At 39.3% G+C, this 71354-nt stretch overlaps 2 protein-coding genes across 5 annotated transcripts; one reads left to right on the top strand and one right to left on the bottom strand.

The window, feature by feature from the left end:
- The first annotated feature begins 22539 nt into the window (after nt 1-22539).
- kcng2 (potassium voltage-gated channel, subfamily G, member 2) lies at nt 22540-37355 on the top strand. The gene is made up of 2 exons (XM_041053119.1): nt 22540-23328; nt 36528-37355. The coding sequence occupies exons 1-2, from the start codon at nt 22540-22542 to the stop codon at nt 37353-37355; spliced, it is 1617 nt and encodes a 538-aa protein (XP_040909053.1).
- A 3229-nt stretch (nt 37356-40584) lies between these two features.
- LOC121191746 (solute carrier family 66 member 2) lies at nt 40585-65185 on the bottom strand. Of its 4 annotated transcripts, none has more exons than XM_041053121.1 (6): nt 65109-65185; nt 64393-64669; nt 63738-63871; nt 61785-61835; nt 54410-54626; nt 40585-44087 (listed from the first exon to the last, which is right to left on the bottom strand). In XM_041053121.1, exons 2-6 carry the CDS (start codon nt 64593-64595, stop codon nt 43877-43879), a joined length of 816 nt encoding a protein of 271 aa, XP_040909055.1. In that variant the 5' UTR covers nt 64596-64669; nt 65109-65185; the 3' UTR covers nt 40585-43876. The 4 variants fall into 4 exon arrangements, with proteins under 4 accessions (XP_040909055.1, XP_040909057.1, XP_040909054.1 ...); XM_041053123.1 differs by having other exon boundaries at nt 40585-41641; nt 43955-44087; nt 64393-65170; XM_041053120.1 differs by having other exon boundaries at nt 64393-65170.
- Nucleotides 65186-71354: the final 6169 nt, after the last annotated feature.

Raw genomic sequence — 71354 nt, 5'->3', positions numbered from 1 at the left:
TATATGATACGTACGGGCTCACAGGGCTATACTATGACGTTTTTTATGACATTTTGAGACCAAAAAAAATGTTGACTTTTTTTGCCCGAAAAAAACGCCATACTATACTATGACGTTTTTTATGACTTTTTGAGGTCAAAAAAATTGTTGACTTTTTTTGCCCGAAAAAAACGCCATACTATACTATGACGTTTTTTATGACTTTTTGAGGCCGAAAAAAAATTTGACTTTTTTTGCCCGAAAAAAACGCCATACTATACTATGACGTTTTTTATGACTTTTTGAGGTCGAAAAAAATTTGACTTTTTTTGCCCGAAAAAAACGCCATACTATACTATGACGTTTTTTATGACTTTTTGAGGTCATTCTAAAGTATGACTTTTTTACCCGAAAAAAACGCCATACTATACTATGACGTTTTTTATGACTTTTTGAGGCCATTCTAAAGTATGACTTTTTTTGCCCGAAAAAAACGCCATACTATACTATGACGTTTTTTATGACTTTTTGAGGTCAAAAAAAATGTTTACTTTTTTTGCCCGAAAAAAACGCCATACTATACTATGACGTTTTTTATGACTTTTTGAGGTCAAAAAAAATGTTTACTTTTTTTGCCCGAAAAAAACGCCATACTATACTATGACGTTTTTTATGACTTTTTGAGGTCAAAAAAAATGTTGACTTTTTTTGCCCGAAAAAAACGCCATACTATACTATGACGTTTTTTATGACTTTTTGAGGCCAAAAAAAATGTTGACTTTTTTTGCCCGAAAAAAACGCCATACTATACTATGATGTTTTTTATGACTTTTTGAGGCCATTCTAAAGTATGACTTTTTTTGCCCGAAAAAAACGCCATACTATACTATGACGTTTTTTATGACTTTTTGAGGCCAAAAAAAATGTTGACTTTTTTTGCCCGACAAAAACGCCATACTATACTATGACGTTTTTTATGACATTTTGAGGCCAAAAAAAATGTTGACTTTTTTGGCCCGACAAAAATGCCATACTATACTATGACGTTTTTTATGACATTTTGAGACCAAAAAAAATGTTGACTTTTTTTGCCCGAAAAAAACGCCATACTATACTATGATGTTTTTTATGACTTTTTGAGGCCATTCTAAAGTATGACTTTTTTACCCTAAAAAAACGCCATACTATACTATGACGTTTTTTATGACTTTTTGAGGCCAAAAAAAATGTTGACTTTTTCTAGCCGATTTTGATGCCATACTATACTATGACGTTTTTTATGACATTTTGAGACCAAAAAAAATGTTGACTTTTTTGGCCCGAAAAAAACGCCATACTATACTATGACGTTTTTTATGACTTTTTGAGGCCATTCTAAAGTATGACTTTTTTTGCCCGAAAAAAACGCCATACTATACTATGATGTTTTTTATGACTTTTTGAGGCCAAAAAAAATGTTGACTTTTTTTGCCCGAAAAAAAACGCCATACTATACTATGACGTTTTTTATGACATTTTGAGGCCAAAAAAAATGTTGACTTTTTTGGCCCGAAAAAAACGCCATACTATACTATGACGTTTTTTATGACTTTTTGAGGCCATTCTAAAGTATGACTTTTTTTGCCCGAAAAAAACGCCATACTATACTATGACGTTTTTTATGACTTTTTGAGGTCAAAAAAAATGTTGACTTTTTTTGCCCGAAAAAAACGCCATACTATACTATGACGTTTTTTATGACTTTTTGAGGTCAAAAAAAATGTTGACTTTTTTTGTCCGAAAAAAACGCCATACTATACTATGACGTTTTTTATGACTTTTTGAGGCCAAAAAAAATGTTGACTTTTTTTGCCCGAAAAAAACGCCATACTATACTATGACGTTTTTTATGACTTTTTGAGGCCAAAAAAAATGTTGACTTTTTTTGCCCGAAAAAAACGCCATACTATACTATGACGTTTTTTATGACTTTTTGAGGCCATTCTAAAGTATGACTTTTTTTGCCCGAAAAAAACGCCATACTATACTATGACGTTTTTTATGACTTTTTGAGGTAAAAAAAAATGTTGACTTTTTTTGCCCGAAAAAAATGCCATACTATACTATGACGTTTTTTATGACTTTTTGAGGCCAAAAAAAATGTTGACTTTTTTTGCCTGAAAAAAACGCCATACTATACTATGACGTTTTTTATGACTTTTTGAGGTCATTCTAAAGTATGACTTTTTTTGCCCGAAAAAAACGCCATACTATACTATGACGTTTTTTATGACTTTTTGAGGCCAAAAAAAATGTTGACTTTTTTTGCCCGAAAAAAACGCCATACTATACTATGACGTTTTTTATGACTTTTTGAGGCCAAAAAAAATGTTGACTTTTTTTGCCCGAAAAAAACGCCATACTATACTATGACGTTTTTTGACATTTTGAGGCCAAAAAAAATGTAGACTTTTTTGGCCCGAAAAAAACGCCATACTATACTATGACGTTTTTTATGACTTTTTGAGGCCATTCTAAAGTATGACTTTTTTTGCCCGAAAAAAACGCCATACTATACTATGACGTTTTTTATGACTTTTTGAGGTCAAAAAAAATTTTGACTTTTTTTGCCCGAAAAAAACGCCATACTATACTATGACGTTTTTTATGACTTTTTGAGGCCATTCTAAAGTATGACTTTTTTACCCGAAAAAAACGCCATACTATACTATGACGTTTTTTATGACTTTTTGAGGCCATTCTAAAGTATGACTTTTTTTGCCCGAAAAAAAACGCCATACTATACTATGACGTTTTTTATGACTTTTTGAGGTCAAAAAAAATGTTGACTTTTTTTGCCCGAAAAAAACGCCATACTATACTATGAAGTTTTTTATGACTTTTTGAGGCCAAAAAAAATGTTGACTTTTTTGCCCGAAAAAAACGCCATACTATACTATGACGTTTTTTATGACTTTTTGAGGTCAAAAAAAATGTTTACTTTTTTTGCCCGAAAAAAACGCCATACTATACTATGACGTTTTTTATGACTTTTTGAGGTCAAAAAAAATGTTGACTTTTTTTGCCCGAAAAAAACGCCATACTATACTATGACGTTTTTTATGACTTTTTGAGGCCAAAAAAAATGTTGACTTTTTTTGCCCGAAAAAAACGCCATACTATACTATGACGTTTTTTATGACTTTTTGAGGCCATTCTAAAGTATGACTTTTTTTGCCCGAAAAAAAACGCCATACTATACTATGACGTTTTTTATGACTTTTTGAGGTCAAAAAAAATTTTGACTTTTTTTGCCCGAAAAAAACGCCATACTATACTATGACGTTTTTTATGACTTTTTGAGGCCATTCTAAAGTATGACTTTTTTACCCGAAAAAAACGCCATACTATACTATGACGTTTTTTATGACTTTTTGAGGCCATTCTAAAGTATGACTTTTTTTGCCCGAAAAAAAACGCCATACTATACTATGACGTTTTTTATGACTTTTTGAGGTAAAAAAAAATGTTGACTTTTTTTGCCCGAAAAAAACGCCATACTATACTATGAAGTTTTTTATGACTTTTTGAGGCCAAAAAAAATGTTGACTTTTTTTGCCCGAAAAAAACGCCATACTATACTATGACGTTTTTTATGACTTTTTGAGGTCAAAAAAAATGTTTACTTTTTTTGCCCGAAAAAAACGCCATACTATACTATGACGTTTTTTATGACTTTTTGAGGTCAAAAAAAATGTTGACTTTTTTTGCCCGAAAAAAACGCCATACTATACTATGACGTTTTTTATGACTTTTTGAGGCCAAAAAAAATGTTGACTTTTTTTGCCCGAAAAAAACGCCATACTATACTATGACGTTTTTTATGACTTTTTGAGGCCATTCTAAAGTATGACTTTTTTTGCCCGAAAAAAAACGCCATACTATACTATGACGTTTTTTATGACTTTTTGAGGTCAAAAAAAATGTTGACTTTTTTTGCCCGAAAAAAACGCCATACTATACTATGAAGTTTTTTATGACTTTTTGAGGCCAAAAAAAATGTTGACTTTTTTTGCCCGAAAAAAACGCCATACTATACTATGACGTTTTTTATGACTTTTTGAGGTCAAAAAAAATGTTTACTTTTTTTGCCCGAAAAAAACGCCATACTATACTATGACGTTTTTTATGACTTTTTGAGGTCAAAAAAAATGTTGACTTTTTTTGCCCGAAAAAAACGCCATACTATACTATGACGTTTTTTATGACTTTTTGAGGCCAAAAAAAATGTTGACTTTTTTTGCCCGAAAAAAACGCCATACTATACTATGACGTTTTTTATGACTTTTTGAGGCCAAAAAAAATGTTGACTTTTTTTGCACGAAAAAAACGCCATACTATACTATGACGTTTTTTATGACTTTTTGAGATCAAAAAAAATGTTGACTTTTTTTGCCCAAAAAAAACGCCATACTATACTATGACGTTTTTTATTACTTTTTGAGGCCATTCTAAAGTATGACTTTTTTTGCCCGAAAAAAACGCCTTACTATACTATGACGTTTTTTATGACTTTTTGAGGCCAAAAAAAATGTTGACTTTTTCTAGCCGATTTTGATGCCATACTATACTATGACGTTTTTTATGACTTTTTGAGGCCAAAAAAAATGTTGACTTTTTTTGCCTGACAAAAACGCCATTCTATACTATGACGTTTTTTATGACTTTTTGAGGCCAAAAAAAATGTTGACTTTTTCTAGCCGATTTTGATGCCATACTATACTATGACATTTTTTATGACATTTTGAGACCAAAAAAAATGTTGACTTTTTTTGCCCGAAAAAAACGCCATACTATACTATGACGTTTTTTATGACTTTTTGAGGCCAAAAAAAATGTTGACTTTTTTTGCCCGAAAAAAACGCCATACTATACTATGACGTTTTTTATGACTTTTTGAGGCCAAAAAAAATGTTGACTTTTTTTGCCCGAAAAAAACGCCATACTATACTATGACGTTTTTTATGACATTTTGAGGCCAAAAAAAAGTTGACTTTTTCTAGCCGATTTTGACGCCATACTATACTATGACGTTTTTTATGACATTTTGAGACCAAAAAAAATGTTGACTTTTTTTGCCCGAAAAAAACGCCATACTATACTATGACGTTTTTTATGACTTTTTGAGGCCATTGTAAAGTATGACTTTTTTTGCCCGAAAAAAACGCCATACTATACTATGATGTTTTTTATGACTTTTTCAGGACAAAAAAAATGTTGACTTTTTTTGCCCGAAAAAAACGCCATACTATACTATGACGTTTTTTATGACTTTTTGAGGCCAAAAAAAATGTTGACTTTTTCTAGCCGATTTTGATGCCATACTATACTATGACGTTTTTTATGACATTTTGAGACCAAAAAAAATGTTGACTTTTTTTGCCCGAAAAAAACGCCATACTATACTATGACGTTTTTTATGACTTTTTGAGGCCATTCTAAAGTATGACTTTTTTTGCCCGAAAAAAACGCCTTACTATACTATGACGTTTTTTATGACTTTTTGAGGCCAAAGAAAATGTTGATTTTTTCTAGCCGATTTTGATGCCATACTATACTATGACGTTTTTTATGACATTTTGAGACCAAAAAAAATGTTGACTTTTTTTGCCCGAAAAAAACGCCATACTATACTATGAAGTTTTTTATGACATTTTGAGGCCAAAAAAAATGTTGACTTTTTTTGCCCGAAAAAAAAAAACGCCATACTATACTATGACGTTTTTTATGACTTTTTGAGGCCAAAAAAAATGTTGACTTTTTCTAGCCGATTTTGATGCCATACTATACTATGACGTTTTTTATGACATTTTGAGACCAAAAAAAATGTTGACTTTTTTTCCCTGAAAAAAACGCCATACTATACTATGACGTTTTTTATGGCATTTTGAGGCCAAAAAAAATTTTGACTTTTTTTGCCCGAAAAAAACGCCATAGTATAGTATGACGTTTTTTATGACTCTTTGAGGTAAAAAAAAATGTTGACTTTTTTTGCCCGAAAAAAACGCCATACTATACTATGACGTTTTTTATGACTTTTTGAGGTCAAAAAAAATGTAGACTTTTTTTGCCCGAAAAAAACGCCATACTATACTATGACGTTTTTTATGACTTTTTGAGGCCAAAAAAAATGTTGACTTTTTCTAGCCGATTTTGATGCCATACTATACTATGACGTTTTTTATGACATTTTGAGACCAAAAAAAATGTTGACTTTTTTTGCCCGAAAAAAACGCCATACTATACTATGAAGTTTTTTATGACATTTTGAGGCCAAAAAAAATTTTGACTTTTTTTGCCCGAAAAAAAACGCCATACTATACTATGACGTTTTTTATGACATTTTGAGGCCAAAAAAAATGTTGACTTTTTCTAGCCGATTTTGATGCCATACTATACTATGACGTTTTTTATGACATTTTGAGACCAAAAAAAATGTTGACTTTTTTTCCCTGAAAAAAACGCCATACTATACTATGACGTTTTTTATGGCATTTTGAGGCCAAAAAAAATTTTGACTTTTTTTGCCCGAAAAAAACGCCATAGTATACTATGACGTTTTTTATGACTTTTTGAGGTCAAAAAAATTTTTGACTTTTTTGGCCCGAAAAAAACGCCATACTATACTATGACGTTTTTTATGACTTTTTGAGGCCAAAAAAAATGTTGACTTTTTCCAGCCGATTTTGATGCCATAATATACTATGACGTTTTTTATGACATTTTGAGACCAAAAAAAATGTTGACTGTTTTTGCCCGAAAAAAACGCCATACTATACTATGACGTTTTTTATGACTTTTTGAGGCCAAAAAAAAATGTTGACTTTTTTTGCCTGAAAAAAATGCCATACTATACTATGACGTTTTTTATGACTTTTTGAGGTCAAAAAAATGTTGACTTTTTTTGCCTGAAAAAAACGCCATACTATACTATGACGTTTTTTATGACTTTTTGAGGCCAAAAAAAATGTTGACTTTTTCCAGCCGATTTTGATGCCATACTATACTATGACGTTTTTTATGACATTTTGAGACCAAAAAAAATGTTGACTTTTTTTGCCCGAAAAAAACGCCATACTATACTATGACGTTTTTTATGACTTTTTGAGGTCATTCTAAAGTATGACTTTTTTTGCCCGAAAAAAAACGCCATACTATACTATGACGTTTTTTATGACTTTTTGAGGCCAAAAAAAATGTTGACTTTTTTTGCCCGAAAAAAACGCCATACTATACTGTGACGTTTTTTGACATTTTGAGGCCAAAAAAAATGTTGACTTTTTTTGCCCGAAAAAAAAAACGCCATACTATACTATGACGTTTTTTATGACATTTTGAGGCCAAAAAAAATGTTGACTTTTTCTAGCCGATTTTGATGCCATACTATACTATGACGTTTTTTATGACATTTTGAGACCAAAAAAAATGTTGACTTTTTTTCCCTGAAAAAAACGCCATACTATACTATGACGTTTTTTATGGCATTTTGAGGCCAAAAAAAATTTTGACTTTTTTTGCCCGAAAAAAACGCCATACTATACTATGACGTTTTTTATGACTTTTTGAGGTCAAAAAAAATGTAGACTTTTTTTGCCCGAAAAAAACGCCATACTATACTATGACGTTTTTTATGACTTTTTGAGGCCAAAAAAAATGTTGACTTTTTCTAGCCGATTTTGATGCCATACTATACTATGACGTTTTTTATGACATTTTGAGACCAAAAAAAATGTTGACTTTTTTTGCCCGAAAAAAACGCCATACTATACTATGAAGTTTTTTATGACATTTTGAGGCCAAAAAAAATTTTGACTTTTTTTGCCCGAAAAAAAACGCCATACTATACTATGACGTTTTTTATGACATTTTGAGGCCAAAAAAAATGTTGACTTTTTTTGCCCGAAAAAAACGCCACACTATACTATGACGTTTTTTATGACTTTTTGAGGTCAAACAAAATTTTGACTTTTTTTGGCGGATAAAAACGCCATACTATACTATGACGTTTTTTATGACATTTTGAGGTCAAACAAAATTTTGACTTTTTTTGCCCGAAAAAAATGCCATACTATACTATGATGTTTTTTATGACTTTTGAGGCCATTCTAAAGTATGACTTTTTTTGCCCGAAAAAAATGCCATACTATACTATGACGTTTTTTATGATATTTTGAGGCCAAATAAAATTTTGACTTTTTTTGCCCGAAAAAAACGCCATACTATACTATGACGTTTTTTTATGACATTTTGAGGTCAAACAAAATTTTGACTTTTTTTGCCGGAAAAAAAATGCCATACTATACTATGACGTTTTTTATGACTTTTGAGGCCATTCTAAAGTATGACTTTTTTTGGCCGATTTTGACACCTTACTATACTATGACATTTTTTATGACATTTTGAGGCCAAAAAAAAGTTTGACTTTTTTTGCCCGAAAAAAACGCCATACTATACTATGACGTTTTTTATGACATTTTGAGGTCAAAAAAAATTTTGACTTTTTTTGACGGAAAAAAACGGCATACTATACTATGACGTTTTTTTATGACTTTTTGAGGTCAAACAAAATTTTGACTTATTTTGCCCGAAAAAACGGCATACTATACTATGACGTTTTTTATGACATTTTGAGGTCAGACAAAATTTTGACTCATTTTGCCCGAAACAAACGCCATACTATACTATGACGTTTTTTATGACATTTTGAGGTCAAAAAATTTTTGACTTTTTTTGCCTGAAAAAAACGCCATACTATACTATGACGTTTTTTGTGACTTTTGAGGCCATTCTAAAGTTTGACTTTTTTTGCTCGAAAAAAACGCCATACTATACTATGACGTTTTTTATGACTTTTTGAGGTCAAACAAAATTTTGACTTATTTTGCCCGAAAAAAACGCCATACTATACTATGATGTTTTTTTATGACATTTTGAGGTTAAAAATTTTTTTGACTTTTTTTGGCCGATTTTGACGCCATACTATACTATGACGTTTTTTATGACATTTTGAGGTTATACAAAAATATGACTTTTTTTGGCCGAGTTTGACGCCTTACTATACTGTGACGTTTTTTATGACATTTTGAGGTAAAAAAAATTTTTTTGCCTTTTTTTGCCGAAAAAAACGCCATACTATACTATGACGTTTTTTTATGACATTTTGAGGTCCAAAGAAATTTTGACTTTTTTTGGCCGATTCTGACGCCTTACTATACTGTGACGTTTTTTATGACATTTTGAGGTCAAAAAAATTTTTGACTTCTATTTGGCCGAAAAAAACGCCATACTATACTATGATGTTTTTTTATGACATTTTGAGGCCCCAAAAAATTTTGAATTTTTTTTGCCGATTTTGACGCCATATTATACTATGACGTTTTTTATGACATTTTGAGGTTATACAAAAATATGACTTTTTTTGGCCGAGTTTGACGCCTTACTATACTGTGACGTTTTTTATGACATTTTGAGGTAAAAAAAATTTTTTTGCCTTTTTTTGCCGAAAAAAACGCCATACTATACTATGACGTTTTTTTATGACATTTTGAGGTCCAAAGAAATTTTGACTTTTTTTGGCCGATTCTGACGCCTTACTATACTGTGACGTTTTTTATGACATTTTGAGGTCAAAAAATTTTTTGACTTCTATTTGGCCGAAAAAAACGCCATACTATACTATGATGTTTTTTTATGACATTTTGAGGCCCCAAAAAATTTTGAATTTTTTTTGCCGATTTTGACGCCATATTATACTATGACGTTTTTTATGACATTTTGAGGTTATACAAAAATATGACTTTTTTTGGCCGAGTTTGACGCCTTACTATACTGTGACGTTTTTTATGACATTTTGAGGTAAAAAAATTTTTTTTGCCTTTTTTTGCCGAAAAAAACGCCATACTATACTATGACGTTTTTTTATGACATTTTGAGGTCCAAAGAAATTTTGACTTTTTTTGGCCGATTCTGACGCCTTACTATACTGTGACGTTTTTTATGACATTTTGAGGTCAAAAAAATTTTTGACTTCTATTTGGCCGAAAAAAACGCCATACTATACTATGATGTTTTTTTATGACATTTTGAGGCCCCAAAAAATTTTGAATTTTTTTTGCCGATTTTGACGCCATATTATACTATGACGTTTTTTATGACATTTTGAGGTTATACAAAAATATGACTTTTTTTGGCCGAGTTTGACGCCTTACTATACTGTGACGTTTTTTATGACATTTTGAGGTAAAAAAAATTTTTTTGCCTTTTTTTGCCGAAAAAAACGCCATACTATACTATGACGTTTTTTTATGACATTTTGAGGTCCAAAGAAATTTTGACTTTTTTTGGCCGATTCTGACGCCTTACTATACTGTGACGTTTTTTATGACATTTTGAGGTCAAAAAATTTTTTGACTTCTATTTGGCCGAAAAAAACGCCATACTATACTATGATGTTTTTTTATGACATTTTGAGGCCCCAAAAAATTTTGAATTTTTTTTGCCGATTTTGACGCCATATTATACTATGACGTTTTTTATGACATTTTGAGGTGAAAATTTTTTTTGACTTTTTTTGGCCGATTTTGACGATTTACTATACTATAACATTTTTTATGACATTTTGAGGTCATACAAAAATATGACTTTTTTTGGCCGATTTTGATGCATTACTATACTATGACTTTTTTTATGACATTTTGAGGTCAAAAAAAAATTTGACTTTTTTAGGCCGATTTTGATGCCTTACCATACAATGACGTTTTTTATGACATTTTGAGGTGAAAAAATTTTTTGACCTTTTTTGGCCGATTTTGAGGCCTTAGTATACTATGATATTTTGAGGTGAAAAAATTTTTTGACTTTTTTTGGCCAATTTTGACGATTAACTATACTATAATATGACGTTTTTTTATGACATTTTGAGGTCATACTAAAGTATGACTATTTTTTTTAATAGACTCTCTCCGCTCTGTGTGATGTCAACAAGCTGTGAGCTGAGCCCCAAGAGACTGATGGGTAGATACACATCAACAGCTTGTGTCATTAATATTGAAAGACCTCACTGCTGACCTTGAATCATGATGAGATCGTGCACAAGGTGAGCATCTTATTACAGCAGCAGGTCATAATCAGAAGGCAAAACCTGGTATTAGCTGATTCATAATTTACATCATGCAAGGAGGCTGAACATGTTCGCAGATGTAGAGCGACTGTATCCTTGAGAAAGAAGCTATTGTGTGGAGAAAATGGATCAATATCCTCAGCAGGACCTTTACAAGCAAAGATATAGTTAATCATTACCATGGTGAAAACATTAATATTACAAAAAAATGAAAATACTGAAAAATACTGGCTCAGAAAGGCCAGTGATTCCAGTCCAGATCTGTGGAGGAGAACTTCTGCAGTTTTCAGGGGAAAGACTGTGGAGTAGCTCAACTCAACTTTTATTTTAAAGTTTATCCACAGAGTGTCAGCTGTTGTGTGTATTAAGCTACGCTAAAGCTAAAATAAATAAACAGTTATAATTAGCTTGGCTTATCAAGAAATGGTTGAAACAGATGATGAATGAATGGTGAATAGGTTCAGTGGTTGAAATAGTTAGCTACAAGTAATAACTGAATTAGTTATGGGTAAATGGTGGAAATTAGTGGTTAAATTAATATATTACTAGTTGAAATCGTTAGTTTATTTGCACCACTACCACTTGAAGTAGCAGTAGTACAAATGGCCAAACCAACCTAAAAATAACAAGTCAGTTTTGTATTAATATCCACTCTTATGAATTAGTATACATTTCAAATGGAACATGACAGATGGTGAGTTCATCTGACAGGGCTGTCAGGGTCAGTATGAAATAGGCCATTTAAAGAATACAGCTCAACAAGCCCTCTATGGCCCTGAGATAAAAACATGGCTAATGATGCTTAAAGACCGAGGAAAGACTGTTTTTTTTGTGCACATTAGTGGAACAAGCATCATTAACCAACTGCAAACACTTCTTAGATCTGCTTTTCTCTGGAGCAAACAAGGCCTCATGTTTTCATGGCTCTTTTCATCTCGTACCTCCGGTACAGTTTCAGGCCTGCAAGGACTCGAGGCTGGAAACACGTTGCGACCATAATCGCAGGTTTAGCAGCTCGTTACTCACGGCCCAGTCACTTCATCCTCCTGCAGAGGAAGGGAGGGAGAGAGAGTGGGGAGCCGAGATGATGAAGTCAAAGTTTATTATGTACCCACATGGCTGATGCAGCATATTCGGATGGTAATTCATCAATGTCAGATGCTTGTGGAGAGTGGCTAATAGCTGTATCAGTGCAACTCATAGTTACTTATATCTCAGACTGTAAACTCATTGTGCTGGTGTTTTATTTCCGTGTTGTTTTGTCCGCCATGATTAGGTAAGCTTTTCATGTGATGGATGAAAACCCAAAATAGCTTTCCTGACTCAGAATGGTTAAATTAAATATGATTTTACACAATAACAAACTTCTGTTTTCATTTCATCAGGCGATGTGAGCTGAGAACACCTTGAGTAACAACTTCTAGCACTAGGACGGAAAAAAGTCTAGAGTCTGGCTTGTGAGAGCGAGAGATGAGTACAAGTGAAACGGGTGGCAGATTAATAATGTCTGCTGGCCAACAAAAGGGGCCCGGGAGGAACTTTTACCTTGATGTGAGGTACAATTAACTTTATAAACATGCCAAATAAAGTCAGAGACACTAACAAAGAAAGGAATGGATGTACAGAGTTCATGACTCCTAAAGGGGGAGAAATGAAGAGTTTCTTTTCTGGCTGATAGTGAGTTCCCTCACTCCATTAAAATTGCAATTAGCTTTTCCTAAAGGATAGTATCTCACAGTATCAAATCTTTATGATTTCTTTCTCTCCAAAGTAATCTCACTGGGTTTTGCAGATAGTTAAAAGATAGTTTAAAGTTGCAGGCTCACTTTAAAGGCAATCATTCTCAAGGATGATGAATGTAAACTAATGGGAAATCCATTTAGCCAATTCCCAATGACTGACCAATCTCTAGCATGCTGCAGGTGCTTTACTTGATTTTTTTTCTAATGCCTCCATGCATCATCATGTCCAGTCAGTCTTGATGGTTCAGAACCTTGATGGTTCCTGGTGGTGTGGACATGATTAGAGCAGATGTGCTCAGATGAAATATAGGCTGGGGGTGTGGCTGAGATTAAAGGAGACGTCCACCTTATTAACACTGAAATGAAGTGAGGACTCCTCACACTGTGAAAACACTTGTTTAATGTGCACTGAACTGTGTAGGAGCTTCTTCAAATCTGAGAAAACAACATATGATAATGTGATTAGAGGTTATCTCTGCTGGGTCTTGGGGACCACAACACTGAGTTTGAATGACAGGTGTGATTACTTACACTGAAGCAGTTGAGTGTTGCATGGCATTATGGGACACGTAGGTGTTTTTGGTGCTTAATCCACAACAAGGACTAAAGGTCAGGGTACCTTGGCCTCTGCTGCTTTGATTTTGACCATTTCTTTGTTAATCTGTCTCTTCTGAGTTCGCCTCCCAGTTTATGGAAGTACCATACTAAACAAGTGAATGTTAAATAAATGCATATCTCTTAATTTTAGAAAACGTATGAATTAATTCTTGCACAAAAGAAGTTCAGTCAATAAAAGTTCGATTTTCTTTCTCCTCAGGGAAAATGTTTTTCTTGCTTTTCAACAAGGAGGTCAGAGGTCAAACTGAGCCACGGAGCAGCGTCCCAGGAGCAGGCGGGTGTCCAATGTTGTGCTCAAGGACACTTCAGCATGATGAATGGGAATTTAACTCAACCTCATATGGCTTAAAGGTAGTTTCTGTAAAACAGCCACCTGTGCTTGCTCCTATTTTTAGTCTGTGAAAACTGCTGCTTTTAAAAAATCCAAAGAGAGTCATTTTTTAATGTCACCACATTTGCAGCTTTAACCCTGAGCTGTTAGCAGGCATTTAGCAAACCAGATATCCTGCAAATGGATGCTTCTACTGCCATCACCACTGTTTACTTTAACATCAATCAGGCCATGGCAATTATTTCCTCTCTGCTGTCTCTCATTTTGAATACTCTCAGCTGAGCTGACATTGTGTTGACAGACCGGGCTGAAATTACAGAGAAACTGCAGCCAGTAAGACCGGCTTTCAGCTGGTCTGCAAAGCCACACCTACTGTCTCAGATGGGTGGGTCTGACTCTGACTTTCTGTCCAGTGGGGTGGATGGGTTTGTTTCAGCCACACTGTAAATACTGTACATGTCCAAATTCATTTATTGTTTTTTTTTTTTTTTTTTTTTTTTTTTTTTGTTCTCCTTCAGTTTGGGAAGCAGTGGATCTCACCAAAATACACGCATCAAGAAATCAATTTGTGGCTGATATTTAAATATAATCATATTATATGATCATTCAACTGAGCTAAGATGAGATTTAATGATTTATATAAGCGTCAGCCACACGTAGCCAAACTGATCAACTTCAACAAGCCTGAAATATTATGAGCAGATTCTGGTGCCAAATAAAGACTGTCGAAAATGCAGCCCAACAATTACTCACGAGGCAAGAAAGATGATTAGAGTTCAAGCTGATCACATAACAGTGAGTAGAAATCCATAACAAACACTCCCCCTGACGCTGTGAAATTGTACTGAGCGCAGTCGTGGTTTCCCAGAGACACAGTTTGGCAGAGCGGAGCGCACCGCGGAGCGCGCAGCTCCGGACGCACCTGAACAGTCAAAGCTGTGCGACCAGAAGTGAGCTGGAAACAGCCTTTCACCTGCTCCGAGCCACACACACACACACACACACACACAGAGAGACAGACACACACTCCTCTGCAACATCTGCCACGTCGTCTCCGATGGAGAGAAGAAGATTCTGACGGGAGTCTTTGATGTGGAATAACATTTCTACCTCTTTGGCGTCTCCCACGGACCAAACGGTTCTTTAGGTTCTCTCCTTATATGTTGAACGTTTAAACGGCGACTTTAAGAAGCCCGGAAACTCTGTGCGGCATGTTAGCGCTGCGAATTCGGCTCCGTGATAATTGTACTACAATGTCCCAGACCATCTGCGTGGAAAACTTGAAGGCATGCTGCATGTTGAGGGGGGCGAACGCGAGAGCAAGCTGAAACAGATGGACGCAAGCCCAACGACACACTGGGTGAGTCTGGCAACTAGGATTAAAAAAAAAAAAAACATATAATAATTTCACAGGTTGTTTTTGTTTTAGTGGAGCAACAAAGAGGTCGCTTGGTATCATAAGGGAGAAAATATCAAATACTAATCAAATACTAATAATCAAATACTAAATACACAGTAGGTTCAAGACTTTCATAATAGAAGCACCATCTATTTTCTTTCTTTTTTTTCTATTTCATAAATTTGACAAACTTCTTCAATTCCTGGTTTTCCTATAGGGGGTAGTAAAAGGGCTACGGGGGCTAATGGTTCTCAATTAATGCTTTCATATTGTCCTCACTGTATTTTTTATTCATCATTATCACAGTTTTATAATGTTCCTGAAGGGACTCTGAGTGCTTCCAGAAGTGTCCTTATGGTGCTTAATGGTATCTCCTACTGTTATGTTATTGCACTACACCTATGGGGGTGTTAGAGGAGTACTATAGGCTGTTTCCTTTCATTTTTGGGATGTTTCTCTGAATAATTGCACGAGCTTCGGTCATCACCTTTCCTGTACATGCAGGCTTTTTACTCCCAACAATGCTCCACTTAAAATTTGATCAAACTGTCCATCTCCCACTCTCATTACACAAACCATACCTTTCTGGAGGGTTGTCTATGGATAATTGGATTTTTCCCATCAATATCTGAGTAAAGGAAGCTTTTAAAACAGCTATCGTGCTTTTCAGAAGCACCCCCCCCCCCCCCCCCCTTACTTACTTTCCCGTATAGATTGGCCATATAAATGTCATTGCCTCCCTGTGCTGGGATCATTAACCTGTTGATGTGTGGAGACGGATTGCTTGTGTTTCTCTTGCACTGTAAATTCACGTACCAGCGCGCACGCCGTTGGGCCCTTGAAACCACAGAGAACAAACTAATGAGAACAGATTGCGGCGAATATGGCAATCTGCTCTGAAACGCAAAGGTTTTCAACCAGGTTTGCCGTGCAGCGAAACACCACAGCGGCTCATTTCGCTCAGCAGTCCTCCTCCTCTGTAGCTTAAGGTGAGTTAATGGGAGGAAGGTGTTAGGTGGGCTGAGAACCTGCAGACTCTTGAGTCGCAGAAAACCACTGCTCTACTTCTTGTTTTTGCAAGGAGAGGAACATAATGAGAACGTAAAATAGAGAGAAGAGAGGGGCGATGTGCCACATTCTTCATGTGCTTGTAAGTAGGCGGCTGTTCGTCTCTTTCTGTATTCTGCTGTGATCTCTAAACTCCATCGCTGTCCTAATAACTGTGCTTTCACACAAACATCACATTCTCCGCATTTAAGCTCACCATCAAATAGATCCTTTCCCTTGCAGCGATTTATTCAGCCCATTATCTCCTCCTCCCTGTCTCACACTTTGTTAAATCCAGCCCTTTGAATCAGCTGATTGACACTGACTGTCAGGCTGGAAGCGCAGGTTTAATTTTCTGTTAGATTGTCACGGTGCTTCTGAAACTTCTGAAATCAGAAATTGTATTTTGGATGGGTCCTTACAAAAGTGAATGGGGCCAACTTTTCCCCAACTTTTATGAAAATGCGGTGGTGCATCCATTATTGGTAGAAATGAACAAACACAGACAAACTCAAAAAACAGTGACAGCTTTAACTTGCAACATTTTGCCTCTCAAGGGCCATACCCATCAGTAAAACACTGCCTGTACAGCAAACTCATGAAGCTGTGGCACACAGTCAGGCTGTGCACACGTTTACACAAAAACCTTTCTTTTGTTGCCCAGCCAGGCTTAAATATGCAAAACATTTATTTGCAACAGCAGCGAGTGAATGCATCTGAAAATCAAAATCTGGACTGAGGGTACATCGGCTCTACTCTCCACTCCTACTGCACAAATTAAACAAATAAACAGGAAAGCTGAAGGTGTTCACTTAAAACAGAAATTACATATATTCCTCTGAATAAAGGAATAGTCCATGGCATCGTGGTTCAGTTGATTTAACACATCTCCCTAGCAGGTGGTCTCATAGCCTTAGAACTTCACGTCCAGTAAAGCTAAGTGCTTCCACTAACACATCTCTCTGGGAATTTTCTGCACATTTCACAGAAATCTGTATCCTCAGTTGTTCTTCCGTGTTGCAACAAAGACAAAAACTGTCCAAACCACTTTGATGAGAAGCACCTCGACTTTCCTCGCTTGACTGAGCAGGGATATACTTTCAAATTTGGCTGTGAAGGTGGTGGTTTAAGTCGTAGTGTTTGGGTGGAAATTAGTTTTAGTCAACAGAAACCATGTTAGTTGTGCGCAGTCACCATGGTTACAGGTGTTCTTGTTCTTGTCTATCACGTTAGTGGAACAGGCAGTGTTCACACACACACACACAGTGTCCACGACAACTGCGTCTTGATTCAGAAGCTGGATTCACTACAGCGCTGTTCGTTGTCTGGGAAGCTAAAACGTCGGATAATGCAGTGATGCTTCTGTGGGGAACATTTTAGAGGAAGATTTAGATGGTTGATTGTTGACATCAATTATGTACTTTCGGACAGCAACACAAAAGATAGCCAACTGAAAGTATCATTAGCAGCTCATAATGTTACGTTAGCTTCCCATGATTTTCTTCACCGCTTTTAATTCGACAAAACCAACACAAACAAGCTTAGGTCAATAAATCAAGTTTATGTTTCTTTATGTTTCGTATATAGTTTTTAATGCGTAGTGTTACAAAGTGGATTTTGATCAGATACGCCTAGCCCATTACTGGCTTCACTGCTGGTCTCCAGTGTATTCTGCAAAAACAAACCTCCAAATAACAAAGAATTATACAGCTCCAGACTGAATGTATTAAGATCCCAAGTCTATTTTTTAAGCATTTAATGTCTTTTCAAGTAAATAATGGCATTGGGGGTATAGAAAGTATTGTGTACTTCGAGCAACCCACTTAGCCCATTTATAATTCATACTGCAGAAAACAGAGCATGACGTGTTGCCATTTTCAATTACGGACATTGTGAATTGAATCAATAATAAAGCATCTCTTTAGTGAGTCAAAACCTGGCTGGTCAACAAAATCATCACTTCCTGTGACTCATAATCTAAAAGGTTCTCTACATCTCAGCCCCTCAGACTCTTACGTATGTGATTATGTTGTGAGAAGTACTCTTTCCATGGTTATTGCAGTTCAAGCGAGCCGTTTTGCATCACTGTAGATTATGAAATCGTTTTCCCTCCACTGATTGCAGAGCTGCCTCTTCAGGCAAGAAACTTAATTGTCCTCATATTTTTGAGTACTCACTGTCACCGACAAAAAGTGGCTCTGAGGAGATCATTCAGTCTGATTTAGCAGCGGGTCAGGTGATAGTTCAGCGTCATTTAAGATCTCTGTGTCCCGAAATAGACTTCTGCTTCAGGCCTTTTACAAAGCTGATGATTGAGTGGCTGTGGGAAGACAAATGTATCAGTGAGGCATGGGCTGCAGATTTATGCAAAGAGTCATGCAAGTTATATTTGCATGAGCAACTGGTGGTAAAAGAATAATGCAGAGTTGAAAAGTAATGCATCTCTTTCAGGTTCTATTTCTGATAAAAGAAGGAGAGCAAGGTGTCTCGAAACCACCTTGGAGGTATTTCTCAAAGAAAACCTCTTTAAACTAGTTCAGGAAAAGCTTTTAATTGACTGTTTTCTCACAGATTCATATTCAGCATCTCAAACACAAGCACACAGACACTGAAGGTCACAGGTCTATGGAAAAGCTTCATGCGCTGAAATTGAAAAGAAAGAACATGACCTTGTAAGCTGCTCACGGTTCACCTAATGAGGATGAAAGGGATGTAAAATACTCGAAACAAAAGCATTTTTTCCACATAAAATCACATATAAAAGATTGATTGCTGGATTGAAGGCTTTCTTAAATTAGAAAATTTGTTTTTGTGTATCAAAGCCTTGCTTTCACTTGGATTTTACTGCTTTAATATAAAAGATAAATACATAAACAACATAGACACTTAACACATGGTTTGTTCTTGAGTAACTGTGGATATTTCCACCGCTTTAAGTCCTTCCATTAAACAGACTGAGAAGGAACAAGACTGAGATTCATCTACTTGGGACCATGAATGTGTGCGCCACTACATACAGGTGTTTCACAGGGTGATTTTAGATAAGATGTTCAGCACATTTCTCTTGAAACTGCTGTACAGTCACATGTACACAAGTCAGATGAGTATTTAAACTTTAAAGCTCTTTACTTTAAAATTGAACTCCTGTGATGCCGTCAGACTCATGATGGACTGAATAAAAAAAAGATAAGAATTGATGAATCAAAATCAGAGATATCAGCTTTTTTTTTTAATTCCACACATTCTTCTCCCTTGCCCAAATCTGGCCCTTTAATTACTCACAATGCAGAAATTAACAACCGGCAATTCTTTCAGAGATCTAAGTGTGTTATGCTAGTAAGCCTCAAGCAGAAATGAACCTTGAGAGATGAGTCTTCAGCCCCAGTCGACACTGACTCATGTGACATCACCTGAGGCAATTTATCAGACCTTGTGCATCTACCTGGAGTCCCCCTTTAGGTACAATCTCCATACAAAGCATTGATTCTGATGGTTGGATTTTCAACATGTGGGAGATACAGCCAGGGGACAGTTAACGTAGCTTTAAATAAAGGCTGGAGGCAGGGGAAACAGCCAGGCTCTGTCCAAAGGTTGAAAAGAGCTCACTAACAGCTTTCTGTTCAGCAAACAATAGTCCGCCTGGCAAAGGAGGTGCAAACTATGCCTTAAAACCACAACCTGTCATTTTTTCCATTTTCGTTTGGATTAAATAAACATGGTATAAAGTGTTAACTAGTGAGCTTTAGAGGAAGTGGTGGCTGTATTTTGTTGCTTTTGGACAGAGCCAGGTAGCCTAGGTTCCCCCAGCCTTTGTGCTAGGCCAGGCTAACTGTCTACTAGGGTTATACACAATGGACTGACATGAGAGTGGCGTTGATCTCGTTAAGTGTCTGATTAAGTGTCAAATTATTCCTTTTATCAGGACTAAACATACTAAACCAAACGTGACAATTATGTTGCAAATGTCTTATACTTACATTTAATATCTCCATGACTCAACAAGCCTTATTTGACATGTTATTCTTCTGTGGTTTGAGCTTCTCCTCTGGGAGTTGAATTCATTCTCTCTGTGCTCCTGAAGCCACCCCTGGGTGCAGTGTCATGCTCAATAAACTGCTCCTGTCAGGAGCACTTTGCTGTAGAGATGCCGCTCTCTGACCCCCTCCCTCGGAGAAGGCGGCCTGTTTCAAAATGATTGGCCTCACAATAGAGGAGGAAACTCTGAGGATAGCTGGAGGGGTCCCACTCTTAATTTGTTGTGATGATGTGCCCGGCCTCCCTCCATCAGCTCCACTGCCTCAGGCCTCTCACATTCATCCTTATCAGAGTAAGGAATCATTGGCCTGTTGCTATACTTACAGCCTGCGTTATCTGGATTGTGTATCCAGATGCCCACGTTGAATAAAACAAAAGAATGTCTCAGCTTGTTAAGACAGCGTGGCCTCAGAAATCTGTAATTGGCTCTAAAGAGCTTTGTTTTTGAAGAAGTGAAAATAGCCAGTGCACACAGACTGACACACTGTGCTGTTTGATCAGGCAGTGATGACACTGGTCTGACTCAGGAAAACAGCTGGTTGTGAAATGTCATTGTCATGATGGATTCAAAAACTCCAAAACTTGTAAAAGCAGATGATTTGTGCTTCATCGTAATCTTTGATCCTTGGATCTGTTTAGCTTTTTAAACATTTTGTCCAACTTTGTTCGGAAAGATTTCATAAGTACAAAGGTAATTTGTTTCCTCCGCCTTTGTAGAAACATGCGTCCCATCTGAATATCATGCTGTTATCCATGAATAAAATGAATATCTGAGCGTGTACAGTGCACTGCGTTTTAGCTGTTCTACCGTATTCTCTTTTATTTCTGACACTACCATTAAGTGCATCCGAGGGGAAATCATTTTCATTTTCATGTGAAGTTTTTCCTTCTCTCCTTGTTACTGTGCCGTTTTGTGCTATTAGTTTTTTTTTTTTATAAACTGTTGTGGCTGAAATGTTTTCGCGACTACCAACAAAATAACAGCTCACAATGACACATTGAAAACTTCAAAATCTCTTCAGTCTTTTATCACATCAGCAGCTAGTGCAGAAATGTACCTGTGTGGATTTTGTTAGATAGCTCTACATGTTAGGGCTTTTATTTTGGATTTTGTGTCTTAGAAAGAAAATGTTGGACAGCATCGCCGTTCAGGCAGAGATGCTTACAGTAACTGTCCTTTTGATCCTCAGAATATAGGTTATTTTTCAGTGTTGACAAGACAAGCCTGTTTTGAATAATGCATTGATGCAGCAGCTGTTTGTTCATGTGAAATGAAAAATGAATAAACAATTCCCACATAGATTAAACTTTGAACATATGTTAACGTCACATATGTTTTATGTTGTGGCTGATATTTTCCTTAAGTTCATATTCGGCTCAGTGCATTGTCATTAGTCCATTAGTGAGTTTGTGTTTTCCTACAGTTTGTTAAACAGTGCTGTAAATCGTCTCATTCCACAGCCTGGTGACGCCTTAAATAGAAAAAAAAAAGTTATTAATTTCTCTGAATTGGGCTCAGACCGCAACTTGCCATCGGGTTGCTTTTCCGTGTGCTTCCATTGCATTCAGACCTCAGAGAAGTAGAATGTGACGTTTCTCTCTGAAAATATTTATTTCTGTGTTCTGTTTTATGTCTGACAAGAAAGGCAGTTAAAAACCAATGACTTTAGGATTCTGTGGATCACATAAATATAGTACAAAGGATTTTTTTTTCCTGTGTGACGATTACATGTTCTTACTGTGCTTCTATGGGGTTAAATATGTCCTTAAATAAAAGAAATGTGGAATTGAAAACCAGCCGACATACAGTGCAACCCATAATGACTATCATTCAACAATATCAAGAAAATATAAAGAAATTAAAGAAATAAGCAAAACACAAAGGAAACAGTATGACTGGCAAACCATGAATAAGAAATGCAAATGTAAATGTGATTGCAAATCACATTTCTGGTTTCAGACATTGTTCAACCATCCATCGAGCACTTCATTTGAGATGCACTGATGCCTTTCATGAATGTACTTATCCGGAACGTGATAGAATAAAGTCCTGAAATACTAAAAGTGTTTAAGTATGCTGAAAAATATAATCACTGACTTGTCATTCGTGTCCTACAGAGACGAGCTGTGTTGCTGAATGGGTGACGAGCTCCCAGTCACCTCACGTACCCTGTGAAGCCCCCCTCCCATCGCATTTTACAGGACAGGTTCCCCCATCAGAGTGGCAGGGATGTACCAGGAGGTAGCTTTCCTAGCGGGCAGCACTGAGCACCAGTTCACCACCTTCCACTTCAACCGTGTAGAGAACCCACAGGAGGTCACCTCCAAGAAAGGTCTGTTCTACAAGCGAGCGCAGCTCCTGCTCCACCCTCAGCCCCGCCAACAGGATGGGGATGAGATTGGCCTGGCTGATGGGGCAGCCATTATCAATGTGGGGGGCATCAAGTACCGCATCCCCTGGTCAACGCTGGAGGAGTTTCCCTTATCAAGGCTGGGCAAGCTGCGCAGCTGCAGCAACGAGGCCGAGATCATGGACGTGTGTGATGACTACGACGGCAGCCGCAATGAGTATTTCTTTGACAGAAGTCCCTCGGCTTTCCGCACCATTGTCACTTTCTTGGCGGCGGGGAAGCTGCGGCTTCTGAGGGAGATGTGCGCCATGTCCTTCCAGGAGGAACTGATGTACTGGGGGGTGGAGGAGAACAACCTGGACTGGTGCTGCCTCAGGAAGCTGCGGCTCAGGCAGGAGGAGTACAAGGAGCAGCAGAGGCTGGAAGAGGAGGAGGCCGAGCTCACGTCGCCGCAGTCCTGCGAGGAGAGCCAGCAGCCTCCTGGTGCGGGGGCACAGGAGGAGACTCATGTGGGGAGCTGCATGCGGAGACTGAGGGACATGGTGGAGAACCCCCACTCCGGCCTACCGGGGAAGATCTTCGCCTGTCTGTCGGTGTTATTCGTAGCCATCACTGCCGTGACGCTGTGCGTCAGCACCATGCCTGACATCAGAGAGGAGGAAGAGAGGGTGAGTTCTCTCAGTAACAACTTTTTTTATTTGGCCTTTTTTATACACGGATTGACTTTAAGTTAACCAAATATTCAGACTAGTTTCTGGTGCCTCATATTTACTTTATTTTGGGTTGCTGGATTTTTATTCAGCATCACTGGGCAGCAAAATCATTTAGAAATCACCATAAAACAAAGAGGTGTAAAAGCAAGGCATCTCTGAATTTTTAAAAGGTAAGACAGGTTATAATTACCAATTTTAGAGAAACAATAAAGCAGACAAGTAGCGTAATATCATGAATGATCTCCCAGGGAGTAAAGTAATCCAGAAACGAATCTAAGGAAATTACAAATGTTACTTTTTTTGTGTGAGACATCCAACATTGCATCTCATAAACACTCTCAGTAGTGTCTAATTGTAGAACAAATGTTAAAATCATCACATGCTGAACAGTTTCTCATAAGGAACACCATAGTTACAGCTTTACGCAACGCACATAATTATAAAGGAAAGAAACCTTGGTCTCAGGATTCCTGTTTTTTTTTTGTTTTTTTTTCACAACAGCCTAAGGGATGTGTGTGCTTTACAGCTGCTGCAGTCGAATTCAGATTATGTTGATGCAGCAGCCCACACACTGAGTCTTCCTGAGCTTTATTGTAAATCATTGTGACAGAGACAGAGGCGAAGGCTCAGGGACAACGAGGCCTCCTCGCCATTCACTTGAATACCAGATTATTGTGTAACTCCCCTCACTGCTGCAGCAGCATACCTTCCCTCATACCAACGTGAAATCCCATGTATGCGATAATTGACAGTGCATATACAACATGAAAGGCTATGTCGTCACACACTTCCGAATGAATGAGGAGTGCGTGGATCTATATTTGCAAAATCCCACAGATATTTTCTCCATACAGCTGATTTCACTTGAGCTGCTTCCAAAAATGAATGTGAAATAAGCTCAAATGAATCTGCAATGAGTTCATTATTCTTATATAACATGATGATTATGCAAATTGTAGCCATGAAATCTTGGTCCGTACAGTTAAAGGCTTGTTTACCCAAACCTGATTTAGACCAGCTGACCAGTAAACAAAATGGGGGCTATAAAAGGAACATACTTTAACTTACAGTACATCTGTTGATGCTTGATTTAAACAGATGGATTTTAACTGCTGTGTGGTACATGGCTTTTTGGGCTATTATCAGTAAAAAGTAAGAGAACTATAGAGGATAATTTGTAAATACATAATATCATTACACAGCGATTTGCATATCCATAAAAGATTGTGTTTAAATGCCATGCCATCAGTATTCATCTAAATATACTTAAAATTCACAGACCTTTTTTGTAGGCTTCAAAACTCAGGAATAAACAAATTTTCTTGTAGATGAAATAGTAGAAGACTTCCTCAGTGGATAAGTGTTAATGATTGGTTGTTAGGAACACGCACAGCTCATTTACTGTACATTTCGAACCTCAATCACAAACGGGATCATAAAATTTGACAAATTTTAGCATGAAAGTGGCTAAACTGGAAACAGTTGGAAGCTTTCTGCAGCTGTGTTGTCACAAGTGAGGTTTCAGAGTTTGGTACCACTGTGCCTGACTGCACCAACAGTACTTAATGGAAATAACGGACGAAGGGATAAACTTTCCACGTAACTCCACCTAAAACTGTCAGTTGTTGTTTTCACATTTCCGTGTGACTCTAAGTAAGGTTCATTGTGTTAATTAGTGAGCTTCAGAGGTGGCATATGTTTTCACCTTTGAAAGAGACAGGCTCACTGTTTCCGCTGTTTTATGCTAAAGGGTGAACCATATCCTAACTCCAGGTCTGCACATAACACACAGACACGAGATGTCGATCTTCTTATTTCACATACAGAAGAGTATTTCCCAAAATGTCGAACTATTGGTTTAACTGCAGTAACTGAAGAATCTGTACATGATGTACTGTATTTAAACAAAACATGGGTGATTATCAGCCAGAGCTGGTGCCTGCTGGGTGGAAAACTCTAAATAAAATGATGATATTCATAACTTCCAATCTCTGGTCTCTAATTAGGTCTGAAAGTGAGAGCACAGCACATCCACTTGTTGCTGTGTTTAGCTTTCATCTTGCAGGAAGAGGAATATTGCTACCTCAGGCTTTTGTTCCCCGCTTTTTTGCTCCGTGACAAGTGGAGAAAAAAAAGCATATTAAAGCTGACAATGTCTCAGTTCTGAGCCTTTTCATGTCTGCCTCTGCCTTGGAGACTTCAGAAAGCCTTGAGGATCTGGATCCAGAGAGTCTTTGTATCAGGCTAATTCACCTCTTGAATGACATCAGCAGACCAGAGTATGATTAAAGAAGAGCCCTGCAGCTTCTCCCTCTGTCAGAGATATGGCTTCATCAGCAGGCTGGGGAGGGGGTGTTGGTGGGAAGTGTGTGAACTTCCAGGGGGAAGTCAATCAGGAAAACAACGTGACTGAAACTTTACATAGACGTAATCGTAAACGTCATCATATCTCCAACTGAGTGTCATCTGTCATTACACGCCTGTATGAATCTGCAGCTTTAATTATTTGAATCAGATGAGCAACAGGTATGATTAAGGACACACTGCGTTTCAAGCTCTGGACAGCTGGAGACAGTCATTGTGGCACCAATTAACCACCCAGAGATGCCTGAAAAAGCAAGTCTCGCTCCTCCTCCAGGAGAACATTAGGTGGTGGTGGTTCATTAGGAGTGAGAACCCAATCTGAACCAACCATGGGAGGTAACCCCAAAATGCAAGGGTTTATGGGTATAATGAGGTGGCTCTGTCATTCTTGGAAAGCTTAGCATAACAAAATGAAGGGAGGCAAACCACAGTCTGCCACTTCCTCACGCCATGAACACCAGAGATGGTAAATTAGAACAAAGTGGCATCCCTAAATGCTGAAATCTCTCTCTTATGAGGAGACACATCACTAAAGCTTTGCCCTAAATGTATTGTGACTGCACTTTTGTTTACAACTTTTGGTTAGATAGTAATTGGGCCGTGCGCACAGGAATCAAACACAAAAAAGACAAAGTAAACTTTCTCTCTCTGTCTCTTCTTTCAAAAAGAAATGTCCAGTGATTTCCTGCTGGTATGTTCCCAGCAGTCATGGTGTGTACTGAGGTGTCAGACAGAATTGGCTGTGGAGCGTCTCCTCTCTTCATTACCATGTTAGGAGAGCAGTTTGGCCTGGGCCTAAAAACTTGAGTATGAGCATTACTACTACTACTTCCTGTCTTCATTTACGCTAATGTCAAGCAAGGCATTTATGTAGCTGAACGCTCTGAATCCAGCTCAACTTGGTGAATTGCTTTTGCTAATTGCCACATCTTTTTCAGTTGAATCCGCCCACTCATCCTCCTCTGTTACAGAGCAACCTAATATCCATTAGCTTTGATAGCCCACCATTTACATCTGCAGAGATCCTCCCTATACTAATGAAACTAATGAAATGATAATTTCCTCAGATACTCATTTAGAGATAGTAATATATTGTGTATTTGTTATGTATAATGTTTTTCAGTCTCAGCTCCAGTGTTGGCAGTAAGAAGAAAGCAAAGCGCTCCATGTTAGATGCTGCTTTATAACGCTGACCTTCCTAAAACTACCATGACGTGTTAGCTGCTATATGATGCCACATTTTCCATTTAAAGCTTCTGACTGGACCAGTGCTGCCACTTAGACCACTGAATTATGTTAATGTAATTTTAAATGCAGCACAAACAAGCTGTGAACACAACACTGACATATTCCTTTTAATTTGGTGTAGACCCAAAGCAAAGCAACATTATCATTTATTTTGGAGTTGTGTTTCCAGTTGTGAAAACCAAAACAATGCACTAAAAGACCCTAAACTGCTCTGCAGAGCTGATGGTAACTGTCAGTTGACAATCCTCTCTGTGGGTTTGTTACTACAAGCGACCGCTTTCACAAACAGGAAGTCTTGAGACACGTATTTATTATAAAAATATTGATTTTATCAGCTTGAATAACATGCTCAAGAGGGATTACTTGACAAAAATATGTCCTTGCCTAGACTGTCAAAGTATCTCAACATTTTTATTTGCCAGTAAATGAAGTCGTGTTATGAAGCGGTCAGACATGTGGATTCCACCGTAAATTAAATTGCACTGTAAATCATGAGGGCAACGCAACATAAACCCAGGAAGCGGCCACTTATTTGGACTCGGTCACATGAGCCGGGTAGGCAGAAACCAGAAGTTTTTAAGGAGCTGCCTGCAATGGAAAGCACTTAGCCTGTCCGTCTAATCTAATGTGGCTCTTAGAGAAGTATTCAGTGGCTAAGAGACCTTTCTCTCCCCCTTCTCTCTCTCTCTTTCTCTCTCTCTCTCTCTCTCTCTCTCTCTCACACACACACACACATGCAAGCAAAAAATAAAAAGAAGCTATATTGCATTTCACATTTTATGGTCCCTCATCCACACACTCTGGATGAATAGGGGATTAAACATCTCAAGTGTTTTGTTGATTTCTTCCCTCAGAATTGCTCACTCTGTTCACATAAGCATCTTTGAAAACTGTGTTCTTGTCCCATTTATCTCCTGCTAGAGCCCCAGCTATGGATCTAACCTTTCAGTGACTCTTGCTTTTGCCTCACAGCCACAAACACTCCATTCTGATGTAAATCCCAGCCAGTCTAAAGTACATCCCTACCATAGCCATATATCATCACAGGGGAATCGGGGAGCCAGAGCTCAGAGGGTGTGGACGGATGGAAGAGGGAAATGTGTGCAAATGCTGTAAGAAAATAGAGAGAATTTTGTCTTTGTCTATGCTGAAAATAGGAGGTGTACTCATCCCTCCTGACTGCGAGTTAGACATACTGCTGTTCATGCTCAGAGAAATGTGCAATCCATCACGGTGGTGATAATTTCTGTTTCTCATCCAGTGTTTGGTGAATAATTCCTGGTGAGTCGAGGAGTGATTTCTTTCCTGCAGTACAAACTGTAAATCTCCTAAGGAATACTGTCATGTTTTATGCCAGAACTTTAGCAAACCTTTTCCACTGTCAGCTTCAAAGCGTGGTAGATAATATACAGAGATAGATGAACACTAAATTTAATACAATATAAAATGGTTTAAGCTGTTACTGTAAACATTATAGTACTTTACTAAAAGCAAATGGCAACTAAAATAGGTTTAGTAAAAGTTGCTTAACAGCACAGTACCATCAAAGTTACGTTTCATAGTCCCAAAGTCCCATAGTTTCAAAGTACTAGTGGCAAGAACCGAGCTAACGTAAGGCTGCAATGGGTGACTGTTTGTTAGAAGTGCATATATATATATATATATATATGTGTGTGTGTGTGTGTGTGTGTGTGTGTGTGTGTGTGTTGTTATATTTTAACTTTAACATTAACACTGAATCAGATCACTCAGAGTAATGCGAATGAGTTTTCAGTAGTGATCCCACTAAGACTCAACACCCCACTTTGAAGCTTTTAGCTCACTTTATTGGTTTTATTGGCACTTTGTATGGTTGAGTGCAGTGGCTCTCACCAACTCCTGTATACAGGCGTATTCAGACTTCAGACTTCCAGGTCATAGCAGTCCTTCAGAGTGTCAGAACTGTGTTTCTGAGTTGGTTTTGGACTCTTTCTGACCCCTAGAGGTGAAAAAGAAAATAATGCAGCAGTAGTTAATTAGAATACAGGACTTTGGAAGCCAAAAATGTCAAGAGAATGTCTCAGTGCCCCCACTGATTTATGGCCTGACACCATTTGACGGTACATCTTTGATGTAGATGCATTCTGCCAGTAAAAATATGGCTAAAACTTTGAAGACTAATATTGCTCTGATCACATTATGACACTACTGCCTTAAAATCTCCTGTTCTGACGTGGTTTTCAGAACAGCTGTGGCTGGATTCAAGCTTTTACCACCACAGGTATCAAGTTTGCTCCCTGTGATTCAGCAGGCTGACATGTTGCCATTTGGATTCAGGATTAATTGAGGAGCTACAAAAACAGAGAGTAAAAGAGGTTAAATAATGTATTCTCCCTGTCCTTTGGTTACTTACTGCAAACAGAAAAATGCTCCAGTTGTGCCTGCTCTAATTGCTCCTCCCTGCGGAGCTGTAAGCACACCCAGCTGAACAGCCTCTCAACACATGAAGAGGGATTGACTTAGAGGTTAGAGAAATGCTCCTCCTGTTACCATAGAAGCATTTGCATTAGTAAACATATTCAGCTAGAGTAGTCTGCCATTAACTGATTCAACATCCAGTGATACCCAATATTTTTGAAATAGGTTTTTCCAAAGTAACCACAAAGGAAGCACTTAGCTGTGTGGAAAAGATGAAGGATATTGACGGATCCTTCTCCGGGGGTATGAGGGTTCAGTTGGGCCAAAATCTAATCAAAACATGTAGAGGAGTTTGAGTCTCAGGAGACTGAGCTTTCAACTCAAGTCCAAATGTTCTGCTCTACTGGAATATTATTCAAAATATGTTTTTTTTTTTTACATCAATCATTTTCAGCCCAACTGACTTGCATCAGCCTTGCTCATAAATGTTAATGCAAATAAAGTCTGCCCGTAATGGCTTTATGCTGAAACAGTGGTGTAAGAGCTGGAACAAATCAGTTGCTAAATCACAATAAAGTAAAAGCACCCTGTACAAAAAGTGTACAAGTGTACTAGGTGTTGAAACTAGATCACTGTTTCATTCATTAGTTGTACTGTATTCATTTCCATTGTTTTCTCCCTGTAGTGGTGTATTTTAATGTTGGGGGGCAGAGAGAGAGAGTGAGAGCATACACTTGTCAGGCAACAGCCATTAATATCGACAGCGCTTTAGATCAGGTTAGATTAGATGAAACTGTAATGACTCTCGTGGGGGGGTTTGGGTTGTCACAGCAGCAGAGAACATGGCATAAATAACAGAGTATGGGCATACAATGTAAAGACTCTGCTCCTATTGTTGCAGGCTGAGGTGCATTGCCTGCTTTTCAGCTATGCCATTATCAGGCTTACAGACAGAACGATGCATTATGTGTCCAGAAGTGCAAATTCAGAGCTCAAGCTATTAGCAAAACACTAGTTACAGGTAACATGGGAGCATTGATGGGCTAAATGTCTGTTATTTTCCAGAGGGATCTGCATATATGTATTCTGAAAGCTGCTAAAGACTGTGGTTGGTTGAAAGAAATAAAATATTTTTGTCCAGCACAGAAGAGAAAACAGTGGCCATAAAGTTCTCCTGCCTTCCCCAAAGAACCGTTTGTAATAAATACATATTGACAAGCAGCAAATCTGCTTGGGTCGAGGCCAGTGCTCTGTGTGTGAGTTACAGCAGTGTTTTCAGACTGTTGAAAAGTAAATAAATATACTCAATGATTAAGCATCTCAGCGGCAGTGGGGGATTAGACCTCTATGTCTTGCGAGAGATGATGTTTATTAAAATCTTTTAAAAAAGTTCCAGACAAAGTAATCATGATTATGTAATTATTAATCTGGGTTTGAGTGGAATAATTTGTGTGTGAATCAATATTCAGCATCTCAGTCACACATGCCAACACAGAAATACTGAGGAAATTCACCAAACCACAATCTAAGACATCCTGGTTTTTAGGGACAGATTGGAGGATTGACTGATAAGATTATTTGTTCTTTTTGAGATTTATTTAGACTCACACCAGGCCACTAAGCTGTTAACTTAGTAGGAACATTTGTCATATTTGTCATAATTTGTGAAAAATTGCTTCTGTCTGGTCCCATTTCTCCCTCAGGTCAGGTTTCTCTGAACCACACTGCTTTTCAGATTTGCAGATAGCTTTCAGTGTCACAGGCTTTATATTGAATAAATGTCATATTAAGGTTGTGGGAGAGGAATTAAGATGAGGATGGAAAATTATACTTGACTGACAGTGTTAAGATATGCAGTAGACAGGCAAGGCCTTGTGCTGAGAGTGAAATGTTGCAGGTTAAATAAGTACTAATGGTTATTGAGCAGGAGGCTATCCCAGCATGCACTGGACAAGTGGCAGGGTATACTATGGACAGGTCAGCAGTGTGTCAATGGGCTAAAAATATACACTTCACTCCTATGGGAGCAAGCTCGCATGAACTGCAGCCAGTCCAACAATAACCTGAATTTTTCACATGGTTATTTCGCCAAGATGAGTTTTAAAACAGTTTGAGTTGAGCAGCTAAGTGTTCATTAACTTTCCAACAGGGAATGTGACTAGTACATCCCATGTCTCATCTATTATGTGGGAAAAAGTCCTGGAAAGCTCAGGGAAGTGGGTGTGTGCTTCAGTTTACGGGAGGTGGGGCAGTTAACCAGACTTTCATTCGCCAAACCAACCAGTTAGTCCTCACCACTGAAGGTTTTTCTCCTGTAAAACCACTACATCCTGCTCTAACACACATCTTATAAAGCAGAAATCTGAGTTTTGTGTGACTAAGTTTGTTTTTGAGTGTGAAATGGGGTCACTGCTGCCCCTTGTCGCTGACTGTGAGGGAGGAAACACCCACGACAACTGTGGTTCTCACCAACCATAGTTCTAGTCAGTGTTTTCCGCCCTCCGGCCATAAGGAACGATAATGAGCCCATTAGGAGTTGGTGCACCAGAATGAGGCAAAGAAGACAGTGTACTTGAAAAGTTAAACTCTAAGCGTGTGTGGCCGCGTGCTATTTCTTCTGAGTGTGTACACGCACCGACTGTAACAGTTAAATACAGCTACATATATGTGTGTGTGGGCTGTGCTCTCGTCATTACGGAACGCAAGTTTTCAAATTTCAAGAGGCACACACCAGGTCTGTGCAGGTTTGCAGGTGCACACACACATTTGCTGAGCCTGCTGTGAGGAGCATGCAGCAGGCCTCACTCGGACAAGCGACACAAATTTGTGCTTTTTCAGAGGTGTTTTTAAACAGGCATCTACTTAACTTCCCCACCTCTGAAGAACAGCGCTCAACTGCTTCCCTAAGCTTTTATAATAGGAAGCATGCAGGACTGTCTTCCATACAGTAGATGAGACAGACTGAACCAGGACTAGTGTGCCCGTAGACTCTTCAGCTGCCAGTATGCTTCCTCTGAAGTTCTTGTCAGATGGTCGAATAGCTTCAGGGGGCTGTGCCATTTCTGTAACTTTCTGAAACTGACAGTCCGACTTTCATGCTTTCATGATTTCCATCTCACATCGTGATTTGCCACCTCTGTGGCGAAACTAAGCTGGGTTCGAGCTTCCCTCTCAAGCTTTGTCGTTCTTGACATGATGCAGTGTCTTCCCCCTCTCAGAGCTACTGATCCAATCTCAGTTTCAATCTATTTAAATATTTATTTAAGACTAAACACAACTTTCCCTGCAGTTTGTCAAGAATATCCAAATATGTCAACAGCGAAATACTGTTTTAGACAAATGCAACTTTTTCCTCACCTTCATATTAAAGCTACATTTAAACATTAAATATACAAACAGTGCTTAAAGTGAAACCTACACTTTATGTTTATAGCACAGATACCACAGCTCATAAATCTGCCACTTTATCTCATGAGTGGAAATACGACTTTCCATGCTTGACCTTAGAAATCCTGAGGATTCACACACAATCATGTTATTGTTTTTGCAATAAGAGTCTTATTTTGTGAAGAGGTGAATTGAGATTCCTGGAAGAGAAGGAAAATTGCTGAAACTCAATCAGGGCAGCAAAGGAAAATACACAGCCTCCAAGTACACACAGAGTAGAGCACAGTGATGTGAACAATTAGAGCAGTAAATGAATCCATTAAAAGCTTTGGCGTGTCGAAGACAGAGCCAGCTCGGTATTTGAAGTCTGCCCGTTTGTTGAGTCACACCCACTCCAACTTATCTGCCGGGGATCAGAGGTGAGCTGTCGCTTCCTGCATTGTTTGGTTTACATGCTTGTCTTCAGCTGTGACAGGGTCAGAGTCCCCCCTGATCGCTGAGACGGATAATTGTGTGCTTTTAATTTGATCCTGTGTGGTTGTGTGTACATCGGAGGCTGTTCAGGGTGGAGAAGGAACGGGAGGGAGTGGAAAATGCACTCAGCCAGGAAGCCTCTGACAGAGAGCAACACTATACGCTCACATTCAAGGAAGGGGGACGGTATCAGTTGCAGACGTGTCACAAACAGACAGACTCCCTCGTGGATGCTGAAGAGCAGACTGACAGAAGACGTGTGAAACATACTGGTTAGCATGTGAAAACGGTTGAACTCCTTCGGGATTTGGACAGTAGCAGTTTTATTTGTTTTGGCTTTCACATCTTATTACTTTGGATGTGAAATGACAGCATGTGGTTAGAGGGTGGATTTCACCTCACATTTGAATTATCGTGCCGTGCAACAGCACATCGGGCTTCGAGACTGCTACGTGCTGCGGTGCTGTAAGGACAAATTGGTCGAAAGAAAAATACTTTTGTGGCTTCCAAAAAGGTTTGCCACAGGAGCCTGACAATTCAACGATGGATTGATAACAGGAGCAATTTTGAGTCACACACAGTTACAGCTGAATAATGTGAGGTGGGAAAAAAGGGTTAGACAGAGAAACAAAAAAGAAAATTATTCTGATGATGTGACATCTAGGCTCCTCAGAATAACAGCCATATTATATAATCCATCCAAATGCTTTTGGCATTCTAAAAAGAGAGTGTTTTGTTTTTAAATTTCTGGTCCAAATTGGCTGAAAATCATCTCAAACTGAAGCTTACAATCTGTACTCTTAACCTCATGGTTACTGTATTATTGCACATTTCAAAATAAGAGTCAGAGCCAAAGAGTTTATACTTGGTAACAGCTGGTGAGGGGCCCATGGACCTGTGCTGAGGCAGAGAACCGACTCCCTATTGTTTATTTTAACTGTGGACTTATGCCAATGCACATTTGTCTGACAGACAATAACATATGCTCTGTTCTCACTCCCCGTTAAGCAGGTTGTGAGGGTCATTGGATTTGTCCTTTTTTTAGCCATTATTTTTTAGTGTATATTAATCAATTTAAAGGTTATTATTTTGTGAGAGGCTGCCACACCTGTTGCATCATGATCTTTATGCAAGATTCACATGTGCTGTACTGTTTTTTGTTTTGATATGATTTTCTTGCTTAACCAATTTATGCATGCATATGCAAAAAAAACAACAACATAGCATTAGTGTTTCACATAGTTTTGTGCAAAAGCTTTGCTTTGATATTGTCATTACAACATTGTAAAATCACATCTTCAACATCCTTTAAAGTTATGTCACCTAAATTGTAACTTGTCTTTGCTGACCTCCACTGGTCTAACTGCTGCAGTGATGTACAGGTGTACCGCATAGGTGTGGTTGGGTGTGGCCAGAGGTGCAAAAGGCTTTCAACAAGAGAGGAAAGAAAAACACTGCTTCTAAAGTGCTACTCACACTATGCCTCACGTGTACTTACTGTGATAAACATAACTACTCTGGGACACTTTTTAAGTATTGCTGATGCCTGAAAACCAAATTTAAACATTATTATTTTGTTTATGCTGGAAATAGTAAAGTTGTTTGTTGTGGGTGGGGGAAAATTTCTACATTGCAAAGTAAAGAATTTTTTCTTGATGAACTTTTTCTAACGTTACAAGTTTGAAGGCTTATAATCAAACAAAGACAAGCACGGCTGGCAGGGGTCACAACACAGAACTTTCACATCCAGACTGTGGAGGTGGGACAGAAATGTTTTTTTCCAAAGCATACATCAGAACCAATTTCAAAGTAGCATTTTTAGATTGAATAACGTTTACTAAAAGCTGGATAGGCTTGAAAGGAGTAGAGAGAGTCTGACTGTGATCAAACCAAACATCTGTGCTTTCAGTGTCAGTCAGAATTGGCAAAGACACACAACACACAAATTGACTGTCCACGTGCGTTAATGACGACTACTGTTTCAAGTTCCTATACTAATTCCTGTCATTTTACTTGTGAGCCTTCACTTTAGCCCTTTATTGCTGCTGCTGCTGTGTGAAAAACTGCAGCTCCAGCTTTGCTGATCAGTGATTTACATGGTCTGTAATAGGTTTAGCAAGTTTGATGTCTCAAGGGCAGAAACTGTGCTATATGCAAAACTAAGTGTATGATCTTAAAAATGCATGAGACTGAATCCAAGAGGACTTTTTTTTTCTGTGTGGGAAGTCAGTTGAAATGTCTCCATGGAGCAGAGCTGTTGACTGAGCAAATACTAAGCAAAGTGGTTTGCTTATACATTCACAGTTGTGCACATTGACACCTTTTCAGCAATGATGCTTGTAGAGGTAATCCCCTCTTTCACTTAGGTCATCATGTTCTATAACCTCACATCCCTTTGTCATAAATATATGAGCCACCTAACACAGGAAGGAAACCGAGTCTGTAAGCAAACGATGTTTTAGAAATACCTATTCCACTGTATTACATGACACTGCAAAGATTTAAAAGTTTTAAGTGTTTGAAGAAAGTTTTCTTAAATGCTCAATTGTTTCCCCTGTTTTAATTAATCCACACACAATTATCCCATAAAAATAAAGCAAAGAATATTTTGCGGGCATTAATAACACTGAAAAGCATACTCACACGCTCCTTTTTCAGCCTCCTCCAGGGGTGACTTTGACTTAATAACCAAGTTATCTCTTATAATTATATTTTCAAATATTTATGAATGCTATTTCAGCAGTCTTGAAAAAATAGATCATCATTAAAAGATTAAAAGAGTGAATAGTTCAGTTCGGGTAGTTTTGAGGAGCCACAGTATAGCCTGCTTTGCCTTAGTGACGACTGATTCTGGTGAGACAGTTCATTTCTTATGTAACATCATTTGCACATGCACACCACATACAGCTTTCACTCAGGTTTGATGTATGAGTGAGGTTTACCAGATGAGATAATCAAAGCCTTTGTTTTACACTTCATGAATCTTTCAACACCTTCTCAGCTGTGTTTGGTTCTGTGTAAGAATAGACTCACCTCATTGTTGAGATCAAATGCTCCAACCTCCTCTGTCAAGAGACTGGTCAATGATGAACCCACGACTCAAACAGGCTTTGAAACGGATTCTTAATTGCTGACTCCATGCTGCGTCTTCTCGTCACCTTTCTCTGAAGCATTTTTGAAGTTCATACATCTCACTTGCTGAGTGGTGGTGTTGCTGTTGCATAATGTAACACAATCCTTAATATCTGTCTTTACTGTATGTGTTTTTTTTCCCCCCATCGCAGGGTGAGTGCTCCCAGAGGTGCCATAACATCTTCGTGCTGGAGACAGTGTGCGTTGCCTGGTTCTCCCTGGAGTTCCTGCTGCGATTCATCCAGACGCAGAGCAAATGTATGTTTCTGCGTACTCCTCTAAACGTCATCGACGTCGTGGCCATCCTCCCCTACTACATCACCCTCATCGTGGACTCTCTGTCGGTGGGAGGAAAACCTGTGGGCTCAGGGAACAACTACCTGGAGAAGGTGGGGTTAGTCCTCCGAGTCCTGCGAGCTCTACGGATCTTTTACGTGATGAGGTTGGCCCGGCATTCCTTAGGCTTGCAGACGCTTGGTCTGACAGTGAGGAGGTGTACACGTGAGTTCGGCCTGTTGCTGCTCTTCCTGTGTGTGGCCATGGCCCTCTTCTCCCCACTGGTGTTCCTGGCTGAGAGCGAAATGGGCGCCAAGCAGGAGTTTACCAGCATTCCCGGGAGCTACTGGTGGGCAGTCATCTCCATGACCACAGTGGGCTATGGAGACATGGTGCCAAGAAGCATCCCTGGCCAGGTGGTGGCACTCAGCAGCATCCTGAGCGGCATCCTCCTCATGGCCTTCCCTGTGACGTCCATCTTTCACACCTTCTCTCGCTCCTACGTGGAGCTGAAGGAGGAGCAGAGCCGGGCGCTGAGGCAGAAGCCGGACTCGCAGGACAGCACCAAGTCCCAGAACAGCGAGGACTCTCAGGAGACGGACAGTTACCACGGCATCACAGAGGCCACAGCCTCAACAGTGCAGAGGAGAAAGTCACTGGCTGCTCAGAGGGCTGCTGAGATCAGAGCGTCCATGCAAACTTAGCTGCTCTGTCTGTCTATCTGTTTGTGTGGCAGCCTGGGAGGCCTTGACAGCCAGAGCTGGGACTTAAAAGATGACAGCAGCAGGACTGTGAACAGGGAGGAGATTTTGCTCCTCTGGAGTTTGAGATCTCTGCTTTGATCTTGTGAAGCGCTTGTGCACCAGAGTGTATCTGAGTTTCCTACGTTTTACAGAGGAGCTGCAGAGGTCTTTTCTCCACACGTTTGACTTTTAAAGATGGGCCACTACATGATTAAACAACTCAAGTCGAATGAGACTGAAAAACTGACAAAGACAATGGTCTCACTGCGATTCAGACTTGAGATAAGTCTGTGCAAAAGGGAAATCTAATACCAAAACATCACATGTTGTTATTCAGACCTCAGACTGATAATTAATGTTCCTCATGTAGCTCCATTTGAGAGGATTGTCTGAATTAAAGGTGTTTGCTGAGATGTTAGACATGCTGTTTATTATTCGCTTCTTGCACAATATGGCGACCGCTGACGTTAGAGCTTGAGTATGTGGGCCAGTACTTCCGGTCAAAACTTCTGGTGATATAACAGCGAGCGAGAGACAACAGTGATCGAGTTACATTAACAGAGAGATTTTATTTACATAGCAGTAGCCATGTAGCTAACATTTAGGTCAGTGGTCCTGTATTTGTTTTAGAATTATCAGTTGTTTTTTTCAACATTTGACGCTTTTTAGTTGAGGTGCGTACAAACAAAACAAAAAAGTTTTGTCGTATGCAAAATAAATATAAAATATCTACAGGACAACTGACCTAAATGTTAGCTACACAGCTACTGCTATGTAAATAAAATATCTCTGTAACTCGATCGCTGTTGTCTCTTGCTCTCGCTGTCTTCCGCTGTCGCTGTTAGATCACCGGAAGTTTTGACCGGAAGTACTGGCCCACACGCTCAAGTTCTAACGTCAGCGGTCGCCATATTGTGCAAGGAGCGAATTGATGTGGAACATCATCTCCATTCAGTCAAACTATAACATATGGCATGTTGAGTAATTGTATGCAACTAGCATTAGTCCTGTTCACAGTGTGAAGATAACCCTAGAAAAAATTTGGAATTGGTTTTGAGTGTGACTATTCTTGACGGCTTTGGGAATACTAGTTACCACAAATTCCTTACTCAAGGACCACTTATTGGCTTTTTCCAGAGCTTTCAATCACATCTCACAGGTAATTTTGAATTTCTGAATTTTCTCAGTTTTCATGGATTTGGCTCAGCTGAATCACATGACCTAAGGAAGGAGAAAACCTGCCTGAAGAGAAAAATTGATGCCACTGTTTTTGTCACACATTGGTGGCAAAAAAAATTCAGAGCCATTCTTTAATCTAAATTAAAGAGTCAGAGAAATAAACAGTTACTGAAAGGTTGTTTCACTTCAAAGAGGCTGACTGACTGTGGCAAATATTATACATGTTCCTTAGGGTAGTGAAAACAACAGACGTGAAATGCTAAAGTCTGAACTCGTTTCAGGTGTTACAAATAAATTTCATAGTCTTACATGATTTGCTCATATAATTGTAAATACAGCGCTTCATTTCTTTGACTTGAAGCCCTTTTACTTTGAAGGGACACATTAAAAAAAACATTTCCCCAAATTGTTGTCAAGTTGGAGCCAATCAAAGCAGTGTAAGTGCTTGAGAGTGCAAATTAGGTTCAGATATTTTTAAAGTGCCATACAGACTTACTGTGCCAACTCTGAATCGCAGTCACTGATAACTGAATCATTAAAAAGCATGACAATATTACACCGAACACTCTTAAAAGTATTATATCTACAATATTTAGGTACTGATGAAGTTACTGTTTTGATGAGGAACGGATGGTGCAATGAGACATAATTTGAACAGAATCCCAATATAAATGGATTTGTGCTTTGCACCATAAATCCATGGCTTGAGGAACAGCTTCTTTTGAAAAATGTAATAAAGATTATAATGAACACAGTCCCAATGTGGAGAGGCTTTGATTTAACAATGTATTATACACAAGGACACTCTCAAATTTGCAAGACAGTGCGTGCTGTACTTCTGCACTCTGAACATCTTAAATTGGTTTGTCTGTGCCTTGGTTCATGTTTTTTTCCACACGCGTTATTAATAATAAATTAATTCCTTTTGCAGGACTGATGTTGGCTCAGTGCACTGTAAATACTGACAGTGCTTCAATGAAGTGTTCAGCTTTGAATAATTCTGTTGAAAGGGTCCTCCTGTTCTCACTGTTAGCTCAGCGAGGTCAAGCTGAGGATCAGGCTGCGGGAAAAATAAACCATGAGCTGAATACACCTCACAGCTGTAATCTTCAAGCAGGTTGTTTTAGACGACGGCACTTCACAGTTTGTTTCCAAAGACACAACCATGTATAACAAGTCAGTGAGAGAATATTTTGAAGGTTGTATAGACATGAGACATTAAATTCTTGCAATGTGACTGTCCTCGGATATAGATTTTTGCGTAAACGAGTCCCAGCCATCGCATCTGGTTTGATGCAGCGATGCACTTTTCAGTATCAAACATTTTACAGTATTTATCACACAGGGAAGCTCTCCCACACTCACTCAAACTCCTGAGGCGCTGAGCGCAATTCAGAATTTTATTCTGAGGGTTGTGTTTATGGATTCCTGACACAGAGTTTAAATTAAAGATAAAGTTTAAACACGTTTCTGTAAAAGAGGGCCCATGAGGTTCTGCTCATATATACATTTATAGATAAGACGTTCACAGTTTGTTCTGTTTGGAGAAGATTTTCTCATTATCTCATTTTGTTTAGCAGATTAATCCAGTAAAACAACTTGTATCAACAAAAAAGAAAAAAAAAGTACAAATGTTATCCAAGCCTACTCTATAAGAGTCAGCCATGTCTTGGTTAATGGCATTTTGAAATACTTAGCGAGAACATAATCAATCTGGCTCTGCATTTAGAAAATGCCTTTTCAAATCCATCCTTTTTACCCCTTTTCAGCTGGTACATCTATTATGTGTGTAGCCTCTCCTCTGTGCATCAGTGGAGAGCTTGATGCTAAAGCCCAGCACATTACAATTTATGGGGTTTTTATTGCTTCATATGGGATATGCCCAAAGCCCAAAGAAGGACCCTGGCGGGTGGGCTTATTCTTTCTTTGACAATTGATGTCTGTCAGAGCTGAACCGCTGACAGGAGCAACGGTGGATGTCTGAGAAACTGACACAAACATCTCCATCAGATTAAACATGACGCATGATTCTCTCCCTCCTCTCTTTATTGGGTGACAATACCGAGTTAGATTCTCGACAATACTCTGTGTTTAAAAAGCCTCTAGTGTTGATGGATGTTGTTATATTGAGGTGGGATGCTGGCATTTTAGTAGAAAAATGAAATACAAACTAACAGATGTAACATAGTAAAAATAGCATAAAAAAACATCCTTGTAATGATATTTTTGGTACATTAACATACTACGTGTGGGTTTCACAGATGCAGTTTCTATGGCAAAATACCATCATACGATAAAATAAATGAACCAATTGACAGAAAACAAAGTAAAAAAAGTAAAATCAGACACACAGAATAAAATGAAGTGAGGAAAGAGGAGCTCTGAGGTCCTTTTGATCCTGTTCAGCTCAACAAGAACACATCAGGTATCTCACATTATCCATGCAACACAGTCACCCTGACCCCAGTCTGACTCAAGAACAGGCACACTGAACCTTACACTGACATTTAAAGATTATAAAAAAAATGATAACAAAAATAAATAAGCTGGCTAAATAGGTGTAAACACAAAATATGCACCTACACTATCAGGATACCAAGGAGCCATCCACCATCGATTTTTCAAACAATATATTTAACGGGAGAAAGAAATATTCATTAAAAAAAAAAAAAAAAAACTCTTACCATGTCCCAACGGAACAAAAGGAAGTTTTCATTTCTTGAGGCTTAGAAGAAGAGGACAGAATCAGGTCTGCTCTGGTACACAGTTCACTGAAGGGCTGACAGTCGTACACCTCCTGGTTTGGCACCCCCCCCCCCCCCCCCCCCGAGAGAAACATTACAAAACAACAACAATAGCAAAAGAGAGTGCAACCTGCCCAAAGAAGCACACAGTGAATTGGAGTCATTGGAGTGGATATCAGGGGATGTTATGGGATTTGCGGTATAAATAATAAACTGGACAATCAGTGTTACCTACTGGCAATTCGCTCCTTGCACAATATGGCGACCGCTGATGTTAGAGCTTCAGTGTGTGGGCCAGTATTTCCGGTCAAAACTTCTGGTGATCTAACAGCGACAGCGGAAGACAGCGAGAGCGAGAGACAACAGCGATCGAGTTACATTAACAGAGAGATTATTTTATTCTATTTACATAGCACTAGCTATGTAGCTAACATTTTGGTCAGTTGTCCTGTAGATGTTTTAGAATTATCTGTAGTTTTTTCAACGTTTGACGCTTTTTAGTTGAGGTGCATACGAACAAAACAAAAAAACACGGCACCCTGAAAAAAGCGCTAACTTCTAACCAGAAGAAACAATTCAATCTGGCGCAGAGAAAGCATAACCTACATTTTTGTCTTGCTAATTGCTGAGACTTCTTTTGTTGCTGCACTCCTGGATTTCAGCAATTAACTGAGTATAATGTTATAATTACAAATGCCCAAAATGTGAAAAATAATGCCACTTCTACCTCATGTTGTTCAGACTGTATATCTGAGCAGCTAGATGGGCAAAACGTCAGTTGAAAGTTGAAATTCTGAATCAGAAACTTTGGAAATTTTTGCCAGTTCCTACTTGCAGTAAAAACAAATGCAGCTAACTTAGGCTCTTTGAAATCATGTGACTACATGGATAACCTCTACACTGATAACTGATTTTCTGTTCTTCGCATTCTGCCAACATTACATAAATGCAGCAATGTTGTAATAAAGCGGAGTTGTATTTTAATGAAAAGCTAACTTATGAGAATCACTTCCTTGACTTTGCATGGATGATCCTGTGGTATAAATGCTATTTCATCCTAAATGACCACTGGAGTGTTTTTGTAATACCTCTCCATTTGCCCTAGAACAGACTTTATAACACTGACAGTACAAACATCAGCTATAACTAGCTAACAGCCTACACAGCAAGTGTGTATGAACACATGGAGTGTGTCTGTGTTGTGTTTGTGCATCTCTGATCGCAGAACTATTTACTCCAGGCTTTCCTCCTTTTCTTCCTCTGGTCCCTGTACCTAATGGAGTGGTTTGGCTGAAATTGGCTTAAACACATTTTCAACTCATGAAGACTTGTCTTTGTCCCAGAGTAAATCTCCATGTACATGCCTCAATGACAGTAGATGCAATTGTGCCTTGTCTAAAGTTCACTTCCTGTTCAATCTGAGTGATTCTTAAGAATCCAGGCACCTGGGATCTAAACTGATTCCTGTGGGGGTTTCAGGAATTTGTGGCATTAAAATGATCAAAATCATATACAAAACGTCAACAACAGCTTCAGTACAAAATTGTTGGCATTAGCTTTTCGACAACCCATGAAGGGCAAACACTGGCCATGACGATGATGATGTTTCACAATGTTTCACAATGTTTCCTACAGCTCAACAGCAACACTGGCTTCAGACCGAAGATTGCCCTTAAGTCTCCAAATTTCTTTCTTCTCCTCTCTCCGTTAGTCCGAAGGCCACTAATGTTTGTGAAGAATTGCCGTTTAGATGCCAGTGCACTGCATCTCCAAACCTTTGGGATTTTTCTTCTTTTGGTAAAGTTTGATTGCCTCTAGTTTGTTACAGTTTTATCCCACAAGGATTGAGCCTGTGTGTCACAGCACATGGTGACCATCTGTCCAACAAGCGGTAGACTGACCAGCATTTCTCCACTGTGTTGGGGAAAACAACTGAATAACAAATGCCATTTTGTACATTCGGTAACGTATGTAAAGATTTTTTTTTTTTTTTTTTGATTGATTCATACATTTATGTTGCTGGTAATGCAGCAAGTCATGTCTGAATGTGTGTGTTTTAAGGCAGAGGGTCCATGCAACAATCATCAGCATATGTGGACAAAAAAAAAAAAAAAAAAATTGGTCCACGTTTCCTTGAGCATAGATTTCAGTGCATACATCTGCAGTTTATATATACTGTATATTCATGTATGTGCATAATATTCTCCACATGCACTGGTTCATTCAAGGATATATTCTTTGAGAAGTCTGCATTTCATGACACAAGCATACTGTTGCATTGAGAAGAAGTCAATAGGAGAATAAATAAAACAAAAAGGTCAGTTTGTGTAGAACAAGTGTCCTTCAGGTATCGCCACAGACACCACTAAGTGTCTGTGTATGTTCATGCCTTATTTATGGGTGTGTATGTGTCTTCATGTATACTCAGAGGCGACAGTGAGCTGCCTGTATCATCTCAGGGTGCTTTGGTATTCATGTATGTTTATACATGTCCGCGGCTCCTCTAAACAGGCTTCCACACTGCTGCTTTGAGTGTCCTCCGAGAGCCCGCAGCAGCTCTCAGAGGGCTTTGGCACTGGTGGTATGGGAGACAGTGTGGGAGACAGGTTTCTGCGGGTAGCGGCTGTAATAGTAAACCTGGAACAGGATGGCGACATCCACGATGACCTGCAGCAGGCCACATGTCCAGAACTGTACGGGAGCCTGGGTGATCAGGAAATAGCCCGTTTTAAAGGTGTCGCCGCTGGTCCACATCAGCACCATCTTGATACTGGGAGGAAAGAGTAAAAGAAGAGATGCTGCATAAAGGAAACAGAAATCATTAAAACTCAACTGAAAATAACATTTCAGCATTCTTGTTTTCATGACAGTTTTACTAGAGCTCATTTTGGGGCGAGTCTGGCTCAGGAGGCAGAGTGGGCCACCCACCACTAACCAGCTAACTCCGGTTATCTAGAGCAACAGCAAGTCAAAGTTATTCTGAAATAAAGCAAAGTCTACTGCTGTAAATGATCACAGTGAAAACACAGTAACTAACCTTTTATTTAGCTTAACAAAACTACACGATAATTTCTCAGCATCAAAGTGAGGAGCTAATGTTAGTAGTGTTAGCTAGCTCCGGCTGGCGTCGGCAAGCACTGGCTGGTTCGACAGCATGTTTAGTATTGTTATGCTAAATAAAACAGCTGTTAGTGATTGAGTTTATGTATGGTATATAGTTGATTTGCTGATTCAAAATTACTTTTTTGTTCCTCTATCTCATGACAGTAATTAGTCAAATTCTAAAAACATCTTAAATTATTTCACACTTTGTTATTTCTACACACGTTTTGGGGGATTTGTTTCTGTGATTATTAATTTCATAATTACTCATTTGATGTCAAAAACTTTCCATACATTTCTATTTGGCATTACAGCATCTTCTCTTGTCTCCTGTTCTCTTGTTTGACCAGACATTTACTGGATCTTGGATACATTTCCACCTCGATTTATTTTTGCTCTGTCTAAATTCAATTTGGTTACCAAGAGCTGATGTTAATGACAGCAGGAAAAGGGGTCAGAGAAATGCAATATCAGTTCAGGCAAGGAGAGAATAGCAAATTTGCCACAATAACAACCATGGGAAATTGAAATAATGAATCTTCTCAGGGTGCTCGTTTCTCATCAACTCTACATCCTGTGGCACATTTCTAACTATAACACTCATATGAGCATTTTGGGCACACACTGAGCTGAATGTTCATAGGGTGGCTCGTGAGGCAATCCATGGGATGAGTTTTACATTAACATTAAAGAGTTATTGTTTGAGAAGCAACTTGAGAAAAACACCCATGTGATTTGGGAAGGCAAAGCTCCTTTAAGCACAATCTTTGTCCTCGCACTGGCACTGAGAAGCACTCAGCTAATGAGATGGGAAAGGAAGTCTTAACGAGAGAAGAAGCAGCAAAGGAAAAGAACCAAACCCCAGGGTCCAAACACCCAACTTTATATACATATACTCTCCAAAAATAGACAAAGACACAGTACACCCCTGCACTCAGGAAATATTGGGACATGGCCACTAAAAATCTTGTAAAGTTCCATTAAAAGTGCTGCTGCTGGTAGAGGGTGTTTTCTGTACCAGTTTCTGACAGCATCAACACACCTATCGACATTTGCAAGGCTTACTTGTGTTTGAATTTTCTTTTTTTTTTTTTTCTTTGTTCATAAAGTTTTATTTTTTGCTTGAGGCAGGGATTCATGTAGGCAATGCTAACAAAGAAAGGACTGAGCCAGCACTGTGTCTACAATGCACCTATGTGCACAAGTAGACACACAGGATCTCGTGCTTCCTAATGCAACCTGCCTACAACAATACAAACACATGCTGAGACATTTGAAATCCTTTCACTCAACTGTGTCGGTTTGATTGGTCAGCACTATTCGATTATGCTTTGCAGGACATTTTTTTTTGTCACTGTGCCAAGAGCTAACCTGAATTTAAAGGGCTGGTTCATACTCAGTGGTATCTAGCCATGCAAGATAGATTTGGTTTTATTTTCCCAGGTTTTGAGATATCTGCCTCTGAGGTTTCTCCATCCGACTCAGTACAATACAATGTTTCCCCCAGAAACTGGGGGAAAATGTTACTATGACAACTGGCAATCGTAAAATCAATAATGTAATGTCACTATCTTTAGCTGCAGAATATATTTATTACTTTTAATGTAGTGATTTAGATATCCCATTTCCGAGCTTCCGTTTTCATATGCTGAAAATGTAATATGAAATGCGGTTACTGAAAATTGGGTTAGGGTTAGTTTTTTTTTTTTTTTAAATTAGGTAAAAAAAAAGTAATCATCTTTATCCATAATTTGTGTTCCTGTTACTCAGGACTGGATGATCCACAGACAGCATCAAGACTTTTCACTGGAACCACTTTCTACCAAGGAATACAGTACAATACAATTGTTCTGGAAATTACAGGGGCTTCAGGAAGTATTCAGACCCCTTTCACTTTCTGCACACTTTATTGTGTTGTAGATTTAATTTTAAATGGAGAAAATTACCATTTGTACTGTAGATTGTACTGCTCCATCTACACTCAAAAACACATAAAGACAAACTGAAAAAATTTTTGCAAACATTTTTGCAAATTTATCAAAAATCAAAAACTGAAATCTCACATTTACAACAAGTTTTCAGACCCTTAGTTCAGTACTTTTTTTGAAGTGCCTTTGGCAGCAATCACAGGGCCGAGTCTTCTTGGACAAGGCAGCCTCTTCCTGACCCTTTCAGTGTGAAGCTTCAATTATAGCCCCTTGTGGACAGCTGCAGACACCAAAGACATGTAGTTGTTCTTATTATACTACTTTCTTGTTTTTTTGGAGTCTGCGTGGAGCTGCCTATGTGCCTTTGTAGTGTAGTGGCCATGAGGACAAGTTGGTATGGACGCAACAAATTGGTGGGTGCACTGACGTCCAAAGAGAGCTGGACACACCCACTGATGACAAAATTCACTTCACCCAGACCCCAGCAGACCAGTCTAAGACCTAACAGGTGAGTGAAAATGTAAAGGAGAGGCCCATCTAGTCTGTTTCCTGCCTGTTTTTCTCAACAGCTGTTTGCTCTGCTCTTGACAGGCTGATGTTCATGATATATTTCACCACATTCAATTTAATATTCCACTGATGTAAGGCAAATCAATCAAAGCTGTAATCTCATAATAGGGTCATAACCATTAATCCGTGGCAGGGTCAAGTATTACCCGTAAATTCATAACTGAATTTTGTCACGTGTCCTGACCCCTGTGGATCCTCTGAGGGAACATAGTGAAATAAACATGTCACAGAACAAAGCTTTGATTCCTGCAGAAGGTGAAACATGGCGATATGATTGCACGTGAAGCAAGATGAGTCTTTGTGTTAGCAGATTCGCTGTCTTTCTATAAGCCTCTTAACAGATGTAAAAAAAATGGATGAGGGGAAATCTAGTGCTCCCACCCCACAGGGTTTAATGTAACCCCAACTGTGTGTCTGCTTTTTAGCCTCTTTGGGGCAAAGCTTTGCCGCCAATCTCCTCTTGCATTATTCATGCCTCCAGCTTCACCTTAGCCCTTTTCATTTGTAAGGCCAATTTGTGCAAACCTTGCTATTTTCTCTCCCTTTTTTTTCTTTTTCCTTTTTCCATATTTTCATTTCTTACTTTTTACAAGCTCTCTCCCTGCAGCGTCTCCAAATGTCCCTTCTGGCTTCCACTTTCACACACTTTTTCTTTTATCAGTAGCCAAGTCTACACAACACTTCTTTTCTCTCCATCCATTCATCTTTCCACCACCTCCCTCTACCATCTCCTCATCTCTCTATACCTGTTTGCATTTGCCTCCCACCTGCCTGCCGTCCTCACACTGCTCTCTCTCAGTAAGGAGCTTGTTAGCTCTGTGGAAAGAGACCCTCCCTCCCCCATCCTCCCTCCTTTCCTCCCCTCTGTTCCTCAGCGGCTGCTGTCTGAGTTATGACGAGGTGTACCTGCAGGTAATGATGAGAGAGGCAGGATTCGTGTTTGATCAATTCCTCCGTTGGTTCCCTAATAAGTGGTAACACAGGGAGGACTGGGGGACAGGGCACGAACATGTCTGGCTATTTATTTGTCTCCTTCTTCAAGACATACACCAATCAGCCACATGTGTGTGTATGTGTGTATATAAATAAATATATACATATGTATGTTGTGGATGATCAGTGTCTATAGAGGGAGGACGTGACAAAGCACACTCTGCTCTGGGCCCACATGACATTTTTGGAGAAGCAGAGCTGCATTGGACCACAGAATTTCTACAATGGGCTGCAGACGCATTGTATAGAAGAACTGGCTTTTTTTTTTTTTGTATTGCTTTGAATACAAAAAACCAAAAGGACACTCTGGAGGCTAAACCACAGACTGGCAGATATATTGACCGGCTATTTTAATCTAATATGAACAAATCGACATAGGTGTATAAACTACTTTAGGGTAAAAAATTACTTTGACAGGAGGAGTGGGTGATACAGTTTTTACAGTACAACTGCTGCACTGGCCTATGCCTAATTTATCTTTTAGTTTTTTGTGCATGAATTGGGAAAAATACATGGCATACACTAAGCAAAGATATTCTATCACAAAATAAGACTTCACTTCCATCCCTAAATCTCAACAGGATTTTCCACCCTGAAGGAATAGAAACAAATTGATTCATTTTCATCTAATGCAAGAAAGAGAAAGCAAGCCCCTGAGTGATGTGAGCAGATGGCAGGTGGACGGGTTGGACAGATGATCTGAAGGTTCTCCGGCTGCAGTGATGTGCTGCAGGGAGCTCTGTTCTACAGCCCTGCTAGACACAGCATCACCATGCATCTGGCCTCAGGGGTGACAGCCCAGGCACCATCGGTAGTCAATCCGCATCTAACCCAGCACATGACTCTATGTGTGCATGTGTGTGTGTGGGACAGCAGCTTGCAAGCTAAATAAGGCTCTGGCTCTTTTATCTAGCATACTGGGATGCAGCTCAAGACCACAAGCCTTATAAGGCTGCAGTTGACTGTCTGGATGTCCCATCTCCCTGTTTTGTGTTTGTCTGTGTGTGTGTGCGCGTGTGTGTGTTTTTAAGTCTGTGTTGTTGTATTTTATTTGTTTTATGGCAGGCTGGTCAGTATCAGTATGTACCTCTCGCTCCACAGGCTTGGGACCATCTATTAATAGAAGCAGCCTGAAAACTATTAACTCAAAACCTTCAACACCGTCTCATCCCCCTCGAACTGCACATACACAGACACATGCATCGCACCTTTCATCCAGCTTAATGTCCCACACATACTCTGTCTTCACAAGTTTTTACAGTAGCTTTGGCTAACACAGTCTGTCTTGGTTCCAAATAGTGTCAACAAGTTCAGTGATTCAAGAAGATTTCTAAATTATGTTGACTTAAACTGAAAAAGGAAAAAACAAAACAAAAACAAAAATAAAAATAAAAATAAAAAAAGTATTAAGTACAAAAATTGGGCCATAATAACACAGCCAGCATTAATGACACTTAATTTAGTTTCTTTTTCTTTTTTTAATTAAATGGTAGGAGACTTAAAAAGTAAAATTCACATGCCGACTGTCACTGGCGTGGAGGCATAAAAAGCCCCATTCAGGACTGACTCGTGCACTTTAATATTCCCCCACTGGTACTGAATGCTATCAGACTTTAGAGTTATGTTATTTCTCAGTTAGTTCCCATCCTCAAATCCTTTTCTCTTGTAAATGTTAACGACTTGAAAATGCAAACAATAAAGCATAAATTTAACCTCTGCCAAGTCTGTGGTACATTAAGCATTCAACCACACATTATGTTAGAATGAAGAAACAGTCTGATCTGAAGTTTTCCATATTATACTTTACTGTAATATCAGGGTTAAGTAGCTCCACCCTGCTCCTTTATTTCTATGTCCTCTGCACAGATAATGGACTGGAGAGGATGCTGACTTTTTTTCTTGGACATAAACATTAGTTCTATTAGTTCTTCATCTTTTAGCATGGTGTTGCCAAGACATTGGATATGCAAGATGTTGCCTTTGTAAAAAACTCACAGAGCTAATGTTAATTAGCGAGCTAACTAGCTAGCGATAGCTGATGAAATTGGCTAGTGACAGCTGCCATTTTAACTTGGGGGTGACCTATTGTTTAGAAAATTATTACGAATTTTTAAACACCTGCCATACAATTCATCATTGCAAACCGCATATGTGATGTGCGAGAGTTGAAATCTTGTCAACAAGTTAAAACAGGAGAAGAAGAGTGGTAAAACGACACTGGGAGTAAAAAAAAAATATAGAGAGTTGGATGGGACAGAAAACAGTGCTGTCATCACGTTAACAATTTATGGGTGGTATCAATGCAAACTTCTAGGGCTCCATTATGGTAACAGAGCAGGTGCTGGTGTCAAACTGCATCTGTGAGGTTGACAGAAAACTTGGGGGTGAATTAACATCAGATAAATGCCACATTCCTTCAGCAACATCCCCATGGGACAAAAGCAGGACTCACCATCCTCCCTCCGCACCCCATCCATATTTCATTATTAAAAACTGCTTTGCTGCTGCCTGTCTGACAGTGTGTCATGGAGCAGTTCTGGTGTGTATACACACTGAGGACATCCAATATGATTCATGCAGCTGGCAACCTTTATCCTGCTCTGACTCCATCCCCCTGGGTGAACAAGGTGCTGAAGCTTCCGACTGCGAGCCTGAATATTCAAGTGCTGGAAAGTAATACTTAAAATGTTGCTGTAGTTGGAGTGGGGGCACACTGGCTGGGCCATTAATTGGGAGGAAGTCGGCGTGATGTGTTTCCACACGGATGTGCAACATGGGATTCGATTGTTTCATTTTTTTTTTTTTTGCTCCAGGCACTTACAGGAAAGGGCACTCTGCTTTACCTCTCCTGTCTGTTTGTTTTTGTCTCTGCAAAATGCATGTGTGTGCTTATTCATTCACACTTACACACATTCATTCATTTCCAAACCCTTATCTCTCACTTTGGCATCACTAAAAATAGCCTCAGCTCAAACACTTACCCAATCGTAACCCTGCACCCAAGCTCTAACCTTAAAAAATGCTCTTTGAAAGCAAAACACCCTCACTTTATAGGATTTTGCTTCCTATACCTGCACACACACACACACAGGCATGCATGCACGCACGCACACACGCACGCACACACACACACACACACAGATGCCTTGAACAAAGTGCTGAGGTAAAGTAACCTAGCAACAGCTTGCCAGACTCAACAGGTTGTGCACACAGGGACGACACAAACAATAAACAGAACTGGAAATGACAATGTCCTCTGCCTTCCACAGCAGCTTTATCTGCACTGGCCGATGGATGGAAGAATATGTTGCAGGGTAAAACAAAGAACTGACAAACATGAAGATCCATGTTTCATACTGGCTGGGTATTATGGTACTTTAGAATATATATAAAATATATAAAATAATGATTGTGACCAATGTATTTCACTGCATACTGGGCACCAACGCCTTAGATATTTCAATAACTTGTAAGTCCAACCATCTAAAAACACAGTAACACTATAATGTTGGAAAACATAATATTGCACTAAAAAGTTCCCCTTTTTTTTCTAAGTTGTTATTATGTTATGTTGTTATTATGCGGCAATACTGTTGTTACCCCAGAAACCACGGGCATCACCAAACAACCCAACTAGCTTTGAGGTAATAATTACACACTGAAACTTTGTTGTGAAAACGGAGCCAAAGTAACTTTGGCTATACTATAAAGCATTTAGGACATAATCAACATAAAAACACTGCAAACCACAGAAAACGTTTGGTGATGTGCCTTTGATTTCTGCATCAATTGCATTGTTTAGCTGTGCATTTTACTCCAATGGATAATTGGTCAAATTTAGACCACATGATATTTCCTGCTGCCGCTGGGTTTGACAGCTGAAAATTGTTGGGCTATTTCTGAAACATTAATGGCAGTCATTAGGTTTTGTTGTCAGGCCTTCAGAATAAAAGCGAAAGCACTTTTTCTCAAGGTCTCGACAATCATAGAGGGAGAAATCCATCATGGAAGTGGCACACACACCGAAATAGACCAGAAAGCACTGCAGCCAGTATAAGAGAGGTAAATTCCTTCCGAAAGCACATCATGTAGAGAGCTTCATGGACAATGAGGGTGGCAGACAAAGTGTCGGGTTGGCGCTCCCCCCACTCCAAAAAAAAAAAAATCAAAAATAAATAAGGCATGGGACAGAGAGGGTAGGGAAAGGCCCAGCGTGGGAGCTGTCATGGCCGGTTAAGTGGACAGGCAGCCCTGCTGGAGCTCTGTTATCTGTCTGCTGCAGAAAGCCAACCAGCAGAGGGGAGGGGGCACTGCTCTGAGGCAGGACACACACTGCGAGAAAGCTTTTCATCAGCCCTGTGTGTCCTGTGGACAATCTCAAACTCACACATCGTTTAATAAACACATTATCAGCTTAATCTTTTCAATTACTTCTTTTTTAACAACTTAAACATTTCTCTTTATCATATTTATTTCAACCTGAATCAATTTTTTTTTTTTTTAATCAGTACTGATGTGTTGTTGGGTTGTTTTTATATCTATTTACATCTCATTGTTTTTCACTGTCTGCAGTGCTATGCATTTAAAGTTGTGTATACTATTTGGAAAAGCGGTTTCTTTATTGGCAACAGCCCAGAAAGCTACCAGCATAAAAAAAAAATCACATTTTACATCAAAGCCTCTAATTACAGCCTGAGACTTGATGCAAATCAACATTAATGAGCCAAAATGATACATTAGCAATAGATACAGCAAGACAGAATACCTCATTATCATATTGATTTTCAGAGAAACTTCACAGGGCCAACTGCCGTCTTAGCATAATAAATAGTTGTCAGGACCCCGTACTTATTTCCTGCTCGACAGGTGCCAGAAATACTTAATAAGCACGTGTCAGTGTTAATGATCATATGTGAGACAATATAATCTGGAGCCATTACTCACAAGTGTGTGCTACAGTACAACACACCCTCTGAGCTGCCTGTGATGGAAGTGGCGCTCATAAATAAAACAGCAGTCATCAGGATAAAGACGTTATCATTAATCACAGATACAACAAGCTTTGTTTTGATTTCCATCTGAATGACTCTTGGTAAATTATACTTAAGATCCAAATAGTTGAGAAAAATAGGGCCAGTAAATAAACTCTCTGCATTCAAAGTGTGTTAGCATTATGTGGTTTTGGGCTGTCTGAGAAAAGAGAATCCCACACACTGTCCATCACTTTAAGTACTAAGCCACTAACTCAGTCACTAACAAACTTATTTCTAAATTTCTAAAAGCTATCGAAAGGCAGGGACTTGTTTGAGACTCTTGAAGACGTTTCACCTCTCATCCGAAAGAATTCTTCAGTTCGGATGAGTTCGATAGCTTTTAGAAATACCATGACCTAGATGATTGACAATCTTCACAGACTTCTTTCTAAACTACGACCTGATGATGAAAGTTGACAGGTGTAAGATAAATGTGGTAAAATCTTTTGGTCGTCAAATCTCACTGTGAGACACGTCCACTGACGGGTGGTTTGGAGACCAAAGACAGTTAACATCAAAATCCTGGCAGCATCAAATTTAGGATCAAATTCTCTCAATGTGACTGCTGCTACAACCCACATCTACAAACCAACCAATCAGAATATAACATGACGTGATGAAGTTGTTCAGAAAACAAAATATGCACATACTGAAATGGATGGAGGCAAAACAAAAAAAGAAGTTTATGGGGCTCTGGGAAAGGAGAAAACCGCTATCGTTTTGTTGTATTTTCAAAAGAGAGGCACAGATGAATGACGCAAGCTGATGACACGCATCTGCTAGTTTTAAAATTAATAAAAGGACATCAAAAGAAATTCTGAGCCTCACTGTAATACCCTGAGTCACATGCTATTTCAATCAAGAAACAGACTGTGGTAAACAAACTGTAGGAAAATACAGACGACATTTCATACCAGTGGAGGCCCCATGCTTTGTCTGAAGTAAAAAGTGCTTCTGCTAATTTTTGCAGACACTGAAAATATATTAAGCTTCACCTATTTGCATTTGTTTTTTTTTGTTTTTTTTTTTAGGTTACCAGTGTTGAGTAGTCTGAAAACTTTCTGAATGCACGTAAGTGAGTATATGAATCACACTGTGACATTGTGTGAATGAGTCTAATGAGTCTGAGTCTCATCTTTGAGCTTTGATTACTTCTGATACATGTGGAAGAAAAGAGCTAAGAGCAAAGTATTGCTTTTATATCACCACAGTGCTGTGTTTGAGCAGATGATGAAAACAAAGGGTAAAATAGGGAAAATATCTTAATGCCTTTGTAACTTCTTTGAAATTAGAATAAAACAGAGCAACCTGGACATTCACTTGCCTACAGTATGTACCATGGAACTGCAAAACTAACACCACTCTCCATGACCCATAGCTCAAATATCTGTTTGAAGGCCAAAATAAACAGAATCCTCTGTGAAAATGAATGTAACAAGCTGGGATGTTTAGTACTGAATCCATACCTCATGCCCTCTGTGGATTTGTTCTGATAGTTGCAGTAGAGCTGCGGTGTGCCCAGCATTGCCTCGGCGAAGACAGCCAGGAATCCCAGAGTCTCCACGAACAGCGCCGAGTCCAGGAGGAGGTAGGTGATGTAGGCCGCCAGCAACGTGAAGGCCAGCACGCACTGCACGTAGTCCACGAAGCGACTCCATGACCAGAAGTAGTTCCAGTCAAAGTCTAAATGTGCACAATGTAAGGGGAAAAAAAGAAATGAGTGCACAGAAATGAACATTTTAACAACCAGCCACCGATGGGAACTTCACCCGCTGGTCAGTACTGGTACAGTAACCTGAAAAAAAGATAAAGTTCCTGCAAAAATTAAAGACAGCAAAGCAAATTCTAAGATACATGCCACAATAATGAACAAAATGTTCACTACATGCCAAAATAAACATGGATATGCTTTGGCTTTTCTTAAAATGGCATTCCACTGACTTTACACACAGTTTACATGACGTGAGGAGTCAGCCTGTGAAAAGCGTCATCTGGGTTATTTAAACAAGAAAAACAAAACTTTAGAAAGTAAAAAGCAAACAGAAAGGGAAAGACGTTGGTATTTACTAAGGAGGAAGGGTAAAATAAATGATGCCAATGGTTTCATTGTGGGAAACAGGATCCAGTGTTTCTGGAGTTTGACCCATAAAGGGGACAAAAAGTCAGGATATCTTTGCTTTTTGACTCCTGTTTCTAAATCTGCTGGTCTCAGCATTACAGAGGAGCAATATAACAATTCTGATGTACCTCTTTAGAGCCTTACTAGTAGTTTCTCTTGAAAATGGAAAATGCCATTGAGGGAAAAAAAGGGCAATCAATGTGCTCAGTAAGATCTATCCATACAAATGATGATATTTATTGTTTAAAATTGTAAACTGTGGCTTATAAGAAGGGCAAAAATTCTACATTCATATATCAAACATCTAACTGGGTTTGATAGTGAAAGAAACTCTTCCACTCTCATAACACATACTGTACATTGTGGTTGCAATTTCAGGTCAGTTAATCAGCTGAGAGACACGTCTACACTCTTTTGTACTTGCATGAAATCAAATTTCCTCCCTCTCCCCACTTCTCATTTTCCACTAGAGGAAATAATTATCTATTAACCCCGACTGTTTTTTTTTTTGAGCTGCATCTACTTAATAAAAGGAAGCAAAAACTCTATTATTGTGAAAATCTTCAACTAACTTCACACTTGAGCTGTGAATTTTCACACAACTCCCACAAACCCCTCCTTGCATTCAGAAAAAACAACAACGATATGTCACAGCTACAAATAGGCCGTTCAAACTGCTCACAGTTTGGACTCGTTCTCATTCAGATTCTTGCAAAACAGAAGCTCGTACATCCAGGGTCTGGAGTCTGGAGGGAGCAGGCTTCGTGAGAAACAGTGAAGGTGGTGAGGGAGGGTGACAAGTTGGTTGACATCATAGTATTTTCCACACAGTAGTAATGGGCTGGGTGGGAATCTGGACACTGATGAATGATTTAAGCCCTGTTCTATGCCCTAACACCTCTCGTGAGCTCCCATTCTCCAAGGAAATGATCAGATAAAGATTCTGAGCATAACATTGCTGGCTTCCTGTAACAAGCAACGGAGCCAATACTAATCATACTGTGATAACATCTCAATCCTACAAAGTGTCGATTGCCTCAGGTACTCATTTAACTGTGGCTGATAAGGGAATAGGCACAATACGCAACACAAAAAAAATCTTTACCTGCAATTTCAGCGATGCTTAAACATTCAATGTGTCTTTATGGTTCGAGGGCTGTGAAAGAACAGTGCACTTGTAGCTGCTGGTTTAATGTGAGAGCAGAGGAGATTGAAAGAGTTAGTCATGAAAATCTAATTATGGCTAGGAGCAAAAGAAGTTGTTGTAACACTGTGTCTTAAATGGGATTTCTACAAGGGCCAAACGCAATAGAGCCGACTCAGTCCATCACGTTTAAATAAGGTTCTTCTTATCTATGAGGCACATCGAAGCACTCTGTAAGGCCTGCTGCAGAGGCCTGAGCAGGCCTCCAGACAAGGGCCCATACAGTAGGTAAAGCAAAAAGGGAAAAAAATAAATAAATAAAAAAATCAAAGCACTGTTTGGAATAACTTCACTTCTAAATACTTTGCCTAAACTGAACAAACCTGCCGCTTTTCGAGACTTGATAAAATTGGAAGTGAAATACAAGCATTTATGACATTTGAGTTTATGATTGAATGAAATATTGTTTCATTAGAGAATTAACGGTGACTGATTCTGACATTTAGATGGCATTTCTAAATGAATGCGCATGGCAGGCACGTATGTGTGCGAGGTAACCTGGCTTTGCAATATTGAGCCAATCCAATTGTTCCTTCCTGACAGACAAGAAAATGTAGCCAAAATGGCAAAATCCTACAACCACGTAGAACGGTGACAAAAATGCAGCATGACGAACAAAAGACAGTTTTTAAATGATATAACAGGGCATGGATTTCTGTTCTGAGTATAATCAACACTGAGAATATCCTTTGAGAGATGTTATGTGTACTGTATATTCTGTAGGTATTGTGGCCACAGATGCCTGGTGTAGCTGTGGCGCCTTGCTGGCAGAAAAGCCAGAGGACTGTGAGTCTGGGCCAGCTAGCACCAGGCTGGCGCTGTGTGATAACAGCCAAACACAGGGGAAAGCAATCAAGGGCAATAGAGTAGCATTCAGCGCCAACCTGGCTGCTGAAGGCACGCACAGCTTCACAAGGAACACAAAACTGATCATGTGACACATGTAAGGCTCCAAGTGATGATACGATGGAGCGTGAGCTTAGGTTGTACATGCACACAGCAGCAGGACCTGGCAGCGACATTTACAGTGTTTTGTTTTGCTAGTCTGATGGCTAAGTAGCTAGCTAAACGTATGTTCCACCTAACAACGCTGACTTTTGGAGTAGAGATTAAGGCCTAACACAAAACTGTGTCACAATAGCAAATGATTTTTGACACGTTTATTCGATGTAAAAGCAACCGTTACTTTTACTTTTGTATATGTATTTCCTACCTTTGCTTTATTTCTACTTCTAGATATGGCTAAAGTTGGCCAATACTGAAGAATGACTCAATCTCAAAGGCTGTAATGATTATCTACCTGATTTGTTGCTCAGTTCTTCAGTTAAGAACATTAAAAAATGTTTCTTAACTTTGCCCCAGTTTCCAGGGCGGGAAGGGGAGTAGGGGCTGGAGTTGAGATAATACATGAAATTTCCTCTGTGGTGGAATTAAATGTATTTTTTTCCATCTTGCAACTTAATTTGGTGGCCAGCGACTTCGCAAAGAACAGAACACCTTTCTTCTGATTATATCCTTTTCACCTATTTGTACAGTCCCTTTTCTCAGCCTGGTGCTTCAGTAATTACACTCCTACACGCCAGTGCTATGCTGCCATCATCTCTTAATCTTGCACGTGCACACTTTCATGCTATGAGCGTGCACACCTGCCTCCAATTCTGTGCAGTTTTTTTTGTGTAAAAACAGTATGTTGTGGGAAGAGAAGTGTGTCACTTCAATTCACACTGACCAATAAGGCATGTTTATCACAGCACTGTGCCTCATTCACCGTCTCTCGCTGAGCCACTTGTGTACCCCGGGGCATTCTCCTCTTCCTCTTTAATCCCTGCGCCGTGTGGCAACGGCGGTGACGCTGAGTGGGAACAGACTGGAGCTGCATACAATGGACTCCCCGCGGTGGCCAAACATCCTGCATGCAGCTCAGTCTGAAGTCCCACAGAGTTGCAGTACATGTGTAGGAAGATACGGGTCAGAGTTGGAGATTTCAATTGCTTGTTTACCAACTGTTCCCAGTCAGCTTCAGTTAGGCCCAGGAAAAGTCTATGGGGGTAGCTGAAATAATGGCTTGCTTGTCACTCAAAAGCACCCGTGGGAGAAGCAGGAACATTACTATGAAAGACAGTTATAACAGCCTGTGAAATTGAACCTCGGATTTCAGCGGGCTTCATTTTCTGAAATTTGGACAGGAAACTTTGTCACAATGACTAATAGGCTTTCACTGCCAAGCCAAAGCACTGCGGCGTTTCTGCACTGCCACCTAGACTAAATGCTACGTCTCTTCTATAAAAGGGACTTGGGCTAAAAGTTAGGCCTCTCTCTGCCCCTGGGGGGGGGGGGGGGGGGGGGGGTAACTGCCTCTACAGGATAAGGTGATTAATTCTAAGATGCCAAACCCAATGAAGCTACAGGTACAGATCCCTGTGAGACCAGAATGAGAAATGAGTCATTACCAGACAGAAGAGAGCGACGGAAATCTCTTGTATTGTCTTGTCTGTATAGCTCTGTAACACCATTAGACCAACATTTCTGTGGTATGGGACCACTCAAGCACCGTGACATACTGATTTATTTTTGAGAAAGTCATAACCAGCGAGGGGACTAAAAAGTGATTAAAGGTGTTCTTTTTAAATTTGTGGTTGTGACTCTTTTTATTCCTCTCCAATCAAATTTCTTTTCTTCTGCGTACCATATCGGGATCCTTAGAAACGCTGACTGAAATAAATGCAAAGATTTCAGAGATTTCCATTCACAGACTATTTACAGATATAATCTCAAAAACTCATTTGAAGACTGAACTGTACTGGAAGTGAATGAGAATGTGGTTCTGAAAGACAGAGCTACTGCCTCCTGGGAACAAACAGGCAAGTTACCAGGGAATCTGAAACCGCAGAAGCCCTAAAGTTTGCATAAAGGATATTCAATCACGGAGCAGAGCAGTGTTTGATGGTTTGCTTTCTGACACAAATTCATTTTTATGCTGCTGGAGATTTTTGAAAAATCCAATTAGGCTTTCCTCTTTCAGGCCTTTAAAATAACTAAAAGTAAAGTTTGACTCACGCACACATTAGACGACGTGAAACATTCCCCACTGTCACCGCCAAAACTTTTCCTGGAAATATTTCATCTTACTTTTTCCTTCCAAACCCTTTTACCTCCACCTGAGTGATCACCGGCATTTCTGATTCTGACACAGCCAAATGATCTGATCTTTTAATCTCCTCAAAGGGATTGCAGCAGGCAGTCGTCCATATGAATCACACGGTGCTGCTATAACACCGTCTGAGAGCTAAAACTTCACATGCTATTATAAAAGACATACTGTACAGAACAGATGTGGCTATTAGTGCGACTGTAGTTACAGCACCACAGGTGTTCTTCAAGTCCATGCATACTCTCGGTTACAGGATGTTATCTCAGCTACCAAATTGCGAGGTACAATGTCTCTATGTGAAATGCTCACAGCCAGTCCTATCTATTATAATCCATCCCTCTTTGGGCATCCAATGAAAGTAAGCCACATTGTGTTTTTCTGGGTACAGATGTCCAGCTGTTTGATGGAAGTGCCTGGTGTGAAAATGATTCTGTTCTGCTATGAGAACAAATATGTGCTTTAATTAAGGCTTAGCGAAAATAAAGGGAACGAACTGAACAATCAGAGAAATGTACAGGTTGAGAATTTGCCCCGCTGACTGAACAACACAGTGGGTGAGTCACTGCAGAAAGCCGCCGTGTGAGAGGCCGCTCCACCTGACAGCTGCACACCGACACCAGTCTGATGCTCTGTGTTATATTGTGAGGTCTCTATAGCTTAGTTTTTTCTGTGCAGCATCTCTGATCTTATATCCATCCATCCCGCTGCATTTCCTCCAGGCCTCTGAGTAAAGCTCTGTGTCCAACCAGTCCACAGCGCTCCTTAATTTGTCCATTTCTTCCTCCTACCTGGATGTTTTTCATGCTTTCTATGAATTGTGACATACAACATGCTTACCCATGGTTTTTCCCACCTGCAGATCAATGAGCTGGTGCAAACCAGCAAAGCTGCGATCAAAGAACATGGCTTTCTGTCAGTTCTAATGGTGCTTGGCAGAGCTCACTGATCGATGACCATTCACAGAAGCTCGAGCCCCTGGCGATCCACAGCCAGCTTCAACACGTGGGCAAACCGAGCCAGGCCAGAGGCAGCGCCACACACGGGCCGCCGAAGAGAAGCAAATATCCTGCTCCTCCTCTGACGCCAGACACAGACAAACAGGCAGAACCACAAAGAGCCACAATACTGGTGAAAACTGTTAATGCTTTTCTGCTCCTGCTTATCGTAAAATGATTGAAAACATCCAACAAATGGCTACAAAACAGGCCGTCAATTCCAAGTCATCCAGCATCCATTAGTCAGTCCCAAGAGGAGAATTTGTAATATATTATTACCACACTCAGCCAAGTGGGCTCTGTGCCTTTTAACATCACGCAAATATTGTTATGTACTGCCATCTAGTGTCCAAACCAGGAACAACAGCCTTCGCTTCACTTATGCTGTGTCCTAATTCTATAATACATGATTATAGTATACATTGCGTACTACATGCTAATCTTTGCTTTAGCCATTGGGATATAAGAAATAAAAAATATTTTAAAGATATATAGAAATGGGAAATAAGACAACCCATGCGTCATCAGATATCAAACTTCAGAATCAAAAGTACACACACATTATGTTTCTCATGAACATAGTGACGTAGTTAAAACCTGCTTTGATGGAATAAGTGTGAAGTGAGGAATTAGGGGCACAGCTTATGAACTGCAGGCCAAATCAGTGCAGGGCATGAAGTATTCAGTGTGATGTCTGTGACATGTCTACTATAAAAAAGAGACATTATGTTGAAACCGAGTGTAGTTCAAAGAGTGTCTAAAAAGCCAGTTAGAAGGCAACACCGATTAAAAGTCGTTAGCAAAAACCGGCCATTAGAAATGATGTTTTACATTCACATTCCAGGGCAGGATAATTTCAGCATGCACTGGGTCGTTAAACACAAAAACACATTAGGTTTGAGAGCTTATATCAAACAACCCTTGCATCTCAAACTGCAAAAACATAAGAATGAAGTGAGAAAAATTAGAACTACAAGATGTCAGAACCTCTGCTAACTAATGACTAGTCTATGTGATTTGAGAAAACATGATCTTTTGATTTCCTCAGAAACTGGTTTAAGCACAAATAACACATGAAAAATCACATCCACACAGGTTTTGCAATGAAAATGAGTCAGTGATTTGTACTGAGGTTATGTAGGGTAACATGCATCGCAAGCATCACAGCAGAGGCTACAATGGTCGGACAGTAAATGTGGATGCAACACAACTGCATGCTTCATCTAAACATGTTGTAAAATAGTTAGTCAACATCAGTTAGTGCCGGCAGCCACACTGGGTCATCATGCATGAGACACAGAGATGGAGAGGGACAGGCGAGATGAACTACAACTGATGTTTCATGGCAGACACAGTAAGTTTCTGTACATACCCAGAAAGAGCCTCTTAGGGATTCTGACCTCTTCGTCCTTACTGTCTGTTGCTACAGACCAAAAAAAAAAAGGAAAAAAAAAACAAAGAAAGGGAAAGAAAAAAAGAGCATGGTTTTCTTCATTTTTTTCCAGCAAAGCCAAAGCTGACCCCTGATCTGTTACTGAATGTGAGCAGGACTTAATATGCTGTGACTGTTGCTCAGACATTTCAAGTCATCATGAGTAATTGGTCAAACTGCAAAAATCCTGATCATCTGATTCCCTGATTAGTTATATCACTGATGTTAGAGCACTTGGTGCTAAAGAACGGGCAGCAGTGTTCCCACTGGCAGACTTTCTGCAAGTATCCATGTGGCACCATTCAAGGCCCTGAAAACACATTTTGACCATTACTGATGTACTGATGAAGGTAATATTTTCCTCCAAAGTCAGAACAGTTTGGGTTATTTCACATGAGAGATTTCTTTGTGTTTTTGTCTGTGCTGTTCTTAATGGTTTGAAAAGGTGAAGCCAGGTCACTGTCAATCAAACCTCACCCCACAGTCCTGATGATTCTTTTGAGAAATACACCTATTCACTTCTTCTGGTAGCATAGCAGCTTCACAGGTTTAATGCTGCGCTTGTTTCCTGACTCACACTGGCTGTCAAGATGGCTAAATGACCCGAGGCTGCATGTCCTCCTCTCTGAACGGAGACAACAGTACTTTTGTTCTTCTTTAGTGTCTCTGTGAATCCAAAGTTTCCATTCACATACACAGAGCCTGCAGATATTTACCACTCATTACAGTTAAATGTCCTGCCCTTTCCTATCATCAGACTGCCACAGGGACAGGAAGCACAGCTTCACTCAATTCCTGTAGTATACAGTATGCGTGGATGGGAAACTCCTGCTCTGCAAACAACATGTGATGCAGCCTTCAAACACATGACTTCTAGAACAACTGAGGCCTGTTCCTTGTCCATTTGTGTGCATTAGGATATAAATGGGACAAATAGCATCTAGTCTTTCAACGTGTAGGTTACTGAATAACTTTATGAGACAGCTATCAGACAGAAGAAGCCCCGCTGCAGGTTTTTCAGTCGGCAGCAGCAGCAGTGGGCTTTGAACTGTGGACATTTTGGCACATAGCAGTCAGATTGGGATCAATTATTCATACCTAATTATTAATACCTAATTTGTCATGCAAATATCAGTATTAACACATTAGTAATAAATGCCTGTCTCAAACTCTAAATCTATATTTTCCCTACTAAATCAATTACCCCTATTATTAGAGGATATTCTATAATCAATAAATTAGACATCTAGCACCTTTATTAGACAGGTACCTGCCTAATAATTTTAATTTGGAAATGACAAAAAAAATATGGATGCAATCATTTTAAATAGCTAACTACCAGTTCATTTAAAAGTTATGTGCATTAAAAAGGTGTTAAACAACAGTTAAATCATTGTAGATTGTATTTTGCATTGAGGTGCAATTTCTTTTCTTTTTTTTTGTTTTGTTAATGATCCACTGCATTAACGAACACATTCTACACACCATGTTGCAGGCAACAATCTCCTGTGTAGTTAAACAGCAACACTGTTAACTTCTGATTACAGTTGCAGCACGTGTGCACGTGTTGGAACTGGATTATTCAAACACGATCAACTCAAGATGACGTGTTAACATCATTCTCACACACATTCATGCACATCAATTCACATACACGTTTACTTTTCCCTCAATTATTACAGATGCACCTGCCCACACACATTCACCCTCACTTACTCTCAGATATTTTTATTCTCTCATACACAGTCATATCTCTGTCGCACCTTCTCTCACACATACACACACTGTTATTCACATACACTTCAAAGGACACACCGACTCATTCAGTCGCACAGTGCTGATGTAAGTGAGCTTTATCTGGACTGTAAAGAGGCTCTGGAAAGGATTTCTGACCTAGGAAGGAGCGTCTCTTGGTGTTCAGTTCGGTGGTCATGCGGACGCTGGTGCACAGGTTCAGCATGATAAGCATGGTGGCGATCATGATGATGCTCTGCCACAGCAGGAGCGTCTCGAAGTAGCGGCCAAATCTGAGGGAGAAAAAACAACAAAAGAGAGTGTAAACTTCCGACGATATTTAACATAGCAAAGCTTTGCCAGCAGGAATACTGCACATGCTTGTTTTTCCAGTTATCGTACAGTATCTGTGGTAAAGTCAGCCTGAATGAAATGATAGTAATCAGCTGCAGCATGTGCAAGGTGTCAAGTATCACTTTGTATATGTCTGCCAGGATTATCTCACTAGGGTTCCTGGGACCAACATATGCATATGTGTTTCTGCTTTCTCAAGTACCCACCAGTTGCATGGGCAATTAGACTAAGTAGGCAAACAAGAGTAAGAACACAGTTTGTTGTTAAAGAATTTACACTTAAGAAGGTTTTCTTCTTCAGGCCCCTGTCCAAACTTATATGCCTTTACACAACTGCTTAAAGCTCAGACCTAACTTTAAGACTTTCTTATACCGTGCAGAAGAGGACTGTACTGCCAGATTTTTTAATGATGTGTTGTTCAGCTGGTCTGAGCGATCACATACAGGGAATATTGTGTTACCTGAAGAGTATTCGTAGGATGTTAGCCACCAGGAGGACCAGGCACACATAGGTGGAGAACCCCTCTGCATTCTGGGTCCGGCGGATGTCTCTGTACTGGGGAATGTAGGGCACCACTCCACCGAACACCATGGCACCAGCAGCGACCCACGACACCAGCTTGTTAAACACGGACACGACCTGGTCGAACAGCTCATCTTCCATGTTCAGTTTGCGGCTCACCGGTCCAACACCTGGGCAAGAGGCTGTGAGGTGGTGTCAGCTGACTGTCACTGGCTCTGTGGAGAATGTTACACGGTGTTTATCCCCCTCTGCTTCTTTGAGGTGACTCTGAGAGGGTGAGGAGAGTAACATCCGTGTTTGCACACAGACAAAGCAGCAGCTACTGCCACGCCATCACAAGCAGAGCAGGGCACCAGAGACGACGAGCTGGGGCTCAACGTTACAGTAACGGCTAACAGCAACTGACCAAACAGTGAAAACATTAATATCTGGGTTACTGTATCCGACGGAACAACACCGCTCACTTATGGCAGCGGAAATATTTACTGTGGAAGAGAGCGGCGGATGTATCTGATAATCTGATTCAACACTTGTGGTGATGCTAGCTAGCGTTGTTTGAGAGGCTGCACTTAACTCGGAGGAGAAAGCCCCCGAGGTCCCTGAAACTGTATCCAAAGCCCTTGAAATTGACAGGAAATTTGAAACTATACATACATATAACTTTATAAGTATTCGCGCAGCGTCCCTGTATTCCCGCTGCTTCTTCCCTGTCTGTGTTTTTCTGATTTCTCTGGTCTCACCCACACTTCCTGAAACGTCACGCGCTCAAACAAAGATCTTCGACTCAGTCAAGATAGTTCACACACACACACACACAGTCACACTCACATTCACACAAACATTTTTACCTTTTAGGTATGTGGTTAAAACAGAATATATCACCACCACATTATTCAGTGTATGCTTATGTATTGCCTGTTTTCTTGTTAGCTAGATAATCTGTTAGCATCTCCTGAGTGTAGCAACTCCACTGGTACCAATTTAATTTGAAATTGTAGTAATACTTCACAAAAGACATTTTGAAGAAAGGTTGTGTTGTAAATGATGAAATTTATAATTCAATTTAGCTGCACCAGTTTCCTGCCCCTTGAATACAGCAGACCCACTGGTTAATGTTATTAGTAACACCAGGACTTTTCCTAGTCCTCCTGCAGACCAAGGCTAGATTACCAACCACGCTAAACTGATCACAAACCAGCTGACATACAGCAAACCTGGAGCAGGTTTTACAGCATATAAATACTGGTTGGTTTCTGGACAAAATGGACTGAGAGAAATGAGTGCTGGGCAGTTGGGGCACACAGGTCATTGTAGCCCGCGGGGCACCCATGTGTGACAATAAATATTGTACTGAGGAGAAACTTCCATTACAGGAGGGGCCCTGTGTGCCTAACAGATCGTGACACATCTTGATGCATCTTCCTGCTCTGTCTGTGAAGCTACATCTTCCTAAATATTTCATGTAACCTGGTTTATTTTAACTCATGTCTTCAGTTCCCTTTGAGGTTCCCTGTGCACTGCGGTTAATTTTATTTGCCTCTCCGACAATACACACAGCATGGGTTAAACATATTCAGTGGGAGTGAATGCAGATTGTCACTGACACAAAATCCAGATTATAAAGGCTTAATGAAAGTTATATAACCCCCTCGTGGCAGCCAACCTCTCATCTGTCATCTGTCACTATGATCCAGGATAATCTCTTATATAAAAAGCTTCAGTGTGTGGAGTGGGAATTATTCCTGCTCATCTTCATCACACAGAACACACACAAGTATCTGCCTGACAGGCTAAACCAGTTAACAAAGAGTTAACAAAAACCTCTTCCTATATGCAAACAAATCACGACGGATGTCAAAGTAAAGTCGGCCTGAGTAAGATAACATAAAACAGGAAACATATTCAAAATCACAAATTACTTTCAAAGTAAAAGCGCATGTGTCAAGGGGGAAATTGGTTTTGGGGCACTGTATTTTATGGATCGAGGATACAATCATTATCCTTTACAAAATGTTATAATATGATATGCATCTAAGTTTTCTGAGGTGTTTGAAAATGGCTTTTGGGAATGTTTTGAAGCCCAAGACAATATGAAAGATTTAATTTAGAATCTTGTGTATCTCATGTACACATCTCATGTAAATATAAAGATATGTTTTTATTTTTTCTGATATTGGGGTATATGTATATTCTACCTCTGTCTTCTAACTCTCTGTGTACTACGTTGCATTTTCTTCATTTTCCATTGGAAGTTTGATTGTAACTAAAGAATTTCCCAACGGGGATTACTAAAGTTTTTCTGATTCTGATCTAAATATACAAGCTATCACCTCCATGAGTGACACTTGCCAGTGTAATACAAACTTTTACTTTTGTGTATATACTTTTGTATGATCAACATATGAATATGAATAGTGAATAAATTGATAATAATATATTTGAGTTAGCAGTTCAGTTCTTAGTCTCTTTGAGGTTACACTGAAGAAGAAAAAAAAAACATAGCATTTTGCCTTGGTGAAGTGACCTTTATTTTGAAATAATGAGTACCACAGCCGGAAGTCGCGTTGTTTTTAGTCTGTAGACTCAATTTACCGCAAACTTATAGGAGTCAGAGCTGACGTTACTGAAGGCAAACTGTGTTGTGATTTTTAACACCGTTATCACAGCCACAGTTTCACCAAATAAATAACTACAGGCAGGTTTTGTGGCGTTGACTGAGTTTCCACCAAAGGATTTGTGAGCTATTAAAATAAAACGATGTCAAAAACAGACTCCAGAGCAGCTAAAGACATGACAGAGGCGGTAAGTTTGTCTGATGTGAGCTAGTTATGTGTCTTGAACCAAAACAAAACATTTTCATAAATACTTTCTGACCTTTTTCTTTGCCTGTAGATGGAGGAGACGATGCAGCGACTTCAGGGCAGATTTCAGGCCATCTCTGAACAGCTGGAGTCCAAAAATATCCTTTTTATAAGCGATTTCCTGGTTTAGTTTGGTCACACAGACTACATGGTCTTCAGCAAGCTGCTGTGGTTCAGGTCCAGTTGTGTAGTGTGTGGTCCAGTTAACGAAAACACACACACGAGACTTAGACTAGTCAGAGATGTGTCCTCTCTGTCCAAGTCCATGGCCACAGAGGGGCGTTCAGACTTAGTTTAAGGGGGGTGGACTTAAAGGAAAATTCATTCTGTACATTTGACATTTATGTAATAAGAAACAAAAATAGGTGAGAAAGAAAACCCAAACAAACAGAAATACCTGTAAATGGTTGAGACTCCATTGTTTATGGACAGCACCAGAACCTGAGAAAAATAAGAGCATTAAAGACAGGTCTCATTACAGCAGACATTTCTTTAACTTGTCTTTGTAGCAAAAGCAGGTGTTATTAATTACGTTAAGTATGAGTTTCTTATCATTAGCTATCTGATGGTCACAAATAATGAATTTAGTTTGTAACCTTTTATGATCAGTTCATTTAAATGTTGTTTACTGTACATTTGCTAGCTGGACTCTTTGTTTATAAAAACAAACAAACAACCAAAAAAAACCATTTAAAAAGTCTTTACTAGGAATGACATCTTTGGATGTGGTATAATACACATGGCTGTAAATCTTTAATGTAATATAAACCAGTTAGTTTTGAGAATGCACCACAAACTGAAAACCGTGTTGTGTTGTGTTGTGTGTTGTTGCTGTCTGTCTCTAACTGGACTCGTGCAGATTTTTCCTTCACTTTCACACTAAGTGAGATGGGAACCCGCATAGATGACCTTGAGAAAAACGTGGCAGATCTAATGACACAGGCTGGTATGGAGGAGCAGGCCATTTCAAAGTGACAGCAGGCCCACGGTTCATCTGCTCATCAGATGAGCTCTTTCCACGTAACCTCCAAAAACCTGTGGGTTTACTGTTGCTTTGCCAGCAGTGATTTCACTTCAGTGGTGACTGTAAAGTTTGACCCCACACTTTCATCAGTCATCAGACCTCTGAGCTGACATCAGTTTACCTCTGCGGTTGATATCACTTTAAAGTTTTAGCCAAATGTCCGTGTTTTTTCCGAGGTGCTACAATACTGCTAACAGATGTTAGTACCAACAGGAATCTGAGGCCCTGGAACACCAAGCTGACAGATAATTTATTTTGTAGTAACATTTGTAATTGTTACTGCAAAAAAAAAGTAAAGTTTCTTTTGTTTTCAAAGCATATCCAACCAGTTTACTGCTGATGAAGAAGCTCCATGGCTTAGTCAGACTGAAATCCACAGGGCAACATTTACTCGTGTGGTGTGGCCAAAAGCCAAGAAGGGAGGGGAAATAATGTGGGAGGGACAGAAAACAGAAACTGCAGGAGTTATCATGGCAGGCAGGCTAAAAACAGCAGTTCCACAAAGCTGCTAATTATACAGCAGTTTATCAGACGTTTCACTGTCATGAACCTCTGTTGTTTCCCTACACTCACTACAGCCGAACAGTTTCCCTCCTTATCTGCTGCTTGATTATTTTGCTGTGCAGTTATGAGACAAGTATATAAGTAAACAGTATTTCCTGAATGAGAGGTCAGTCCCACTCCTGTCTTATAGAATCATATTTCAGTCTGACTGCTCCATAAGGGAACCCTGTAGAGATTTATTGTAAACAAACATGGTTTTCTTTGCAGTAAATATTTTCTAAACAAAAAAAAAAATCTTGTTCATATTCTTAAGGCACATCTAACACAGTGAATGCCTTTACTACCTCATATGAAATATTTTCAAAGCCTTTTTTTTTTTTAATGTCTTGAAGCCTGTATTGTTTACACGTCTCCTCCTCTTTTACTGGCACACTGCCACCTGTTACTGCCACCAACGGTCTATGTGATGTGCATGTGTGTCCTCTTTTACATACTGGTAGAGCAAGAGCGTGCAGACAGTGCAGGGACCTTCCTGTCAGGACGATGTTGCTCTACAGTGCCTCTGCTGGTCAAACACTCAACACAGGCTACCCTCAAACATGGAGGAAGGAGACATTTAAATCTTACCACCAAAGAAAAAAGCATTTCACGTCATGAGCAGTCAGTCAGCTGTTAAAGCTAAGAAAACAAAACAGAGCTACATACTTAATCTGTTCTTCAGGTAAAGTCATGTTTAATTTCTTCTGAAATTAGACTGCCTGAATGTTGTAAACTACTGTATTCGTCCAAAGAAATGCAGTTTAGAATTATTTGCACCACAGTAACTGGTGATTGGTGAATCAGTGATTACTCCTTCATTATGACCCCATAAAAACATTTTAGAAATGCAAAATAAAGTCATCTATCCGGTGGCCTTAAAACTCCACTGAAAGTAGCGAGCATTACTCATAGGCTGACTCACTGCTAACATGAACGATATACTGTAGTATTCTATTGTTTTCATGAGGACTTTAACTTATCTTGATTTGTGAGAGAATACACTGTTTATCACATCTATGCAGTTTATTGCACAGTATATTATCCTGAGCATATGTATCGTGTAACCTACAGCTGTATGCCATATCACCCGTCTTCCTTTTTCTGCTCACCTGTGTGACCGCTGTTTAATGCACATGCTGTTACACTCAGATTAGCTATCAGATAAACCTAATGAGTGGTGTAGACTGTAGTTCTGTGACTCTTCTTCACTGTGTACCAAAGTTTAACATTGCTATAGTCAAATAAAGATTTTTTTGAATATTTTCAGTAGTTGCTTCTTGAAATTTCTCAGTGTTTTGCTTCAGACTAGCAGGTTTTTTTTTCTCCAAAGAGCACCAATAGTCAGATGATTCCTTTCATATCATTCATTTGTTTATTACATGGTTACAGAGTTGTACTTCTGTTTCCCACAATGTTGGTGTTGTAATTTTTCCTGACTATGAGGAATCTTGAAGCAGGTTATTAAGTGTGTGCTCTGATCTCTAACCGAGATTTAAGGTACTTCATGAGCCACTAAAATCTGTTTTCTTGAAATGGATGAAATCTATTTTGTGCTGGATTTTATTTTTATCTTATTTACATCTATGTCTCCAGCACTAAGGCTACTTAGAGATGATGTAATGTAAGTTGTTAGTGAGAATTTTAAAACCACACATGTGACTGCAGTGTGTACCAGAGGCAGAGAGATCAAAGTTTGGCTGTTTTCCCTCTTATGTAGAAATTTCATGTGAATCTTTCCAGCAGTCTGTCCTATCCTCAGTCCTATGGCAGAAGAAAGGATGTGGAAAGCAAACAAAATGATCATCATCATATTAATAATGTTATTGACTACAACATTCTTTTACTGCATAAGGAATTAACCTCAGCCATGAGCCAGAAAAATGTTGGCAGTGACTACAATTTTCCAATTCTCTTACTTGATTAGGCTGTCAGACTTCATTCAGAGGCTCCTCACTCTCCAGATTTAGTTTGGATGACTACAGAATGAGAAAAGATCAGACTGTAATACCTGTTCACAGAGATATCAGTGATGTTATCCATGTCAGAGGGGAACAAATTATACAGAACGTAATAATAATAATAATCAATACTTTTTTGCCATTTCAACATAACTGATACTGTAAGAATTTTCCTTGAAGAAGAATCAGGAGAGAGTAAGTTAAAAACGTAAAAAAAAAGTTAAAAGGGTTGAGAGAAGGTTTAGTGAACAGAACATTTCAAGCAGAGATTAAAACTGAAATTCATCTCTCACCTGTCATTTATCATCACAGATGGGCCCAACGTTTCTTTTCTCCACTTCTGAGAAAGGTCAGAGGTCATGGCCATCACCCCTGGAGAGAAATGATGTTCAATGTCTTGCTCAAGGACACTTAGGAAGAATTGCACATATGAAGACCTTGTGGTGAAGCTATATCTCCCTCTACTGGTCACACATGCTCATTACAGGAAGTTTGTGTGCCTCTGACCATGGTC

Source organism: Toxotes jaculatrix, chromosome 13 (assembly GCF_017976425.1).
Source record: "Toxotes jaculatrix isolate fToxJac2 chromosome 13, fToxJac2.pri, whole genome shotgun sequence".
NCBI classification, from domain to species: domain Eukaryota; kingdom Metazoa; phylum Chordata; class Actinopteri; family Toxotidae; genus Toxotes; species Toxotes jaculatrix.
This window is presented reverse-complemented; position numbering and strand designations above follow the sequence as displayed.

Bases quoted from the DNA above. Each gene is read 5' to 3' on its own strand.
- kcng2 (XM_041053119.1), top strand. From the start codon at position 22,540: ATGTACCAGGAGGTAGCTTTCCTAGCGGGCAGCACTGAGCACCAGTTC. The intron at 23,329-36,527 runs GTGAGTTCTCTC...CCCCCATCGCAG, and splicing joins TCAGAGAGGAGGAAGAGAGG to GGTGAGTGCTCCCAGAGGTG.
- LOC121191746 (XM_041053121.1), bottom strand. From the start codon at position 64,595: ATGGAAGATGAGCTGTTCGACCAGGTCGTGTCCGTGTTTAACAAGCTG. The intron at 54,627-61,784 runs GTATGTACAGAA...GTGCACATTTAG, and splicing joins CCCTAAGAGGCTCTTTCTGG to ACTTTGACTGGAACTACTTC. The intron at 44,088-54,409 runs GTATGGATTCAG...CTTTCCTCCCAG, and splicing joins AAATCCACAGAGGGCATGAG to TATCAAGATGGTGCTGATGT.